The 72,089-nt window shown below is 41.4% G+C and overlaps 2 protein-coding genes across 7 annotated transcripts; one reads left to right on the top strand and one right to left on the bottom strand.

The window, feature by feature from the left end:
* Positions 1 to 12,902: 12,902 nt before the first annotated feature.
* On the bottom strand, positions 12,903 to 15,591 carry LOC147420453 (uncharacterized). 4 transcript variants are annotated; one of them, XR_015187002.1, is made up of 3 exons: positions 15,165 to 15,591; positions 13,570 to 14,860; positions 12,903 to 13,310 (listed from the first exon to the last, which is right to left on the bottom strand). XR_015187002.1 is itself a non-coding variant. In XM_086504794.1 (3 exons), the coding sequence occupies exons 1-2, from the start codon at positions 15,384 to 15,386 to the stop codon at positions 13,709 to 13,711; spliced, it is 1,374 nt and encodes a 457-aa protein (XP_086360920.1). In that variant the 5' UTR covers positions 15,387 to 15,591; the 3' UTR covers positions 12,903 to 13,310; positions 13,684 to 13,708. The 4 variants fall into 4 exon arrangements, 2 of the variants coding, with proteins under 2 accessions (XP_086360920.1, XP_086360919.1); XR_015187003.1 differs by having other exon boundaries at positions 13,584 to 14,860; XM_086504794.1 differs by having other exon boundaries at positions 13,684 to 14,860.
* A 41,522-nt stretch (positions 15,592 to 57,113) lies between these two features.
* On the top strand, positions 57,114 to 69,190 carry LOC147420452 (uncharacterized). 3 transcript variants are annotated; one of them, XM_086503963.1, is made up of 4 exons: positions 57,114 to 57,431; positions 58,610 to 58,742; positions 68,440 to 68,567; positions 68,654 to 69,190. In XM_086503963.1, exons 1-4 carry the CDS (start codon positions 57,274 to 57,276, stop codon positions 68,706 to 68,708), a joined length of 474 nt encoding a protein of 157 aa, XP_086360089.1. In that variant the 5' UTR covers positions 57,114 to 57,273; the 3' UTR covers positions 68,709 to 69,190. The 3 variants fall into 3 exon arrangements, with proteins under 3 accessions (XP_086360089.1, XP_086360090.1, XP_086360091.1); XM_086503964.1 differs by having other exon boundaries at positions 68,446 to 68,567; positions 68,654 to 69,181; XM_086503965.1 differs by lacking the exons at positions 68,440 to 68,567; positions 68,654 to 69,190 and adding an exon at positions 67,860 to 68,326 and having other exon boundaries at positions 57,117 to 57,431.
* Positions 69,191 to 72,089: the final 2,899 nt, after the last annotated feature.

The following is a 72,089-nucleotide window of genomic DNA, read 5'->3' as shown; positions in this document are numbered from 1 at the left end:
ATACTATACTTTTTAAACATGTCCAAAGCATACTAGCTTTATGACACCCATACCCTCTTGTGTGAGAATAATCTCCAAAGAAGCCCTATAAGGACTTTGACTTTCTCTCTCTTGTCCAACACGGGCACATGATAAAATTTTTACAAATGAAATCAAAACTTGTCGGACCTTTTGAATTTAGAATGTCCTCATTGAGATCTATTCATTGATATATAGCATGCCATCATATTTCTTATATTCTAAAGATTCCATTTTTTGATATGACAACTCCGTCTTAAAAATGGAATCTCTCCCCACATTTCAGCTTCAGTGGGGAGGCCATAACTTCTACAATTCAAATCCAAATTTGTCAGAGTTTGGGGATTTAGAGCCTACTTTCTTAGATCTTTCCAATGGTATGTTGGTTGATAGGGTTTTGACAAAGCGTTAATGTAATTTCACCAAGGTTGCCCACTTTGGACAAGAGAGGCAAAGTCAAACCTCCTTATAGGGCAAAGTCCAAAATTTCCCTAATGCAAAAACCCAAAGAGATGAGGAAAGCCTCAACCCTCTCTTACCAAGCTCGACATGCTTGCTTCATTCCATAAAATGCCTTTTTTAACCTGCATACAAGGTCATGTAGACTCATATTCACCTAACGCTTTGGCTACATTATATACACTTTCTCCAAGTATCCATTTAAAAAAGTATTCTTCACATCAATTAATTTCAACACCCATTCTACCGTTGTAGCCACTGCAATAATCACACAAACGGTAGCCATCTTTGCTTTAGAGTTGAATGTCTCCTCATAATCAATCCCAGATGTCTGTGCATAAGCCTTGCCCAGAAGCCTTGCTTTGTACCTACTCACACTGCCATCAGAGTTGTGCTTTATCTTGTAGACCCACTTACATCAAATTTCCTTCTTTCCCTCTGGAAATGGCACCAACTCCCATGTTCCATTTAGGATAGCCATCTCCTCATCCATAGATTGTCGCCATTTTTTATCCTTAACAACATCCTCAAAAAAATTGGGTTGTGCCTCCTCTATAATCTTTGCCATATATGCACAACGATGAGCCACATAATCGTCATAAATCAATCTCTACATAGGATCTCTTACTCTCTCAAATTTGTGCGGTCTATGATCACTTCCAAGTGCCTTATTTCTTGTTTGCATCCTTCTTACACCTAGAGTCTTCATGGAAGGTATGCCTAACTCCTAATCTAAACCTACTTAGAACAATTGCTATCACCATCTCATCATGATTTGCACTCAAGTTTGGCATCTTAGGTTTTCTTTTCCTTTTCTTGATAGATTTGATGAGCTAGCAAGACTCACTATTTCACACAACTTGCCACTCCATGGCGCCTCACTATAACATAACTAGGTAACTCTTGCAACCCCTAAAAACTTGTCACTACCAGTATTTTGTATGGCCACGTTTTCTCTTACATCAGCCCTTAAATCATCCTTCACATCACAATACCATCTTTCCTTTTCTTCATAAAAAATAGCATCTTTGTTCACCCTAACTTCACTTGTGACAGGAATGTAACACTTATACCCTTTCTGCTTAAGGTAATAACCAATGGATAGAGATTTTTCTACCTTTGGGTCAAGCTTTCTTCTCAACTTATTTGGTGCATGTACAAAAGCAATACAACCAAACACTTTGAAACTTGATACATCAGGTTTTTCACCACTACTCTTCAAGAAACACATGTAGCAACACCCTCAGCCCAATAACAATGAGGCATGTTCTTTGAATTCCATCATTGCTTTAATAGCTTCTTCTATGTGTCTATTCTTTCGCTCATCAACACTGTTTTTTTGCAGTGTACATGCATGCAAAGCCCCTTTGAACTCCATGCTTTTTTTTTAAATTGTTGAACTCATTTGAGAAGTATTCTTCTACTTCGTCTAACCTCAATCACTTTACATTACACATACATAGATGGAGATTGAACCTTCTTCTTCTTCCTCTTCACTAATACAAGATAAGAAGTCTATCATTCATAAAAGAGATCGTACAACATAAGGGAAAACTAGTACAATGGTGTAGTATGAACTGCTATTAAAAAATCTGGTTGGATAAGTGTGCCATCACTCCAAGAGGTAGACCAAGTCAATGTAGTCCACATGTAGTATCATTGTCAAAGATATGGGTATCCACCAAGGCATGCCATGACTATCGGTGATATTCATCCAAGAGTAGCACATGTTGAGCTTGACATCTCAACATTTTGGTGAAGTGAGACCCATGATGGAGAGGACCATCACCTTCTAAACCCATGCACCTTAAGATGCCTTAGTTCTATCATTTTGGAAGGACAAATAAATCATGAAAGCCCATGGTTCCTTTGTACTTTGATATTTTTCATGATATATCTTGCAAAATTTTGACTCCTAGGAAGGGATTAAAATGCTTAATTTCCCTCCTTCATTCAACAAAAGCCCTACATATATATCTTAGAAGAAATTTTGATACTATGGTGAGTGTAGAGGTCCATGAACTTGCAAACATATTTTGATCGCTACAAGTAATGTCTTGTGTATGTTGTCTATAGTGGTGTCTTTTCCAAATTATTGACTTCTCAATTTTTTGAAATGCAAATAGAAACACACACAAATGAATCAAATTACAAGAGTCAATGGCTCATTTCAATTAAGCTAGATGTACAAATGCAAAGACAAAGCTAGTCAAGTATAACTTGAATGTGTCCACAAAGCTCAAGACATCTCTCTCTCTCTCTCTCTCTCTCTCTCTCTCTCTCTCTCTCTCTCTCTCTCTGTGTGTGTGTGTGTGTGTGTGTGTGTGTGTGTGTGTGTGTGTGTGTGTGTTCCTTGTACCTCTCCGATGTTGTCTTACTGGCTCTTCCTCTCCCAGTTGACTAGCACTTTGCAAAACCCAGAGAATGTTTGTTCACCTAGAATCCTCACACTCGTCCAAAAATTAAGACTCAATGGCATGTGTAAATTAAATTGCTAGACAACCTTTATTTCCCTTGGTAATGGCCCCTTTTAAATTGTCCACATTACCCTTGGAAATTCCCCTAGCATCTGGCCTTGAACATTCATTCCTTGCCAGCACATGCTTGCTCCCTAACTATCTCAACCCTTTTGGTTGGGCCTTCCGATATTATTCTAACATTCTCTCCCCCTCCAAAGGATCATTGTCATCAATGGTCAAAGTAGGGAGATATCTACAAACAAAATTTTCTAGTTCTCATATAGCATTTATAGATGGAAGCTCTTTCCATGCAACTAGATATTCTTGGATAACATGGTTTCTCGACCATTTTTGTCTCCCATATAGTACCTTGTCAAGAGTATGATTAGAATCTCATGACTCCTCTGAATTATCATCTTTACAAATAAAACATTTAAATTGTTTGACATGAAATACTAGGTGAAGAGTATGATTAGAATCTCATGACTCCTCTGAATTATCATCTTTACAAATAAAACATTTAAATTGTTTGACATGAAATACTAGGTGAACTTGACACTATGCATGTAACTCAATTGATAAGCTACATCACTAAGCTTTTTAAGAATCTTTCAAGGACCATAGTTCCTTGGTGAAAACTCGTAACATTTACGAGTCGACAAAGATGTACACTTAATAGGAACTTTAGAGACAACACTTTTTTTGCTCCTTCAAAAGTTTTAAAAGATCGCTTTTGATTTGTATAAGCTTTATCCTATTGATTGCTTGTTGTATTTTTTTATTGGCTTAGGTTGCATCTAGGTAAGAAAAGTTGTTGCACTTGGGACAACTAGTTTGAGAACCTAAAATCCCTCAAGGGAGAGGGATCTTACCATAATTCATCTCAAATGGTGTGAATCTCATAGCTCTGTGAGGATGAATATTATAAGCAAGCTCTATCAGTGGAACATTGTATCCTAATCTATGTGTCTGTCTAAGCATAAGCCGTAACATATCTTTGAGAATTTGATTCACCCTTTCTATTTGATCATCAATCTTAGAGTGATCACCGCTAATCATATTAAGAGTAACATCTAACTTTGCACACACTCTAAAAATATTTTGAATAAATAAATCAAGCATGTAGAGCTTCCTTAGTCTTGAGCATAGGTATCAATTCAACCATCTTGTTCAATCCTTTTATCTAGGGGTTCATCATAGGGCCACTATAAAATCCATTGAAATGCTTTGCCAATCAGATTTTGGAATTTGTAAAGGTTCTAGGAGCAAAGGCACCTTAGCTCTTTCTACTTTATTAACTTAACATATGAAATGTTTTGAAGCATACTTGTGGACTTCTCACTTGAGATTAGCCACCAAAAACAATTTTGTTACTAGCTGTAAAGTCTTGTTTATGCAAGGATGACCTACACAAGGACTACCATGTCAATCATGCACAAAAAATTCTCTTATTTCCAGTGGACATGGAACATATAGCTTCCCTTTTCTTTTGACAATCCGTCTCCACAAAAAAAATTGGTTTAGAACTACTTGATGAATTGGATGAAACTGCATTATCAATATATATAGATGTTGAATCAACTGTAGACCTTAATCATTGCAAATAAGGATCTTCTAGCTGTGCTTCCTTGATTGATTGAAGCGCACTACTTTCTAACATTGTAAAACTCATGTTATGCATAATCCGTGATAATGATATAACTGCCCTTTTTATACATGATCCTAATTGATGGCTCATAGCTTATGCTACTTTCCAAATACTATTAACCCATCCATGACGAGAGAGAGAGAGAGAGAGAGAGAGAGAGAGAGAGAGAGAGAGAGAGGAAAAAGAAGAAGAAGAAGAAGACAATTTTTGGTGCCATAAGAACAATCCAACAAATTTTACCATTAAGTCAGCCTATCAAGTCTGGTTGAGTACAAAAATACTTCAATAATTGATGATTTATGTAAACTTTAAATTTGTGCCATAAAGATGATGATGCCAAATCTTAAGTGCGTGGATAATATCATACAATCCTAACTCATAAACAGGCCAATTTTCTATGGGAACGAGAGATTTTTGTTGTCAAAAGCCACTCGCCTTCCACCTTGATTCAGTATAACGCCAATTGTGAAAATACTAGCATATGTAAGTAGATCAAAAGGTTTTTCTTGATCTACAAATTTAAGCATTGGGGTTGAAGGGACGTAATTTTTTGGTGAGCATTTTTCGGCGAGCGCTTTTTGAAATCCAACGAGTAGATTCCAAAAAGATTCTCTCCCTTCTCAACTTTGTTCTCTCTTGTTACGACCCACGCTTCTTCTTCTCCATCGATCAATAATTGTGATCCTTGAGTAATAAAGGTCTCCCTCTCCCTCTATCTCTTGCAAAGTTCTCTCTCTCTCTCTCTCTCTCTCTCTCTCTCTCTCCCCCCCCCCGCCCCCCTTTTCTCTCTTTCTCTTGCACCTCCACCCCCCGCTCTCTCTTTCTCTCTCTCCATCCATTACCCCTTTTCTTTGTCTTCTCTCTCCACCCCACCCTTCTCTCTCCCATCTCTCTCTCTCTCCCCCCTCCCCCCCCCCCCAGTCCAAGTGGCATGGCCACGTGGACTACCGGCCACCCGTAGTCCACGTGGCCAAATAATAATAATAATAATAAATTTTACTTTTTTCAAAAAATTTGGGCCACGTGGACTAAGGGTGGCCGGTAGTGGTAGTCCATGTGGCCATGCCACTTGGAGAGAGAGAGAGAGAGAGAGAGAGAGAGAGAGAGAGAGGAGGGAGAGAGAGGAGGAGGAGAAGAGAGGGGCGTGGAGGTGCAAGAGAAACAGAGAAAAGGGGGGATGGAGAAGAAGGAGATAGGAGGAGATGAGAGAGAGAGAGAGAGAGAGAGGTACAAGAGAAACAGAGAAAAGGGGGGATGGAAAAGAAGGAGATAGGAGAGGGGATTTTAGAGAGAGAGAGAGAGAGAGAGAGAGAGAGAGAGAGAGAGAGTCGCGGTGTCAGGAGTTTTTTGGAGCAAGGGATTGCGCATATGTACATACCCATGCATGGTGCATCAAATAAAGAATTGCCCATTTTCCAGAGCCAGGTGGTTATGTGGGGCCCACATGTGTACAGGTAGGACATCATGTACATAGTGCATCGATTTTCACTATCACTAGTACCAGTGTGTTTTTTCTACAATAATGAGGAGTTGGTAGCGCGTAAAACTTCTCGAGGAAGCTATCCGCGGGCCGACAACATGAGGTAAGCCGGTGCGTCAGATGGCATATAGTGGCGTCAAGAGGTCGAATGAGGTCAATACTTGCACGTGGATAAGTACGGACGCAATGTGGGTGTTTTCTTGTGATAATTATGCCAAAAGTCCATCATGAGGACCATCTTTTGGGGCCACTTCACGTGGTGGCGGGATGCATTATTGAAAAAAGTTGAGTGCCAAGTGTGCGGATGATGCAAAAAGGTGACAACTATGCACTGCGAGGTCAGTTTTTGGTCTGTTCGGGGTCCCCGTTTGAGGTCATCTAAAAGGCCAGGGTGCCCAAGTAATAAAGCTAAGTGTGGGAACTGAAAAAATAAGAGAGAAGACAGAAAAAGAGTGGAGAGAAGAGGAGGAACAGCCGCAACTGTGTTTTTGCCCATTTTGGAGCCTGTTTTGGCCGAACTGCTCATCCGAGGTCGGATTTGAGCACTTTGACATTGTAAACTGGGGTTTTGGGCCGTTCCGGACGCGATGGAGCTGTCCATTTTGCCAAATTCCTCACTTTTTTTATGTTGTTTTGGCTGTGTAAGTTTCTCCTATGAGCGAAGCTTCTGCTCCAGTTTGTGATTGTATCTGGCTTACTTTACCCATACTGTGTGAGCTATTTGCCCCATTGGTGTTGGCCCAAGCTCATTTGTATCTAAACATCAAAAATTCTCCTCTTTTCAGCTGAGTTTTTGGATCTGTGTGTGTGTGTGTGTGTGTGTGTGTGTGTGTGTGTGTGTGTGTGTCTGTGTTGAGTGGGCAAGTGGGAAAGTCTCTCTCCTCTCACTCCATCGGTGTGTTCCCTGTCTCGGCCAGGTGGATTGTGTAAGCCGAGTGGTGCCCCATAGTGTGTGTGTGTGTGTGTGTGTGTATCCTTCCAAGAGTGTGTGTCGGGTCATTATAGAGGCGTTGTGTGTGTTTCCATCCCGCTCACAACGGGAGAGAAAAAGGAGGAAAAGCGATGGTGACGACAATGTGGGATTAAGACGTGTTTACCAAGGAAAGAAAACTAAGAGAAAGAGAGAGAGGCCGAGGCCGAGGTCGACAAAGGGGGGGAGAGAGAGAGAGAGAGAGAGAGAGAGAGAGAGAGAGAGAGAGAGAGAGAGAGAGAGAACAAAGTTGAAAAAATAAGGGAGAAAGAATCTTTTTGGAATGTGCTTGTCGGATTTCAAAAAAGCGCTCGCCAAAAAATGCTCACCAAAAAATATCCCCCGGGTTGAAGCTATTGCACTGAAGATATTGCTTGCTTCAACTATTCAAATTTTCTTGTTGCCTGCTAGTACTTTTAAACGTTTTTTTTTTCTTACAACAAATTAGTCATTAGGGCTATTATAAAAGAGCAAAATTCCATAAAATTGCAATAAAAACAAGATAAAATTCAAAGGATTCTAAAGCTATCACATTATGTGGTGCTAGACACTCTATATTATATCCATCTTAATCCGTTCAGAAGAAATAAGAACGGCCTATGTATTCGAGCTCAATTGTACACAATAAAGTTTTATTTACATTTGTATACAACCTCGTCTCTCTCAAAGCTTGAAAGACTACATAAAATGTGGCTCATGCTCTTGCAAACTCTTACTCTAAACAAGAGAATCATCAATAAAATCGACACCAAAATGTCTTATGAATGGCCTAAAAACATCATTCATTAACATCATAAAAAATTGTTTGAGCATTACTTGCACCAAAAGGCAATGCTAAATACTCATAATGACCAAACCTTGTCTTGAAAGCTATGTTATATACATCTTCTTCTCTTACACTAATTTGAAGCTCTTTAAGTTTATCTTACTAAATACAGTGGCCCCATATAGAGCATCTAGAAGATCCTCTATCCTATAAGTTCTATCTTGTGTTGTGCGAGGCAAATCAAAAGGTAATTAAGATGTAAACACATCCAAAAATTTTGAACATGTATTCTCCAAAAACATATGGAAAAAATTGGTATTCTTTCTATGAACCAGGTGATAGCACTACATTTGGTAAATTTGGTACCATTTTGGCATCTGTAACTAGCAAGATATGCTGGGAAGAATCTAAATCAAACTCAAAATCCTCTCTCTCTTTTTCTTCTTCCTCATTCAATGGAGTAAGAACCAGATTGGATGCATGCATCTTGGATTTGTTTGGGCAATGCTTGAATTTATGTTCTCCCATACATATAAGCCTTTTTTCATGACCTTCTATCTTTGTTGTGGGGTCAAGAAAAATTGATTTAAAGCTCTTTTAGCCATGGGTGAAACTATGCATTTAATCCCAGCGAGATTGTGTGCGGTATGTGGTTATTTTACCTATGGTTCTTTTACCTCTTTATCACGTGTCTAATTAGATTGTGCATTGGTTTGACTAGGCCCTATAGAATCAAAAAAGTTGTTCCAAGAGGACCTTTGGCTAAGCACACCCTATTCCCTCTTGCAATCCTCTAGAATTAAGGCAACTTCAATGGCCTCTTTCAACCCAACAACGTAAAGTTTCGTTTATCGCCAAAACAAACTTGTGCACATGCAAAAAAATTAGGTATGTGCTTAGGAAATTTAAGAACTAATTCTCTATATTTATCTGCATATTCTTGCACTATTAGACTTTTCAAAGACATGAAAAACCAGGCATTCAGAGCTCTACTATGCTCATATTAAATACAAATTTATCACTAAACATGATTTTGAAATCGTGCCAAGTAGTCGGCACAAGCTTGTCTTGTTCAATTTTATGCCACCACATGTGCTATATCTAGTCTAGAAAATTGTATGTGATGTGATGAATTTTTGCATTATTATTATGTAATTCACACAAATGAAAACATTGATCCCTAATGAGAGCCATTGTTGAACCAGATCTAAGAGCTGCTATTAAGGGATCCATTATACATTGGTGGTTGATTTTCCATCTTGGCCCCTTGGCCAGCATCTTACTAGATCATGCCTCCCCATTTTGACTACACTACATACCTTGGCCATCATCTTACTAGATCCAATATGACTACACTCGACCATAGGTATATACCTTGCACCCTGCATTTGCACTTTTTCCTTTTCCATCGTGTTGTTTCTTGAGTGTCATCATGATGTGTCTTTGGAGGCAACTACTCCGCCATCTCGTCATGTTCCATGTCAGATGCCATGTAAGCTTTTTTTTTTTTTCTTCTCGTATACAAGCATAGAAGTCAAACTATGGCATATGTACCACCTTCTCAAATCAAAAAAATTTTGTACAACAATAGCATAACAGCAAAATGAAAACCATGTTATCAACCTTTACTAACTATTCACAATTTTGCAAAAGAACTTTTCCCACAATCCATGCATCAACCAACAAACCATAACAAGAAACAACAAATACTGCACTTGTGATCAAGCAAGAAAATGAGAGAGAAATTTCTTGCATATCTGACTAACAAGATCAAGTCAAAACTCGAAAGGGGTTTTTCCAAATCACCACTTTTAAAAAAAAGACAATGCTCTTTGTCACAATAATGTAGAAAACAAAAACTCCATAATTAACATGAGAAATTTTCCAATATTGGTGAAGAAAGTAGTAGTGCTTGCAAATTGTTATAGGCCAACAACTATTGTAAGTGTGCACAATTCCGCCCATAGCTTCCAATGTGGATCTCACCTAGTGGGTTTCTGAGAACGCTAATTGTTTTTTTTATAACTACTCATTGTGTGTCTATTGCCTAGGATGCGACCAGACATGCATTAGTTATCATAAGATGCTACCAATGCAACCATGCCAAAATCGGTATAGTCGCAAAAAAACGTACATAGTTGTATATAAGATAAATAACTTGTACGTATGTGTGGCCATGCATGAGGCACACTTATTTCAAAAAGTAAGTGATAATTGTGCATCACGTGACCAATGTTTTAGATTGATGGATATGGTCATAGAAAAAGATCCTCTCAAAGGCTTGCTAGCCCTTCCCTCACACTAGAAAACCCTGAGATCCTAATGGATACCTATTATGAACTAAACAATGCACTCCCCCTCTGCATATAAGGAAGGATAGGCATTTGCAAAACAATAGAATATAAGCACATGAATTGATTGAAGGGAGTATCATAGCACACTAAGTATCACCACTTCCTTTGTCGTGTGTTGCCCTTGCGTATTCTTCAGCTTAATGTCAGCATTCCTGCAACCCTAAAGATTTCTTATACTAGTTTCCACTCGAGAATTATGAACCTTGTGCAATACTTCAGCAGCTTTCATTTAGGTATCTTCGACAAGTTTCATGGCCTTAGACTCACGTTAACTGCATAGAGAATTGTTCAAGGTCTATGGCACCAATCCCTGATATATTTGGCTCTATCTTTATTATATTGGCTAGAATCTTTGCAAATACCATTCCGTTTCACAACCTACCCTTGTAGGTGCATACCAATCAGAAGTCTTTAGGCAAGTATTGAACTCGGACAGTGTAGTGTTTGACTCTATTATCACTGAGATAACCAACTCGCCTATTGGGTTTTTGTGCCTGACTCAAGTCATTATCCCTTCTCCTTTTTCCTTTACGGCACCTGCCAAGATTCGGCTCGAAAAGGTTTTCTTAGAATCGAGGCTACATACTACCTCAATTTAGAAAAGAATCACTTTTTTCCCATCTTCTAGAATCTTTCCTCAAACTAGCCCATTGGAGCTTCTCTATAGCTTTGATTTTTCGCATAGGCTTAGGTGCATTGAAAGTGTCTGTCAAGTCTCATGATTCTCTAGATCTACTTCATTTACTCAAATAATTGTCTATAAAGAATCATAAGACCATTCATCCAAATTTGCAGAGATCAAATTGTAGCATTCATGTCTTCATTGTATCAAATAATTTATGTTGTAAGAGTGACAATCAAGACAAAATGATATTTCTACCGATACGTCAATCAAAAGCTGATAATTGTTGCATAACATTTTTTCTAGAAAGTAAGGATGAAAAATAAGGTTCAAATAATAGGATAATAGAACTTCCTTGAACATAATACTACCATCAGGTTTGTTTCAAGAGAATAACGATTTATTTGACTATGGCAAGGAGATTTTTGCAAATGGTTATTGATGCAATGCAAGTGACTACTGGTGAAGTGCACTTCAAAGTTGATATACAATTTAATAAAAAAATCTAATAATGTCATACAAACAGTAATTCAAGAGTCCCTTCTTCAACCTTAAATAATGAATATACAATTGTCTCTTATTTAAATAATGAATTAATAATAAGTTTATATATTCACCAAAACCATCAATTGGAGTGAAAATTTGGTGTCAATATCACCAGTATGTTTAAACACCCAAAACACTTTGAAAAATTGTGTACTTACCTCTTTCTGACACCCTCATATAAGGAGATAAGAGTCAAAGAGCACCAACTAGGGCATTGTGCCGAATGGCGCACCCTATACCATTTTCATTTCATGGAAAGCCTCCTTGGGACACAAATCCTATTTGCTTCTTTTTCTAAGAAATTTGAATGTGTTAACAGCAATTTTCAGGACGTAATAGCAATTCTTGATATCAATTTTCATGTGAATTGGCTGTTATCGTAATTGCTTCTCCAAAATTTGAAATTTTTAAGTAAAGTGTGAAATGTCACATTCTCTTTTCAAATTTTCCAATGAGTTTGTAATTTCAAGACTTTTAAAAGCATTTATCTTTTTACAAGGCTCTGCAAGACGACCTCCGAATTCTCTTGATGTTTATCCATCTAGTACGCGAGTCAATCATTTAACAAGTTCCTCCAACTGGTTTTGAATTTCAAATAGCATAAACCGCACAAAAATTTCAGATGCAAAATCAACCGGAAGCATTTTGCAAACTAACCTAAAATTTCTAAAGAAGGCTTGTGACCAAAAAAATGGATCAAGTTGAACCCCTATGCTTCATTCACAATTCACACAATTCTTATTCATCTTTGCTTTGCTTATCCGACAATCACCCTCAAGATCTCCACATCCCAGGCATTTGTTGAAGCTTTTGACTGCTGATTATAAAATATTTCAATGCCATGCTGCCAAAGGGAATGCCCAATGTTGATGCCTACTGTCAAGATATTTGACCCATTTGAAAAATACCACAATGAACCTGAAGATTATGAAATGCCCTTCTAATATTTAACATTTCCAAATATACAAAGTGGCCGCCTGTGGCTCAAAAAGCCAAAAAAATAAAGGAAGTCTGGCTCACCAAGTAAAGATAATGACCTCATATTGAGCAAACCATGCCAAAAATCCCCAAGATACAATCTAGCAGGCTTTTCTCAAAACATTAGTTTTGGCAAATCACCATGGGAAGATTGGTTCTCCTTTGTTAGAAGAGATTTTTAATCAATCGTAGACTCGCATTACGAGGCAGTCCCCACCATTTGTAGATAAAAATGCCACTATTTGTGAGCTTCTGTCAACATTTTATTTATGACGTTTAAAAGACCTCTATTATAAATTTAAAAAAAGAGATGATTTAAAGGAATCAGTCTTAAATTGGTACAGAGACAATTTGGAAATTTTAGAAATTTCTAGGTTACATTTGGTAATTTTCCCTTGACCATAAAGCCTGATCTCATAAAACAAATTTCTCATAAGACGCCTTACCACTACAAATCACAACACCATACCATAACTACACTCCAAAACAAAGGGAGGGGAATCCACAAATTTAAGCACAACAATAAGTGGAGAACTTTACAGAGACTTAGTTTTGGGTTACAGAGACTTACAGAGCAATTTGAGGCGGCAGACAAAACAGCATGATGTATCAAAGAAAGAATTATAGCATTTCATCAGTATCATGTGCCTCTTTCAGTATACATGTGAATGTAAATGTGTGGAGGTTCTACCTAAAAGCCAAGTTTATACATGAAAATGTGTGTGTGAAAAGGATGGAACTTCTGCAAAAGACCCTAAAGCTGTAAGCCAGTTCCAAAACCCTAAAATTTTCTGCTGTTTGTTACCTCACGGCTCGCATGTGGGTCTATTTCCAGAAATATATCCTTCTGGAGCTTTCACGGTCCCAAAAAAATGTGAAAAACAAAACCCAACATGACAGTGACCGGAAGTTCCAAAGCTCTCAGCCATGAAGTCGCCGGCCTTCAGAAAATCAAGTGATCAACATCAAGGAGGTAACCCTTTAGTCTTCTCACATTTCCGCAGCAGCTCCTGTGTACACAGGGCACATTAGGACCAGAGGTAAAGAAAACTTCTTGTCCCTAGAAACTATGTTCGAGTTCCTAAAACGCAACGATTCAAAATGTAACAAATCGGGCCATATGGAAACCTCCCATTGCAATGGCCCACTTACCAATATGCTTATATAGACTTTTAACATATTTATGCATCGCCCACAAAAAACACTACGGCAATGTTTAATTTAGACAATGAAAGGGCTGCTATGTAATAAGCAGGAAAAAATTTGTACCCTTGAACACTAACCACTTCACGACACGTGCACAACAAGACAACTTGATTCCAATCTGCTGTTTGTAAATGTTAAAGCTGTGCTTGAGATGGAACATGTAGCCATTCACAAAACCTTTGAATGTCAGCTTGCCAGCCAATCAAGGAACCCGGTCAGCCGAAGTAGGATACGGTCTGAAGCGAGCATCTGGCCCTCTCTGTGGTTGTCTTCCAGTCACACCATACCCCACAGGATCTGTACCAGCACCAGAGGCAGATGGAGAAGGTGCGGCAGGAGAGGTTCGATCACCAGATCTCCAAGAAGAGTCCCCACCATATGGAGAGGAGGCTGCATATGCATCACCATAACCAACTTGCCCACCTGTTGAATTGCGCGTTGAATATCCCCCGACATTTGAGTTGTATCCGCTATCATTGTATCCACCATTGTAGCCTTTGCTGTTATTATAACCACTAGCTGTACTGGGCGATTGACCAGAAGCACTTCCTGGCCTCCACCCTGCATTACCATAGGTACCAACCCCTGCGGCTCCACCAGCTCCATATGCAGGGCTAGCAGCACCTGTGTAGCCAGAACCAGCATGACCCCAAGGACTTCTCAAACCAGCAGGACCACCATATCCTGGAGATGCTGGAGGCCCAGAGCTTCCATAACTTGGTGGCACTCCTACAAAGTTGGGTCCACCACCATACCCAACAGCATACCCTCCTGGATAGCCTGGTCCCCCAGGGTACGAAGGCCCTCCAAAACCCCCATTCATGGCAACACCATAGCCCATTCCTGGAGGTCCATAGCCAGGTGTTCCATACAAGGGAGGCCCATAAGGTGGAAAGCCTCCTCTTCCACCAGCAGGAGATGGTAGGTAAGGAGGAGCCCCATAGCCAGGGGCAGGACTTGCTGTGTTTGACTGACCAAATGGTGCACCTCGTCCAGGTCCATACCTGGCAGAAACTTCTTTTGGCACGGCTTTCTTCACTTCAACTGTCTTGTCATGCAACTCAAGGAAGCTCTTCTGCACTGCTCTCTCTACCGCATCTTCAGAATCAAAAGTAATAAATCCAAAACCCCGCGGCCGTTGAGTACTGTGGTCGTACATAACAACTGCATCTGTAATGGTGCCAAATTGTTCAAAATAGCTTTTAAAGTCCTCTTCGGTAACTGATGAAGCTAGTCCACCAACAAATATTTTCTTCGTTCTGGGAGGATTTCCATATGGAGAACTGCTTCCACTGGTGCCACTTCTGGGATGACTCTGATGCTCTTCCCTGCGGACAGCTTTCTTGACTTCAACCTATATAAAATCATAGAGAGCTAAACTAGGTCACACAAACAGACACCAAAACCTAGCCGGGACCAAGATGTGGGTCTGTAGCTAGTGAAATGACGTCATCACAACAAAGAAGGTGCAAAACAACACGCAGAAAGCCACAACTACAACACAGACATGCAAGTCCAGGCAAAAGGGCTCGATTGTAAAAATTCAAGCTGTAGCCTCAGATACCTGGTCTACAATGCACAATTCGTAAGAAAAACAGAAAACCCTAGGCTCGATACCAAAACGCATGAATCCTGCAGGAACAGGCAGTAGAGCTTACCGTACGCCCATCAAGACTATGCTTCTCATTAATAACCTTCTCGGCCACAGAAGCATCCGCAAACTCCACAAATCCAAAGCCTCTGGCACGGCCTGTAGCTCTATCTTTCATGACAACGGCATCAACGACATCGCCAAACGCTTGAAAGTACTCTTTAAGCCTGCTTTCGCTGGTTTCCCAAGCTATGCCTCCCACAAAAACTTTGTTCTGGTCGGGCTCCATATAGAGGAGCAGAAGCGAGCGATGGAGGGGAGGACGGGGCAGGGAGGCGGACAAGGAAAGCGATTCGACAGAGAACGCAGGAAGAGATCCTGCAGAGAAACCCTAATTGGGACCCTTCTAAAACCCTAGTAGTAACAAGTAGCCTAACCCGAAAGGCGAGGGGAAGGGGGCCGTTGAGCTTAAAAGAAAGCGATGGCTTTCAAAATCTTTCCTCCGAGGATGGGGGTTTTAAAAGAAGCGATCATCAAGCCCCACCCTAACTTTATTTATATACACGACAATTCCGGCAAATGATGTCGCTGGATCTCCCACTATGCTAAGGGCTTGTTCTCATACACTAGCACAAGGGAAATGAACTAGCATGCTCTGGGCCTCGGCCTAGAGCAGGGAACGAACGGTGCATGGAGGCTTTCTTTCTTCCTCCACTGCCAAGATGACGATTTTCCTCCTTACTACCTACATGTATGGTCACATGCCACGTGTCCTTTCACTCAATGCTCATGTTGAAGCTTTGATGACAATGTTCCTAGAGATTGCTCAAGCCCCTCGATCCTCCGCGTCACGTGTTGGCAACCTTTGCAGTGCACTTGGGACCTCTCTTTCTACTAAAGAATGCCGTCATTCTCTTTCATCATGAAGAAGTAAGGCAGAAATACATCTCACTGCTATCAATCATGTATGTGTCTAAATGGCTGCATGCATGCAACATAAGAGAGAGACACCGTCTTGCTACTTGAGATACATGTGAAACTGCTAGGCAAATTCATTTAATTGGCAAAGTAAGCAAATAAAAAAAAGTTGGATGGCTTTATGCAAAGGCATGTTAGTGTGGTTAGTGTGTTCCAGTTTTGGAACAAATAGTCAACTATTCAAGAGCATATTCAAGTGCTCAATTGTATTGATGGTCTCCATATCATCACTATGGACTCAAGTTTTCTCTCAAGGTGGAGAATCTCTTTTAAGAAGAAGCTTTTGCTTATGCACACAACTTCACAAGGCATGTGTATTCAAGTCGACATCTTTTGAAACCTAATTGTTTGCTTGCCTTTTGGCTTTTAATCATTGCATGTGAGACATGCAAGTGGATCATGTATATTCAAGCGAACACCTAATTGTTTGAATAAGTTCTAGTGCAAACCTCAACAATTCACTCACTCTCAGAGGACACATAGGATGTGCTCGAAAAACTTCATTATGTTTGTTTCCTTTTCGAACTCTTGATTAAAACATGCAAAGGCATGCTCAAGGATTGAGATGATGCTTCCACCTTGTTATTGGTACATTAATATTGCATACACACGGAAGAAGTGTGTTTGGCTACGAGATCACTACATACAAAGGCCTAAGAGTGCCCTATGTGAGTCCAAGAGAATCTGATCACAATTTAATGGGCATGTGTTACTTTGGCATCTTTGCTAGCTTTATAGTGATTTTGGGATAATTATTCAGCAAAACCAAGGGGTTGTAGGAAGCGTTCTTTTTTTACATCTATGCTACCAAACGGTTGTAGAGGAGGTGGTATTGTTTGGATGTTGTTTCCCATAAAAATCGTATCTACATAGAATGCAATGCAATCTGTTGTGGGGTGGTGAATAGTGCGAGTTGGGAGGTTTTGGCATGATGCAATCATCACAAAGGTTGACAATGCATGTTTATAAAACCACCTTTGGTTTTATGACCCAGTTTGTTGCTAAGTTTTATGGCTAGTTTTCATTGCATAGACTTCTATATACTTGTTTTGTGTATTTACACACAAGATATGTGATGCGTACATGACTATGATGTTGGCTTGTATCCATCAAACAATATGCTTCCATTGCATAAATTTCTTTTAACTCTCTTATCAAACTAGCCATTGGTTATGCCTTGTTTTGCACAAGTGTAGCCAAGCGACAAATTTAAGCTTGATTCTACCATAAGATATGGTACGGATACAACATGTTATGTATGCTTGCTATCCTTCAAGCCTTATGTAATCCTACTGATGCTAAGTAAAGCCCTATGCAAAAGTGTATGGGCAAAGGGTGGATAATGTTGCACAGCGAATACCTTGAGTGGGTTTTCATCATACCTCAGTGAGAGACTGTAGGAGGTGGCAACCAGCCCTTGCACGGGTTTTTCTTGGAAGTTGTTCGAGTTATTGGATAGGCTTTAAAGGGGTCCAATGAGAATTTAGATGCATAAAAATAAACAATTAAGTTCGTTCCCTCAAAGAGGAAAAAGAGGACACATGTCCAAATGATATAATTAAATAATAACAGAGAGAGAGAGGGGGGGGGGGGGTGGACCAAGCCTGAGAGGGGGTATACTCTCTCGCACATGCACACACATTCTCTCATTGTGTGGAGTGCAAAGTGCAAGAGCTCCGTCTCCTTCTCCAAGCTTGTTGAGAAGTGGAGAGCCTACACCAACACTCTTGGCTATGGAATGCAAATCCAACCAAGAGCCATGCTTCAATGCTTAAGCTTGTCATCTTCTTCATCTTCATTACTATGCTATTATGCTATGCTAAGCAAGAAGAGTGATGATAAGTGAGAAACTATTTCTTTCTCCTATGAATGGTTCTTCTTCCTCTTCCCTACCCTCATTTCCCACTAGCTCTCTCCACCTTCGAAGGTGTTTAAGGCCTTGGGACTGAGGCTTGGGATAGTTAATGCTTTTGCAAAGTTTATGCTATGTTCGTGATGCATGAAGCTTTCCATCTTCATAGCAAGGTCACAAGGAAAACAAAGATTATACAAACACCTTCTGGAGGAGGGACCAGCTCCAAGTAAATCCAATCCTCAACTATTGTCATGTTCTCTAATACTCTCTCTCTCTTGAAAAAGTATTGTTCATGCCAAGTTAATTAAGTACTATGCTCATGTTGCTACCATCAATTAAGTTCACCCTCTATGTTCTCAAAGTAATCTCACAAAAATGCTCACTCCAATTCTCTTAATTACACTATTCTCAAAGTTCATAGGCCATTTCCATTACAACCTTGTCTTTCCCACTTGCCCACAAGACCCTCGTTCCTGACACACACACACACACACCCCCCTTCTTTGGAAGAGATTTCATCTTTGAAAACAAAAGTGAAAAAACATTTCTTAATCACTCTAATGTTCAGCCAAGTGGAACCCTCTTCAAATTTGTGTTTCCACTTGTCCAAAACCTGATGACATTCATGATGAATTGTAGGTAATACATTAGAATCCAAAATACGTTCTAGTTCATGAGGTAAACTTAATGTCTCGATAAAATTGACCAAAACAGATGGGTCCACAATGTTATCATTTGAATGCCTAGTCGTTTCCTCAAAGAACTAACATAAAACATGGGATGCACAATTGAAAAGGATGGTAATTCCAACTTATAAGCGACTGCACCAATGTGTTTTATGTTCTTGAATCAACTTGTGCTTGTTTAACATCTAAACAAGCAACATGTAACATAGACATGTGATCATAAGAAGTTTTTGACCTGCTGGAACTTCTACTGATTGACCTGACCAATATTAGAGAACGCGGCTAAAAGCCATACATTAACATGAAGAGACTAAAAGAAAATCAAATGCATGCCCTTTAGGAAGAACTTGTGCTATGCCAAATATGTTAAAATTGCTAGAAAATTTTGAAATTAAGGTTGTATAGAGACACACACAACTTGGAGAAGATGAACAAGCTCAAGGCACACAACAAAGAGTGTATTGCCTAGTTTGCAAAACAGAAAGATAAGTTAGCCCTAGAGTGATGTTCGTAAATACAATGCTCAAGGAAAAAAACCTCCTAGTGAGGCAAAAGTGCCCCAATGGTCCTAGGTGTGTTCACCACATCACTACCACATATATGGTAACAAATCCCCTGGCAAGTGACGTGATGAACGAGAGATGGCACATAGTGATGGGAATGGGATCGTGCTAGCTAGGGTAGATGAAAGACAAACATTGTGCACACAAGTGAGTGTGTGTGAGCTAGATTATCACTCAAGCAAATTAGGTTCCAAGATAGATTAAATCGGACTCATAAACATAATCTTGAGTAGTTTGCTAACCCATCACAAGCTCACCAAGATAAGAGACATGTAATGCAAACTTGGGATGGATTTATTTATTCATGAAAGGAGCTTGAAATAGCTCGACAGGCTTGCACCATTACATGTGGGATAATTTCACTCCTCTCATTCACTCACACTCTAGTGACTCTAGGACTGATGTGCAACGAGAGCTGGCACATAGTGTATAAGGAAGTGTCGTGCCCTAAGGACATGATCAACCCACAAAGGGGAAGCAAGCCCAAATCTTTACAGAAAGCTTTGAACTTTTCATGAGGCAATGCTTTTGTGAATAGATCTGCAAGGCTATCCTGTGTCGGGACTGTTAGGAATTAATGAGTAACAAAAAGAGAGAGTAGAGTGGTTTACTTAATGGAGAGAGATAATTTTCACACACAAGAGAGATAATAGATGAGAGAGAGAGAGAGCGATCACAATATTCATGGTGTTAGGTAAAGGCGGTGCACCTCATCGTGCTTTGCTTGTGTCCGTTGGCCAGTTTCTGGCCGTCCACATTTATCTCCATATTCGAGCTCTCACTCACTCATTGTGCTTTGCCCGTGTCCGTCGGCTAGTTTTTGGCCGCGCACATTTATCTCCTTATTCTTTATACATACAAAGAATAAGGAGCTCTCACAATGTGTTCATACAGTGAGATTTGGGAGCTCCACCCCACATCCCTGTGTCATGCTCTCTCTCTCTCTCTCTCTCTCTCTCTCTCTCTCTCTCTCTCTCTCTCTCTCTCTCTCCCCCTCTCTTCTCTCTCCATCTTTGTTGCACACATGCATGCCTACGATCTATTCCTTCACAATTGGTATCAAAGCTTTGGCGACGCGTGCGCGACAGCTTCTCAGTGAGATGGAAGTGACGGAGATCGGCTATGGCGGCTTGAGCTTAGCAATTGTAAAGAGATCAAGAAAGCTTGAAAGCTTGGAGCTTGTGAGCTCAATTAAGAGTGATGTATGCTCTTGTGGAAGCTCAGTAAGAAGTGTGGAAGATTGTGTGTAAGTGAAGGTGCTGCCCTAAAAACTGTGTGCACAACAGCACTGTTTTCATATTTTTTTTCTCCTTGTAGAAGACAGATCTGAATATTCTACCCAATTAACCCATCCATTTTGATGTGGTCTCAACTTTACAGAAGAAACGTTTTGCAAATTCCTCACCGTTTTGTTGATATTTAGCTCAGATTGACTGTATAAAGAAATTGCAGGTTTTTTGTTTTCGCATAGTGTGCGAGTTTGATGCACTTTTGGAAGCACGACAGGTGCTCGAAGTTAGGTGCATAAATTTTGAGCTGAAGATGCAATTTCAGCTTGTGCAGAGCTTGTGGTTTGAGGGTTTTTGGTAGATTTGGGCAATGAAGTACGGAAGCGTTACACACCATCGAAGCGGTCTCTTGAGAGACATGATTTTTGGAGCACACAAATGGAGCTTCTTTCACAGGATACTTTGGTAGTGATTTTGTGTTTGGGTTCATGATCTTTGTGGATGGGTTGCATATGGTTATGGTGCATGGTTCATGCTCATTATACATGCATTTTGGCGAGCACTTTCAAGTGCCGGTGAGCTCTCTTGAGAGCATTGTTTTTGCATTGATCAAGTTTTCAGATTGCAACTCTTTTGGTGCTTGCTTATGCGCGGTCACTCTATTGATGTACGCTGAGTGCGGATTGCCATCGTATGTGAAAATGTGGAGCCATTTTGGCATTTCTACTCATTGGCATTGAGTAGTATCATGGTTTATGTGTATCTGCAATTTGCTCTCCGATGGTTTAGTGGTCGAGCTAGACTCCCACTTTGACAGTGTGATCGAGTGTTTACCCTCACTTTGACAGATTTTGACAGGTTTTGTCAATTTGGACATAGTTTGGTGTTCTTGTACCCACTCTCACAAGAGTGAGGATTAATGTATGCTTGTGTGGCTATAGACAGTTAGTTTGGACATAGTTTGGTGTTCTTGTACCCACTCTCACAAGAGTGAGGATTAGCGTATGCTTGTGTGGCTATAGACAGGCAGTCACAGGTTTCACAGGTTTTTGCAAATTTTTACAGGCAGTTTGTGCGATGCATTTTGAGCTAGTTTGCTCTCTACTTGCGTATATGGTTATGCGCTTTATGCTCGATTAAGCAATTTGTCCTAGTTCATGCTTGCAGAGTTTGCAGATTGTGGAGTTGCTTTATGCATAAGTGAGCATCGGTTTTGATGTGTTTGATCATGCTTTTGAGCATTGTATAGTGGTTGAGTTTTGACTCCCACTTTTACACAGGTTGTGTATGCTACAGTTTTCTGGCACATTGTTCATTTATTGACACATTTTGACAACAGTTTTTCACTCACATATGTATGTCATTTGTGGCACCGTTGAGTGATACTCCGGGTAGAGCGGTTTGGCTCTGTGTATGACTTTGTGAAGTGATTCCGAACGAGTACATTCCTGGATTGCCCATTTGGGCATTTTTTGTTGTCTCCATTACGATTTACTCTTGAGTTTTTTGCTCCAGTTACAGAGGAGACTCTGCCAAAATTTTGCCATATATGTATCCCTATTGCAAAGGCTAGTGAGCTTGACCATTTGCTCACCTTCTCTGCTTGAGACAATGGTTTGCTCTCAGGTGGGAGAGTCTTGTGATCTTGACCATTGTTGGCCATAGTTTTGACATGGATATGGAGACGCTTCAGGTTAGAGGCGGTTCTCGCTCATGATCGTGATTGACATGTTGGCACTACGGTTACGATGGGCATATTAGGCATCGTTGCTTCAGGCGTATGAGGCAGTGGAAGAGGCAGATGCATGGTGCTACTATGAGGACAGATGCTAGAGAGTATGCATGTGACGGGCATGTCACTTCCGAGTCTAGCTTGCCTTCAAACTACTTTGTGTCTTGGGATAACACATTGTCTACGAGTTTTCTATTAGACGAGCATGTAGTTTTTCACGTGACACCACGTCGTGATTTATTTTGCTCTTTCTCTATCGGGAGACTTGGTTGTGTGCAGTTTGCTAATGGTTCAGCATATGGCATACATAGAGGGTACTGGAGATGTATGCATGTCTTTACCTAGAGGTGCATTGCTTACGCTACGAGATGTACGTTATGTACTAGGTGTTGGGGAAAAGCCCCATGTGGCCGGTAAGGCCAGGTGCCCGCCCAATATACTTATTCATTATGTACATAATAGAATAAAGGGGCTCACATGTAAAGAGTGAGTTTTAGTCCCTGCAAACACAAGGTCTCCTCTCTTCTCGATTGCTGCACACAATCACACACGCTCCCGCTCACGCACTTCAATTGGTATCATAGCTCAGGGATTGGGAGCACCATTGGAGCTTAACGGGGAAGTAGGCAGAGAAGCAGTAAAAGTTGCAGCATGTTTCTGCAGATCTATTTTGGCCTTCCAAAACGTCTTCATTCTTCTGACCGATTTTTTGTCCTCTTCAAATTTGCAGAAGAAAGTTTTCTCAAAATCTTTACCAATTTTGAGATACATCACTCAGGCTGTCTCCACGTTTGGGGTACACATCTCCAGATTTTTATAGATCCGTTTCAACCTATAAAAACAACACATTTCAGGTCTGTTATCTCTATTCCCAATCATTTTTGCGTGGTCTACAACTTTGCAGAAGGAAGTTTTTGCAAATTCTGAACGGTTTGGGAGATACGGGTTGACCGGCTGCAATGATTTGGAAAGTTGAAGATGATGTACGCCTATTGTGATGATTTGCTACATTTGGAGAGCTCGAATTGAGCTTTGTCATTCTCTTGTTTTGCGCATTGATGTTTTGCTCTCAGTGAAGAGAGTGTGGGCTGATATTTTCAACACATTTATGCGCACACACTGAGAACACTTTGTGGATGTATGCATTCTTGTGGACTCTCAGGTTCGAGAGTGGATTCATCATAGGTTATGTGCATTGACTTATGCAATTGAGCAGATCTCAGAAAGTGTGGTGCACAGATTTGCAGAGAGTTTTAGAAGCATTTTTAGCATGATTGTGAGCTGAATTTTCAGCTGATTTGGATTTTCATTTGCTACACATTTGCTACATGCTTGATGCTCGTTTATATTGCCATGTGGATGCACATGATGTGCACTTTTCGGCGGTAGTATTCTTCACCTTGCAATGGCATATGTGGGCTGATTTTTAGATGTTTTGAGCATCAATTTGCATCATATTTTGGTTAGTTTGCATCCTAGTTTATGCTAGTATATGCCTTGCTTGTAGAGTGGGGTTCATGCACTTTGTGTTTTGGATTACAAGTTTGTTTACCAAGGTTAGGGAGTTGAGACTTTGGGGCAGCTCATGTATTCTTGAGTGCGGATTTTGCGCATGATTTGGTCATGGTTTTGAGCATGTTTATGACATGTATGGTTATTATGGTTAGATAGCCAAATATTGCCGAAACTCTACCGGATGTTTCTTGCAAGTTTATTTGTTTATGCGCATGGTTTGCAATCGTGTTTTGATTGCGTTTGGCACTCAGTGGCTGCTTTGCCAGTGTTTGCTCACCAGATTATGTCATTTGACATACATGTGGTAATCTCTTCAGGAGGGATTGTTGATGATAGTTTCATCGATTACCACATAAGGCTCTTGGATTAGAGCGGGGGGGGGGGGGGGGGGGGGGGGGGGGGTTGGCATCATTTGAGCGGTTTTGCTCATTTTTTTTTGTTACATTGATCGCCATATTTGTTGACACTTCTCTTAGATAGCTTATGCGAGCTTATGTTGTATTTTGATAGTACTTGGTGTATGAGTTAGCCAGGCTTTGGCTATTGTCAGTTGATCGATTTGTGCTTGGTCTTGTCACAGGTTATCGCCATGGATTTGGCATGTACATCATTGTCAGGGTTTTTGCTTTTCCATACAAAGTTTGATAGTTCAAACTTTGAGCATTGGAAAGCAGGTATGCATGATGCATTGACTCAGTTGGGCCAAGTGATGCCACTACAAGGCATGGATGCTAGGCCAGAGTCTATGACTGACGATGAGTGGGAGGACTTGGATGAGCTTGCACGTTCAACGATCAAGTTACACCTTGGTGAATATGTCTATTGCATTGGTTTGGATGCATGTACAGGTAGAGTTATGGCAAAGATTGTGCAATGCTTTTGGCACAAATGAGTCTAGAGAGACGCCTACAGTCAAAGGACGATCTTGCAGACATAGAGATGTTGTGTGTTGGCATTGTGGTCATACAGGGCACGTACGTAAGCGTTGTTTTCTATGGATGAGACAGCACAGGAGACAACACATGAGGGATGCTATCACTTTGGATGATGTGGGAGCAGATGTAGCATATGTGGCTACGCATCAGAGATGTCACCTTTGCTTCCATGTTTACTCTTGACTTTCTTATGCCAGTTTTTGATGACACATTACCTTCACATTGGATACTAGATGTGAGTGCTAGATTTCATGCCACGCCGAGTCGTGAGTGGTTTAGCACATATGTTAGTGGTATGCTTGGATGTGTGTGTCTATAGCTGATGCTTTAGTGCATGACATAGTTGGTGCAGGAGATGTCAGACTATTGTTGCCGAGTGGTGCATCATACGTGTTGCGAGATGTACGCCATATGCCAGGTTTGATGTAGATCTTAATCTATGTGAGTCGGTTGCAAGATAGTGGATGCCAGGTAGTAGTGCTGGACAAACATAGTTTCAGATTGCATCGTGGATAGCTAGTCATAGTGAGAGGTGCTAGTGTTGGTATGATTCATGCGATGCGAGTACGTCACGTACGAGATGGCATAGTCTTCGTGAGTACGCAGCCATGTAGAGAGACGAGGCATGTCTCCTTTGTGGATAGATTGCATGATGTTCCAGTTTGTGAGCATGTTGAGCCAGTTGTGCAGCAGGGCATGTCATTCGTGGATATGATGACATATATGGATGGCTTGAGTGTTGAGGATTCAGTGGTGATTCAGTCATTCATGGATATGCTTAGGCCAGAGGCTGATGTGTGTGAGTTAGAGCTAGGCATTGCTCTTACCACACAGGGTTCAGGACAGACAAATGCTCTTGGTGCACATGTGACATGCAATGGACACGAGGATGGATTCCAGTGATGATCGGAGTTCGGGTGTCAGAGTGATTTTCATGAGTGGAGTTATGAGCCAGATTTGACTGAGATGGTCAGATTGGCAGATATTTCTAGGATTACATCAGCATTCGAGAGTCTCATGTATGAGATACTCATCTCGAGACCTGAGATTGCATTTGCAGTAGGTGCATTTGAAGTGGAAGCAGTTAGTCGTGCAATGAATGACGTTGGCCTTGAGCATAGGGGCACTTTGCAGCGTATGGTGAGATACCTGCAGGATGTGTGCGGCTTTGGTGAGGAGTATGGTGTTGATCTCTCTATACTTTCTGTACGATTAGAGCTGGATGCACACAAATTCAATGAGCCAGTGGGCGTTGGCTGAGGTCATACTTGTGATGGCCTTGTAAAGTTTTTGTACGGTTTTCTTTTCTCTCTCACGGCCACATTGGCCTTTACGTGGGAGGTTTTTGGGGTAAAGCCCCATGTGGCCGGTAAGGCCAGGTGCCCACCCAATATACTTATTCATTATGTACATAATAGAATAAAGGGGCTCACATGTAGAGAGTGAGTTTCAGCCCCTGCAAACACAAGGTCTCCTCTTCCCCTCTCTTCTCCGTTACTGCACACACTCACACACGCTCCTGCTTGCGCACTTCACTAGGACTCAGCCAGAGTCTCATTTCAGTACATCAGTTGCAGAGTAGTGGACATTGTGTATTTCTTGGAGAGCAATCATTTCAAATGCATAGGGGATCACTGTGATAGCCAGAGGTACTAGGAGTGGTATGGTATACCCTTTGCTGCGTATGGTGAGATACCTGCAGGATGTGTGCGGCTTTGGTGAGGAGTATGGTGTTGATCTCTCTATACTTTCTCTACGATTAGAGCCGGATGCACACAAATTCAGTGAGCCAGTGGGCGTTGGCTGAGGTCATACTTGTGATGGCCTTGTAAAGTTTTTGTACGGTTTTCTTTTCTCTCTCACGGCCACATTGGCCTTTACGTGGGAGGTTTTTGGGGTAAAGCCCCATGTGGCCGGTAAGGCCAGGTGCCCACCCAATATACTTATTCATTATGTACATAATAGAATAAAGGGGCTCACATGTAGAGAGTGAGTTTCAGCCCCTGCAAACACAAGGTATCCTCCTCTCCTCTCTTCTCCGTTACTGCACACACTCACACACACTCCTGCTTGCGCACTTCACTAGGACTCAACCAGAGTCTCATTTCAGTACGTCAGTTGCAGAGTAGTGGACATTGTGTATTTCTTGGAGAGCAATCATTTCAAATGCATAGGGGATCACTGGTGATAGCCAGAGGTACTAGGAGTGGTCTGGTATACCCTTTGCTACGTATGGTGAGATACCTGCAGGATGTGTGCGGCTTTGGTGAGGAGTATGGTGTTGATCTCTCTATGCTTTCTCTACGATTAGAGCTAGATGCACACAAATTCAGTGAGCCAGTGGGCGTTGGCTGAGGTCATACTTGTGATGGCCTTGTAAAGTTTTTGTACGGTTTTCTTTTCTCTCTCACGGCCACGTTGGCCTTTACGTGGGAGGTTTTTGGGGTAAAGCCCCATGTGGCCGGTAAGGCCAGGTGCCCACCCAATATACTTATTCATTATGTACATAATAGAATAAAGGGGCTCACATGTAGAGAGTGAGTTTCAGCCCCTGCAAACACAAGGTCTCCTCTTCTCCTCTCTTCTCCGTTACTGCACACACTCACACACGCTCCTGCTTGCGCACTTCACTAGGACTCAGCCAGAGTCTCATTTCAGTACGTCAGTTGCAGAGTAGTGGACATTGTGTATTGCTTGGAGAGCAATCATTTCAAATGCATAGGGGATCACTGTGATAGCCAGAGGTACTAGGAGTGGTATGGTATACCCTTTTCATATTTCTGACACACGAGGCGGTGTAGTCTCTATGTATTTGCAGCCATGTTTGGAGCGAGAGATGAGGCATTTCTCTTTTTGCCAATGTGCTACATGGAGAGCCGGTTGTGTATTTGTCTTGTGGTGACATTCACACAGACAGTGATATCTCTGGGGATGCAGAGCTTGATCAATCATCAGTGGAGCTAGAGATAGATGCATTGTTCTATGATGCGTCTGATACATTTGAGGGCGACAATGTCTTTAGACAACTGTGTGTGATTGCAATGGCGCTGATTATTTGGTTTTGCAGTCATTCTCAACAGATATGCCTTTGCCAGACGATGCTGATATGGTGATGCATAGTCAAATGATTCCTGATGAGGATGCATATGGCACTGAGGTTGCTGACAGGGATAGGTTGGCACACATAGTTCATTTTTGTCGGCTTTCGGGTCTCTCATGTCTGACCTTTTGGTCTCGAGACCTGATCTTTCTTATGCGGTTGGTGCATTTGCAGTGGGAGTTGTCAATTGTGTGATGACTGACACTGGCATTGTGCATTCTGGATCCATGTAGGTTGTCACTCAATACCTGCATCAGGAGTGTCATCGTGGCTCTAGTCCTAGTGGTATGCATGTTGCATTTACACTAGAGAGATTACAGATGCACTCATGTGTTTGGAGTGAGCTAGTGGGCATTTGTTGAGAGCGGTCTTCTCTCACCTCTTGTATATACTAGTTGTAGGCTAGTCTTCTCGCCACTTATCAACACACAACCTTTAGTGGGAGAATGTTAGGTAAAGGCAGTGTGCCTCACTTTGCTTTGTCCGTGTTCGCTAGCCAGTGTCCGACCACCCACGTTTACCTCCTTATTCTTTATACATACAAAGAATAAGGAGCTCTCACTCACTCTCACACTGTGCTCATACAGTGAGATTTGGGAGCTCCACCCCACATCCCTGTGTTGTGCTCTCTCTCTCTCTCTCTCTCTCTCTCTCTCTCTCTCTCTCTCTCTCTCTCTCTCTCTCGTTTCTCCATCTTCACTGCACACACGCACGCCTGTGATCCATTCCTTCACACATGGTTCACCCAAGTGTGGGCCCACTCAATGGCTATCCAATTCAAACTAGAAGTAATTACAAAGGGATTAACAACCCTTATTGGAACCCTCAGCCTTGCTTCACTCTCTTACACCACCTCACACATACTTCACCTCCAGCACTTCAATCCGTTTTGTGTGTAGAAGAGGCCTCCTTTTATAGGCCAGAAGGAGCCTATATAGGCTACCCTCTCTCGTGAGAGACACCCATGTGTAGCTACCCTTGTGTAGAAAATTTCAAGTAGAACTCCCCCATGTGCCCATGTGTAGCTGCCCTTGGGTAGACAATTCTGCCTAGAAATCGGCCACCAACCATTGAACACCGGCCATTGACCGTTGGCCACCTGTCGGCCATTTTTTGGTCACTTTCCGATTGCCATCCGGCCATAATAATATTTTGACGAGTGATTTTTCTCATGCACGATGGCTTCTCCTCATAACAGGGGCCTTACAAGTGTGCATTTTTTAGAAAAAAAACCTACAAGGGGTAAATCATGCTCCATACTTAACATGCACGTAAGCCAAGTTGATCTCTCTTGCTGAGAGTCTCTCCTGACATAGTGATAATGCACCTCAATATGCTTTGTACGAGCATGAAAAATTGGGCTCCTTGCAAGTGCAAGTGAGCTCTAACTGTCAATGTAGATGATGCTTTCAATGTCTTGTGTCCAACACCTAAATAATCCATAAGGTGTCTGAGCCATTCACACTTAACCATAGTTGTGAATATTGTCTTGTACTTAGCTTCACAACTAGAAGTGGCCATACTAGGCTGCTTTTTGCTCAACCATGATACACATGATTTGTCAAACATGAAACAAAAACCAGTTGTGACACTTTTGTGTCATAACAACCAGTCGCAAATCTGAGTCTAAAAAAGCATGGAAATCTGGCGGCAATGATCCCTCCTTGGGATAAAACAACCCAAGATGTAAAGTACCACTCAAGTAGTGAAAGATTCTTTTAATAGCCTATCAATGCTTAAAGTGTGGGCTATGCATAAATGTGTAAACCTCGGAGGCAAACTAAATATCTTGCCTCATATTACATACATAAATAAGGCATCCAATAGTAGTTTGATACAGAGTGACATCAACAAGATCTCCACCGTCAGGAAGACTCGATTTTAAACTTGTTTTCATTCAATAGTATCATGGAGACTCAATTCCAAACTTGTTTCCATTGGAATAGCAATAGGTTTGCAGTCCTCAAGTCCAAACTTACATATTAATGTTTCTATGTATCTTGCTTGACACAAGGAAATCCTTCCATCACATTGCTTAAACTGTATTCCCAAGTAATGATGCAAATCCCCAAGAATTTCATCTTGAAAGTGGCATCAATTCATCCTTGAATTTAGCAATGTGTGTCTCATTCAGACCATTAATTAGCAAATCATCTACATACAAATAAACGGTGAGAAATACATCACCCTCATGTTTGACATACAAACTGCTCTCAGTTGGATTGTTACAAAAACTTTGCTTAACCAAATGAATGTCAGCTTTCTCATACAATCACGAGGAGATTGCTTCAACCGATACAAAACTTTCTTACTTTTGCAGGCTATGTTACATATACTTCCTCAAATATATCACCATACAAGAAAGCAGTATCAATTTCTAATAGATGTACATGCTACAGACAGATGTGCGGCATGCTTGCAAAATACATAAAACTACATACTTCAAGGATTAAATCAATAGACCTACATTGCTAATGAATCGCATGTGCACCATAATCAAGCTATACACAATCTAAATGAGAGAGAGAGAGAGAGAGAGAGAGAGAGAGAGAGAGTAGAGAGCAAAGAAGCACGTGCAAGTGTACTCTCCTAGAGGGGAGTGCTACATTGGCATGGAGAGAGAGGAGAGGTGAGAACAGAGAAAAAGGACACAGACACTAGGTGCAATCTCCCCCCGTGCAAGAGTGAGCATTTTTCTCTTGCACGTATTTACTTATAGATTTCTTCGATGCTCAAAATGATTACAAATTTTGCCCATACATAAAGTGACCATAGCTCATAAAGAGCTCTTTAGTAATACAATATGAATAAACATGCTATCCTTTTGCATTTTCCATTGAACGCTTATGCTTTTGCCACTTGTCAACTGCAATAAATAAATATTTTTCCATTTGCATTACATACCTCTCCGTTAGAAAAGCAATTATCCTCATTTGCTAAATTAAGAATATGCAAACCATATTTGACAAAAAAAAAAGGGTTAAAATTACGTGTTAGAACATCATGAGCATTTACATATTTCCTAAGTCGGCAAATCTGTTTGCACATGACCAATGAACTAGGAAAGGCATAAAAGACAAAACATTTACTATTTGTTTGATGCCAAATTGGAATATGTTCGAGTAGCAACGTAGTTACAAATTGTTGTCCATTGTCCCAAAGCACCCTAGCTCATGTGAATAGCTTTATAACTTAATGAAAAATCATATCAGGAGTAATTCCATTTATTGCAATTACAAGTGATGTCGTGAGAGATGTTTGGTTTCACAGTTCATAAGACAATGTAGGTAAAGCAAATATGAAAAGAGGAGTGAGGTATTTGATATACATACTTGGAGAATATTTTGCATCTAAAAATGTATGTACTTATGTGTGCATGAAGAGAACTATAATTGAAAGAATCACAACTTGGATCTCAAGCTTTCTTGAATAGAATTCTTGTATAAGCTGGAGAAAGATGCAACTATCAAATATGTACAGTTAACAAGTCAAGAATGTGTCAATTTTGTGCTAATAATTGGTTACCAAATAAAATAGTGTATTAGTGTATTTAAGGTAAGCCTATTTTTGTTAGTGTATTAGTGTATTTGTTAGTGTACTTAACAAGTCAAGAATATGTCAATTTTGTGATGATAATTGTTTATAAAATAAAACAGTGTATTAGTGTATTTAAGGTAAGCCTATTTTTGTCCAAAAATACTTGAAAAGAATAGCATTATTATTTAGCCTCTAGAGCTACAACTCTATAAGAGATTCAAGACTAAATATTGAATATGATTGCATACAAAGCATTTATCTTGCTCATGACTGTATATAACACAACTAGAAAAACAAAGGGTTGAAGACACATGCAAAGATGACTTTTAAAGGTAGGCATGATTGGTGAAACATTAGAATGAACATAGTTTTGCTAGTGCATGAATCTTGTGCAATACAAATTGAAGATGACAATGAGAAGTATTAAGGTTAAGTACAATAGGTACAACACAATTTATTCTAATTTATCCCACAAGCTTAAATAAAAAGACTAAGAATATTGATAGTTCTCAAATGTGAGTACAGAATTGTATTGTGCAAGAATAACTATATTGAAATGTGTAGAAACAATTAATGGTGCCAAATTTGGATAATTGAATGTGATTAATAATAAGAGTAGCAAGACAAATGTTTATGACACAAAGTAGCCATCCAATATGTAAAATAATTTTCCACAATAGTAAGTGTTTGCATTGCTAAGAGGGGAATGGAACCACCCATGCCCTTTCAAATTCTTTATCAGCAATAATTGTTTCATGTTTATCAGGTCCAAGAAAAAATAGTGCTAAACATGAAGTATGGGAAGAGAATTTATAGAGAGAAAGTGCCATCTCACTTAGAAAATAGGTGATTTGCTTATTTATCATCCACCAAAGTAGTAGTATAGAAGTTTAGCACTCAACTAATCAGTAAAAAGACTCGGTCACAAAGTGTTATCATCCATTGTGCAATCTTGACATCTAGATTAAACATTAACTAAGAAAAAAGAAAATTATGTAACACAAATGAATAAGGGGTTGGAAAAGTTGATGGTGCTGGTGTGGTGGGTATGAGATGCATGGCAAGTTGAGTGTGAGTGGTCTAAGGTGAGGTGCATGGTGGGCTGAGGGTGAGTGGTCTAAAGTGACGTGCACAGTGGATTGCACTTGTCGCCTTGTCACTTTTGCTTTATAGGCATGGAGTTGCATCCTTGGCAGAGTGTTGGCCATGTGCATTGTGCTAATAGGGTTGGTGTGATTTGCATGGCATAGGCATGTAGTATGCCTACAACATAGCTTGCATCACGATGATAACCACACACGACACATGCTAGATAGCCAGTAGCATATGTGTTTGGTCACGGTGCATCGATGGGTGCCATCAATGTTTGGCCATTGGCAATGCAGTGCTAGCAGCAACTCGGCTAGCGAGGCTATGGTGGTTGGACGTCAGGTGAGATGATCCAACTCAATGAACCCATGCGAGTGTTGGCGAGGATGAGATATGAACCCTCTATTGGCTTGTGCTTTCCCAACACAAGGAAATAGTACAACGAAAGTAAAACTAAAAAAACAAACTTCTTAAATTTCCAGTGTTATCTAAAAAAAATTGTGTGGGGTGGTTTCCCATAACTTACAATGTTTGAATGATTTTCCTCTGACGACGTGAAAACTTCACTTCTCCCTAAGTTTGGTAGATCGGTTACACCTCTTAGAGAAGATTTCATGAGCTCAAATCCTTCTTGTGACGGTTGATCTCTATTTCACCATGATAATCCACAATTCTTGAACAATCCAAACTCCCTTGCAATCTTAGTGGCTTAATAATAGTCATCTATATGTAGAATTAAAACGATAAATTAAGTTCAAGTAAGTACGACTTATCATTGATTGCAATAATCGCCATAGCCATCATCATTGCAAGAGAGTTACATGAGTATGATGGAGAGAAGAAACAGGTACTCAAGCAATAGAATTAAGAAGAGGAAGCTTCCGTTACTTGCCACCATCACCAAAACAAAAAACATGACAATGTTAGTGTTTTAAGGTGGAAGACAGGTGTTGGATTTTAGTCTCCTATATATAGATCAATGAAGCCACATGGTATTCACTCCAAAAAAGTATTTTAGTAAAATAAGGGTGGAGAGAGTGTGTAGGCCCATCAAGAAGGTAGACGGAGAGTCGGGGGTTGGTAGGAATAAAGATACCCCTTGGATGGTAATAACCAAAAGAAATATGCACGCCTCAATTCTCCTATGAGGGCTCAAAGGCTTGAAAAGATTATTTCTATTAGTACAAGTTTTTTTTTGGGGGCTTCTCCCATAGAAAGTGTGAGTGAGAGATATCGATGGAGAAACAAAGGTCCTCCACCACCCACACTAATATGATATGTCATTAATGTTAGAGTTTTGGCATCTCATGTGAACTACCCAATGTGATCCCATTATTTAGTTTGGCTTTTAGGTATTTATTTTACTTTTTTGCCAAATGTGGGTAGGGCAATTTATTGAGGTTGCTATTTAGAGCCGTTTTTCGGCTCTGTAATTTCCATAGCGAGTTACCTCACCCTATCAAATCACTCAAACACTGTGGTTACCCTCACCCTTTCATTGTATATAGGTGTGTGTGAGTTAGGAGACTTTTCCCATATCTTCTTAAAAACCCTCAATTAGCTAGTCACTGGGTTAGTTGAGCCAAAAAAATAAAAAAATAAAAAATTATAAGTATATTATGGCCCATTTGAGTGTAAATATTTCATTGTATATAGGGCCTAAATAAAAGGATTTTTCCTAATTATTTTGGTATTTATTTAAATATTTCTACCTATGGTGTGTTATTTATGCTATGTACATTGACTCACCATTACCATATTTTTTCTTACCATTTTGCATACTCTTTATTCCATAAAAAAATAATTTCATGCAAGCTTCTCTTATTTTTTGTGTAACTCCATCCCAACAAAAATACAAAAAAACTAGTTCTATTTATGTGTATATTTTTTCACTATTGTGATTTTTTCCTTCCTACATCTATTCTCTATTACTCTCATAAATTAGACCACCAAAAATATTCATCTTTTTATGGTAGACTTATAATGAGAGAGATTTATTTTGACCCCTTTATATTTTTTCCACCTATATTATTTATATTTGACATGTACATATCTTTTTAGACCACTCAATATTTGATTTTCTTAGTTGTACTATTCACTTATATCATGATCTCAACAATATCTTCAATTATAGACCTACCAAATAAGGTCAAGGGTATGTGGCATGCATGCATGCACTGTGGGGGGCTCACTCTTGGAGGTATTCAAAAGAATCATCCAAAGAAGGACCTCACAAGGACTTTCTGCAGTGGAAAAAAACAGTCGGTTTTGCTGAATTTTTAAAGATCACATGCTCCCTGAATTTGAAAAGGTGATACAAACAAAAGTTGTAGCTCGTGGACTGCACTTTTACCTCAAATTTTTTCATATTTTTTTGAGCTACGAGTTGTGAGCTATGATTTTATTGGTGAACCCCAGTTTGCCCATGCTATGCAGCCACACTCCCTCTTCCACTTTATCATTTTTCTCTTTCACAGACACTGCTCCACTCATCATCCCCACCTCTCTCACCACTCCTCTCTGCACCCTACTCACCTTCTTCTCAACCTTGAAGAATAAGAGAAACCATGGTGAACTCATGTCTCCTACACACACTTCCATTCCAAAATTGACCACCTAGTTTCATTTTTCCTCATCCATATTACCCATATCTATAAAAAAACCACAAAATTCAGCCTCTTCTCTTGAAAGACAGCATCATGGTGATTGATTACTCATATTCACTTACCTTGGCTCCCAAGGGAGGTCAAGAGTGGAGAAAAAACGTACCATCAAAGCTAGTGGACCGTCAACAAGCGTCAAAATTGACTCTACTCAAGACACTTGGAGCATCAACATTGTAAGAAATCCATATTTTCTTACCTATTAAGAGTTTTTTCTTCCTTATTTGTATCCTACTTGGATACTCCCATTGTAAATATCCAATTCCATTTGTAAATCAATAAAAATACTAACTCTACTAATTTACTAACACTAACCTACTATTGAAAAGTCCTATCATCTCCACTTCTCTCCTCTCACTTCTTCATTTATCCGCACCAACTTCTTGATAATTCCAAGCAAAAGAAATTAGATAAGTGCTGAAAATCTAACCCAACCATGGTTAGAGGAGCAACCCTAGCCCCCAAAATTGCTATAAAAGAAGGGTGTAGCCAACACAAAAGTGGGGAGCCATAAGCAAGAGCACTATGCTATAGCTTGAGAAGCCAAGCTCAACCTCTCTAGAAGGAGCTCTTGAGTGGAAGCTCATTGTCTTATGCATATGCATGTATTGTATTAGGGGTGATTAGCAAGGGAGCTCTATGCCATTGTAAGAGAGAGTGATCATTCAATTGAGAGTAGGAAATCTATCATTTCTCCTACTAGTGTAAGCCCAACATTTGTTGAATCAAGGAGGGTGGATTTGGACTGAGCTTGGATACTTTGTCTCTCTTCCAACGTGAAGTAATGGACATCAATGATATGTAAGTGTCTTGGTGTTTTCTTTAAGTTCTTGATAGCTTGTCTCTGGGTGTTTTCATCAATTTAACCATAAATCCCACATACTGTAAGAGGGCTACAGGGTGGAGAGGACTCCCCTGGCCTTAAGACAGTGATTGGGGTGTCTTTTCTTGTGATGTGTTGTGGTGTAATTTACTCAAGCTATGTTGAACAAATACTAATCTCACTTTGATTGGTCATGACAGATTTGTAAGAAGGTATTAATGCAACAAGCACCCCCTCCCCCTTCTCTCTCTTTCTTACATATATAATTGTGTTTGCTTGATCATTGCCGATACATTTTAAAGCATCCCGATCACCCTCTCTCTCTCTCTCTCTCTCTCTCTCTCTCTCTCTCTCTCTCTCTCTCTCTCTTTACGCGTCCTTGTTCGCATCCAAAACTAGGTGGTGCCCCAAATTTGTGTAGGGTTAGGTTGCGGGTTTGTGTGTGTGTTTGTTATTTTTTCCAACCCCAACCCAATTGAGCAGCACGGGAGCCTAGAAGGGTGCTTAGAGGGCACTCTTCTTGTTGCCCGCCCCGGACCGCCTCACTATATAAGCAACCCCTTGCCTACATTGTAGACACATTCAGTTATTCATTGCCAAGGTTGAATGGTTCAGGAGTCTCTCTCTCTCTCTCTCTCTCTCTCTCTCTCTCTCTCTCTCTCTCTCTCTCTCTCTCTCATGCTCACTCCCCTTGGTCTCTACGCTTCCCCATCGTTGACTTTGACATGGTATTAGAGCCATGTCATTGGTGAAGACTCTTGGAGGCAGAGCTGAAAAAATGAAGAGCTTGAGAAGAGATTTCAGCACTGGCAGCCCTTGTTGTCTTGAGGGTTCCAAAATGCTACCACCTAAACCCTAGCGTTTGCCCTCTCCATCATCACGAGCCCCCTGTGCCCTATGCGCATTTTGAAACGCCACTACCGGTAGCCTCTGTTCCTAGTGTTTCGACACGCTGCTAAGTGGTGTCGCTGTTGAGCCATCACTGTTGCCAGTGTTTTAGAATGTTAGGAGTTTGCAAGCTCGTTCGCAAAATTCGTCGCCCCTACCCTTGCACCCATGTGCCCACCAGTCTTTTAAAATGCTCGTATGGCTGCTTGCCTAGCGACAACAGAACCCTCCCTCCCCTCCTTGTCTTCGTAGCAGTGGGTGCCCCCTTTTCCTACAAGTGAGCCCAACGTTTTAAAACATTGTGGGCTATGTGTGGGCGCCCTTTGAAATAAGAGAGGGGGGGGGATCTGCTTGGTGGTTTGGGAAGGTGGGGTTTTGGAGCCCATTTTGTAGATCTTTGGAGTGGCTTGGGAGGACTTCAAAGCTCAAGCTTTTAAGTGAAGCTTCATGGATTAGCTTGGGAAAATTCAAAGTGAGGAGCCCACTTCATGTGGAGCTATCTGTGCAGAGGAGTGGATTAGGTTGGAGATTTTTGAGGCTTGGTTCATGCGGTTACCCTTGGCGTGAGTAAAGGTTTACCAGATTTTCTAGTTCTTGCAAGTTCATCATGGCCCTCCTTGCTTGAGCGCTAGGGACAAATTGAACGGTAATAATTACACTCATTGGAATTTGATCATGCGACTCTGGTTTTCAAGGAAAGGCTTATGGGATGTTTTTGATGGATCGAGCCTTGTCCCACAAGGGGATCCCCACAACGAGTACATGTGTCAATTGAGTTGCAAAAAATGTGAAGGCTATGTTGGCCATTGCAAAATCTCTTACAAAGGACCTTTCTTTAGCCATTCAGACTTTGAAGACTGCCTACAATATGTGGTTCAAGTTCCTTGGAATGTTTGATTGGGATTTTATGATGCGAGTAGTCACCCTTCTTGGACATTTATTTGCCATCTAGTTTCCACGAGGAAGTTCCATGCAATCATTTCTAATGAAGGCTAAAGTTATTCATGATCAACTATCAGCTATGAAAAGTGCGCTGATGAGTACTCATCTAGCTGCTTTGGTTCTCACAAAGTTGCTTAAGGAATATGAAATGGTTTCTAGGACACTTTTGAAGTGCACATGCGAGAGCATGTGTGTGTGTGTGTGTGTGTGTGTGTGTGTGTGTGTAGCAATGGAGAAGAGAGAAAAGGAGAGGAGACACAGGTTTGGGTGGACTCCAAACACAATAGTGTTAGGGTTATGAGTCCTTATACTTTTATGTAGAATGAATGGTCAGTGTTAGTTCTCGGTAGTCTCCGACGCCCAACACTCAGGAGCGGCACATTGGGCTTTACCACCCCCACAACCTCCCACTTAAAGGACAATGTGCCTTTAAGCTGGGATGACAATGTATATAGACATACAATAATACAGGTAGACAATGACCATGATCATCTACCCAATGGCCATGAGTGCACAACAATGTGCAAACCTCTGAAGGTAAGCCCTTTGTGAGAAAATCATCAGGATTCTCAGTGGTGTGAATCTTGGCAAGCTGCAATCGCTTGTCCTCAAGTACCTCACGAATGAAGTGACACTTCACATCCGCATGCTTTGTCTTTGCATGAAACACTGGATTCTTTGCCAATTGTATAGCACTTTGGCTATCACAATGTAACACAAGCATCTCAACATTGATTCCCAAGTCTCCCACTAGACGACCAAGCCATATAGCTTCCTTGCAAGCTTTTGAAGCTGCAACATATTCAGCCTCTGTAGTAGACAAGGTAACACAATCTTGCCAACGAGATCGCCATGAAACTGCACCTCCAGTGAATTCAAAAACATAGCCTAAAGTGGACCTTCTCTTGTCCAAGTCTCCTGCATACTCTGCATTTGTGTAACCCATTACACATGCTTCCTTCTTCCAAAGCAAATGCACATGTCTTTTGTACCATTAAAATATCACATAACCCCTTTCACTGCCTCCCAATGTTTCTTGCCTGGATTTGACATATATCTGCTAACAACTCCCACTACAAAAGCAATGTCAAGACGTGTAGCAATCATAGCATACATCAAACTCCCAACTGCAGATGAATAAGGCACTTGTGCCATTTCGGCCTTTTCCTCTTCAGACTTAGGGCAATCATTTTTAGAAAGTTTCACATATGGAGGCAATGGAGTACTCAATGTCTCCCCTTCTCCATATTGAAACGCTTGAGCACTTTAGCAATGTACTCAGATTGAGACAAATATACCAATTTCTTGCATCTATCTTGCTTAATGCGAATGCCAAGGATATGGCTTGCTTCACCCATGTCTTTCATTTCAAAGTTTGCGTGTAACTCTGAATTATAGGCTGAAATCCCATCCCTGCATTTCTCGGCAATTAACATATCATCCACATAAAGGACCAAAATCAACAAACTACCATATTTAGCTCGCTTAGTGTAGAGGCAATGGTCCATATTGCTACGTTTGTAGCCTTGAGAGAGCATGAACAAGTAGAATTTGTGATACCACTCCTTTGATAACTGTTTTAGACCGTAAAGAGACTTTTCTAACTGACACACCAAGTCTTCATTGCCCTTCTCAACAAAACCTTCTGGCTGATGCATATAAACTTCTTCTTGAAGATCACCATGCAAGAATGCCGTCTTGACATCCATTTGGTCAAGTTCCATGTCGTCTTTAGCAACCAATGCAAGTACACAACACAGAGTAGTCATCTTGACAACCGGAGAAAAGATCTCATCAAAGTCAATACCCTGTTGCTGCTTGAATCCTTTAGCAACAAGTCGTGCCTTGTACTTGGGTTTATTATCATGAGGTGTAATTTTTTGCTTGTACACCCATTTGCATGGTAATGCCTTTTTACCTTTAGGCAACCGAACCAACTTCCAAGTTTGATTCTTATGCAGCGAGTCCATTCTGATTGCATAGATTTCTCCCACTTCGCCTTGTCATCCATCGACGTGGCTTCCTTATAGTAGGAAGGCTCTCTGCAATCTGTCAACATAATGTAGTCCAGTGAGGGAGTAAATCTATCAGGAGGCCTTGAAACTCTCGTAGACCTTCTAATAACTGCTTGAGCCGGTTATCCCTCAGCAACATCTTGTACTGTAGGAGGATTCTGTACTTGTTGTTTGACATTAGGCACTTCAGCCCTATTGTGGACAATTCCATCTTCTTGGAAGATAACTCTACTGACCTCCACTGTATGCACAGGCTTCTTATGCATCTTTTCTTCATTGAAGTATACGTCATTACTGCGAACTATCTTTTTAGCTTCAGGATCCCATAACCAAAATCCCATCTCACCAGGATTGCCATAACCAAGAAATATGCATTTCTTTGACTTAGGAGCCAACTGAAACTCCTTTGGAACATGGCAATACGCTTCACAGCCAAAGACTCTAAGATGCTTGTAAAAAGGGGCTTCCCATACCAAAGCTCTTCAGGTACCTTCTCATCTAAAAACTTGTTAGGAGATCTATTAATAAGATGGACAGCGATTGCTAACACTTCCGCCAAAAATCCATTAGGCAACTATGCATTAGACAACATGCTATGCAACATGCTACGTAACTCATCTCAACACCATTTTGTGGAGGGTTATATAGAGCAGTCAACTCTCTTTCGATACCTTTGGAATCACAAAAATTCTGAAAGGCGTTAGTGACATACTCACCACCATTGTCTAGCCTTAAGCACTTGGACTTTCTTGCCAGACTGATTCTCCACTAATGCCACAAAATTTTTGAAATTTTGAAAGAACTTCATCCTTCTTCCTGAGAGGATATACCCACACTTTCCTTGAGAAGTCATCAATGAATATAACAAAGTACAATGAACCTCCCATGGATTACGTTAGGCATAGGTCCACACAAATCACTATGCACTAACTCTAATGGCTCACTTTTCAGAGTGCTTCCCCTTTTGTGTGGTGACTGTGTTTGTTTACCATAAAGACAATGCTCACAAACTGAAAAGTCTGAGAAATTGAAGCCAGGCACATAACCAAAACGAGACAAGATTTTCATTCCCTTTTGAGACATATGTCCTGACTGGCCATGCCACAAAGAAACACTTGGCTGCTCGGTTACACAAATTACATGGTTTTTAACATTGGATACATGTAGCATGTACAAAGTCGTAGACTTTGAACCATGTGCTACCACTAAAGAACCTTTGGTGATCTTCCACGAACTATCACCAAATGTGCAATAATATCCTGCGTCATCCAATTGTCCTGTACTAATCAAGGTTTTGGTAAGCTTCGGCACATGTCTCACATTCTTGAGCATGAACAAAGAACCATTCTAAGATTTCAGTTCCACATCGCCAGCACCAACTATGTCGCAAGAAAAATCATTGCCAAGACGAACATGACCTTTACGGGCTGCATCATATGTACTGAACCACTCTCTATGAGGAGTCACATGAAACGATGCACCTGAGTCAATAACCCGATCCTGTAAAGCATAGTCATCAGTGGCAACCAAAAATGCTGAATCCATGGCAGATGTGAGATAAATTTCTCCATCAGAATCTTCAACAAAAACATTGTTGATCTCTTCGATCTTTATATTGTTTTCCTTAGTCTTGCCTCTTTCAACTTCTTGTCTTTACCTTTCTCTTGTTTCCACTTTCGACATCTTTCTTCATATGACCCTTTTTGTGACAATGATAGCACTCAATGTCTTTTGCCCTTTTCTTATGATCAACCACAAACAATGAGAGCATTGCTAATACCACAAAAAGTATCAAGATTCTTCCTGCTAACCTATTCAGTAAGCAAACTGCCCTCAACATCAGCACATGTTAAACCATCAGGAGGTGCTGAGTTACTTATGGCCGTGCAAAAAGTATCCCAACTTTCTGGCAATGTAACTAGCAAGAACATTGCTTTGACCGAATTGTCGAAATTGACTCCCTACTCATTGAGATGGTTGCACATGGGTGTGCGCTCATCCATCTTCAAATCAACTAACTCTTTTAGCCAATAAACCTGTGATGTTGCACTTTGCTTCTCATACATGTCACATAACTTCTTCCACAGCTCATAGCTAGTCTTTTTATGTTCACACTGAAGTACACATTCTTTGACAAAGTCAGCATGATGGTGGACCTGGCAAGCTCATCCAACTCCTTCCAATCATACTCATCCATATCCTCAGGCTTTATCCCTTTCATCTTTATCGGCCGGATCTGCTTCTTCTGTACTAAGACATTGTAAATTTGTTCCTTCCAAAATGGGAAGTTAGTGCCATCTAACTTCTCAATGTTGAACAAAGAGTTCTCAAATGATGAAGCCATCATTCGACAAGGAACAAAAGTAATAGATCCGCTGCACTAAAGAAGATGATAGAAAACCTGAAATTTTTTGGCAAAGTCTCCCTTGCAAAACTGACTTCTGAACCCAAAACAAATGTGTACAATGACTGAAACATTGATCAAAGTGGCTAAACCGGCAAGATAGAATCTCAAAGAACTGTCACTGTCATTGTCAATGTCTCCAACTCTAGAAGAGTGTCTCTGACCAACTGAACACTGTCAAACGCATACGCATAAAGATAACAGCAATGCCAACAATGGTGGGTCAGCAGATGCACACCAATACTGCACTAACCACATAAACATACATCCTATGTTGATGCCGAAACTATGGGGATGTCGGGGGCTTGCTCCAAAACCTGTATCATTGAAAGGATCTCCACATTTGAGAATCCCCTAGCTCAATAAAACCTTACCACGACCCTCAACAATAGGCTTTGCATATTTCCATCACAATACATAAACCGCATAAGATCTTACATCCACAGAAACCCTTTTCTGTAACCGCTGCGGCGGTTTGTCTAATTGAATAGACCCTCAAGACCTTACATCAAATATGCATGTGACAGAGGTTGTGAAAAGAGTCTGCAATGAAAACCTGTATGCAGAAGAACCGATGAAGGTAGACCACCACGTTGTCTGAACTGAATATCTCTCAAACTGTGTAAAATTTGCAAAAACTTCCTTCTGCAAAGTTGTAGACCACACGAAAATGGTTGGTGGTGAAGGGAATGGACATGAAATAAGTTGTTTTTACAGGTCAAAACAGATCTGTAAAAATCTACAGCTTCTACTTCACGACCTACAGGCAGACTAAGTGACGTATCTCAAAATTGGTGAAAATTTTGAGAAAACTTTCTTCTGCAAAGTTGAAGAGGACAAAAAACTGGTTGAGAGCAACAGGAATCGGCTTGAATGAAGACGTTTTGGTAGGCCAAAACAGATTTGCAAAAACGTGTTGTAGTTTTTGCTACTTCTTTGCTTGCCTCCCCGTTGAGCTCCAATGGTTCTCCCAATACCTGAGCTTTGATACCAGTTGAAGTGCACGTGCAAGAGCGCACCTGTGTGTGTGTGTGTGTGTGTGTGTGCAGCAATGGAGAAGAGAGAAGAAGAGAGGAGACATAGGTTTGGGTGGACTCCAAACACAATAGTGTTAGGGTTATGAGTCCTTATTCTTTTATGTAGAATGAATGGTCAGTGTTAGTTCCCAGTAGTCTCCGGCACCCAACACTCAGGCGCGGCACATTGGGATTTACCACACCAACAACGTTGGCTACAAGTCGCGAAGGAAAAGGTAGAATTTGATGATCTCAACTCTTTTCTCATTGAGGAGGAAGCTGTGTCGATAACTCAAGACAAATTCTAGATTTCTAAGACAGATGGGAAGCACTTTTTGCTTTGGATTCTAAAAAGAGGACGAAGAACCATTTGTTACAATTGTGGAAAGTGTGGTCATTTCGCCAAGAATTGCAAATCCAAAGGCAAAGATAGAGATTCTAGAAAGGACAAAGATAAAAGCAAGCATCACGAGGAAAGTAGTGATAGTGACTCGGGAAAGGATAACAAAGCGGCTGCTAGTGTAGTGGAGTCTACACTGGCAAGCTTCTTGTGGTCTACAGTTCAAATTTTCTAAAAAGGCAATCGTTGCTGAAGATGGAATTCTTATAAAGTACAAAGTTGAGGGTAGCAAATCCGAAGTGTATCCAGTAGTCCAAGGTCTTCTACTAGGGTATCCATGGTAGCTTCTTCATCAACTTGGACTCACTATTTATGTCCACTATGACATGCAGAGAGGGTGTTAGAGTTTTGGCATCTCAAGTGAACTACCCAATGTGATCCCATTATTTAGTTTGGCTTTTAGGTATTTATTTGACTTATTTGTCAAAGTTTGGGTAGGGCAATCTAAAGTACAAAGTTGAGGGTAGCAAATCCGAGGTGTATCCAATAGTCCAAGGTCTTCTACTAGGGTATCCATGGTAGCTTCTTCATCAACTTGGTCTCACTATTTATGTCCACTATGACATGCAGAGAGGGTGTTAGAGTTTTGGCATCTCAAGTGAACTACCCAATGTGATCCCATTATTTAGTTTGGCTTTTAGGTATTTATTTGACTTATTTGTCAAAGTTTGGGTAGGGCAATCTGTAGAGGTTGCCATATAAGCAACCCCTTGCCTCCATCGCATACACATTTAGTTATTCATCGCCAAGGTTGATTGGTTCAGGAGACTCTCTCTCTCTCTCTCTCTCTCTCTCTCTCTCTCTCTCTCTCTCTCTCTCTCTCTCTCTCCCCCTAGGTCTCTATGCTTTCGCAACGTTAAACTTTGACAATTTTTGGGAGCACTAGGCAGCCCAATAGGTGGGTCCTAGTGTCCTCTAGTAAGGATCACATCCAAAATGATTTGGGGGCTGCAAGAATGGGCTAACGGTGAGCAATCTCTAAGGTATCCTCTTAAGCTTTGCTTTTTCAAATCCGTTGTTTGCTGCATCAAGGGGGTAGGTATTGCAAAACAGGATAGGTTTCAATTGGGACAAAATGACTTGATGGGTTCAACCTAATGGCCTATAACTTTATCTTTTTAGAAATTTGATCGGGGTGCAAAGAATGTTGCTTTACTTATTGGCCATATGTTTAGTAAATTGGCTATTAGAGATGGAGAGCCGAAGGCTAAGAAAAGAAGTGGAGGAACCTTCTATTATCTCAATCGAGAGGCAACTAGGATAGATTTTGTGATGATCCAATTAGAAGAATATCATCAAAGTATCAGAAAGGTGTACCATTTTAGGCTTTTTGCCATGAAGTTAAAACTCCAAGGAATGGAGATAAATGTTACACCATAAAGGGGAGCATGCCAACCCCACACGTATCCCCCAAGTTTGTCAATAGAAAAAACCCAAAACACTACATAAACATGTTTTGGATGAGCCAAGTATTAAGCTCTAAGACCTCTTTTACTGTAAAGGAAAAACGTGATTTGTAACGATGATTTGACCAAGAACCTTCCATGCATTTGGACGGTAGCTTTCTAAAGGAGATGAATTCCTCTTGATTTGCTAAAAAAGTATAGTTTACAAGTTTGTTGATGTGGAAAATCAGCCCATTTTCCCCAAAATAAGGTAGAGCATCACATCCCTCACAATGCGAAGTTGCATATTTTAATCTCTATCTGCTTGAGATGGAGTTGCTTACATTAATATCTTTCTGCTTATTAAGACGGAGTCGCTTACATTAATATCTTTCTACTTATTATCTATTCCATTAAGGAATCCTAGTCAAGAATCTACCACATTGTGATTATGTGAGTCAAATATGGCATGATGGTGGCTTTTGTGATAACTCAAAAAGCTTGGAGATGAGTCCATAAAGGGACATCCTCACACGCATTCCATGAGAACGATTTTCTATGTGGCTTGGTTTGCTTGCACGTGTATTTGCATGCCCATAGAAGAGCGAGAGGTAATTCACCAAACAAGCAACCCTTGATGGTGGGAATCATGATATGGAGTGGCATCCAGGTAAGGCTCGAGTGAGTGTATTGGTTTTGAGCGCTCTGGTAGCACCTCCACCATGCTCATCATCTCCTTCACAACAGTTATGGGCCGAGATTTTAAATTTTCAACCTATCGTCCCAGGAGCCTCTCTCTAGCATCACTGTTGTTAACCTCCCCTGGAACGCCAACTGTAGTGCTATTGTTGAGACCCTTCCCTCCATACGTCCCTCTGGCCACTTCATATGCCCCATGGCGTGCCTCTCTTGCCTTAGTAGTCCACTTTGTGCAAACTCGTGTCATGCAAGCATTGTGGCAACCAATTGATCGAGGACGTGAGTGTGCATTGAAGACGTGACTCGCACTTAGACAGACCGACAGTTTACATGGGTCTCCATCCTCGAGCTCCTTGGTAGGCGTTCTTCATATTGTTGGCACTTGGCGGCCACATGTCTCTTTATAGCTCTAAACAACACATAAACATCCCTCATAGCCTCGACCACCAACGGAACCAAGCTAGGCTCTAAAATTGAAAAGAAGTTGTTGGAAATAGGGTTAAACACACACAGTTTGGAGAAGATGAAGAAGCTCAAAGCACACAGTAGAGTGTGTATTGCTTAGTGCACAATGGAAAGATAAGTTAGCCCTAGAATGATGGGCGTATATACAATGCATAGGGGAAAAACCTCCTTGTGATGGAAAAAATGCCCCGATAGTCCTGAGTGTGTTCACACACATCACTACCACATATATATGGTAACAAGTTCCCCTTGAGAGTGATGCGGTGAACAAGTGCTGTCACATAGTTATAGGGAAGTGCCATGCCTTGATTGCATGATCAATCCACAAAGTGAAACAAGCCCAAAGCTTTGCGAAAAGCTTCAAACTTCTCATGAGGCAATGCCTTTGTGAACAAAGCTGCAAGGTTGTCCTATGTTGGCACATAAGCCAAACTAATCTCTCCCGCTGAGATTCTCTCTCTCACATAGGGATAATGCACCTCAATGTGCTTTGTGCGAGCATGAAAAATTGGTTTCCTCACTCAAATGCCAATGGGATCTGACTATTAGTGCAAATGATGTTGGTAGTGTCATGTCCAACACCCAGATCAACCATAAGGCGTCTGAGTCCTACACACCCAGCCGTAGCTATGAAGACTTTCTTGTACTCAAATTCACAGCTAGAAGTGGCCATAGTAGGTTGATTCTTGCTCAACCATGATATGCATGAACTGCCATGAATGAAACAAAAAACCACATGTGGACACTTGCATGTCATAACAACCAGCCCACCAATCCGAGTCCAAAGAAGCATGTAAATCTAGCAACAATGATCTCCCCTCGGGATTAAACAACCCAAGATGTAAAGTGCCACTCAAGTAGCAAAAGATTCTCTTAACAACCTACCAATGCTTAGACCTTGGGCTATGCATAAATCAGCCAACCTGGGAGACTGCAAATTGAATATCCGACCTCGTATTGCATACATAAATAAGACATCCAACAAAAGTATGCTGAAGAGTGACATCGACAGGATCACGAGCATCATGAAGACTCAATTTCAAACATGTATCCATGGGAGCAACAATAGGTTTGCAATCTTGAAGTTCAAACTTACATAGTAATGTCTCTTTGCAGCTTGCTTGACAAAAGGAAATACCACCATCACATTGCTTAAATTGTATGCCCAAGTAATAAATGCAAAAGCCCCAAGTCTATCGTCTTGAAAGTAGCATTCAAATCAGCCTTCAATTCAACAATGTGTGTCTAATTTGGACCAGTGATCAGCAAGTCATGTACATATAAAACGACGATGAAAATACATCACCTCATGCTTTACATTCAAAGCCTCATTTAACCAAATGAGTGTCAACGTTCTCATACCAAGTATGAAGAGACTGCTTCAACCCATGCTTCTTACATTTGCACACTTTATCTTCTTATCCGTTCTTGACAAAACTCAAGACTGCATTACATAAACTTCCTCAAATATATCACCATTCAAGAAAGTGGTAACAATTTCTAATCAATGTACGTCTCATTGAAAGTGAGCTACCAATGCACATAGAAAACAAACAGTATTCATATGACAAGTGGGAGCAAAAGTCTCTTCATAATCTATGCCTTTCTGTTGTGCATAACCGTTTGCAAAATTAAGTTGAGCCTTGTAGATCTCACCATCTGGCTTACGCTTCAACTTGTAAACCCACTTCATACCAATGGCCTTTTTGCCAGGAGGAAAATCACATAAAGTCCATGTGTCATTTTCTATAAGTGCATCATATTTTGATTGCATTTGAATGTTGGAATTAGGGTTGCAGAGAAACACACACAACTTGGAGAAGACGAAGGAAGCTCAAGGCACACAATAGAGAGTGTGTTACTTAGTGTGCAATGGAAAGATGGATAGCCCTAGAGTGATGGGCGTATATACAATGCTCGGGGGAAAAAAACTCCTAAAGAGGGAAAAAATGCCCCGGCGGTCCTAGTGTGTTCACACACATCGCTACCACATGTATATGGTAACAAATCCCCCCTGGAGTGATGCGGTGAACGAGAGCTGGCACACGAGTAAAGGGAAGTGCCATGCCCTAAGGGCATGATCAGTCCACAAAGGGGAGTAAGCCCAAAGCTTTGCAGAAAGCTTCAAGCTTCTCACGAGACAATGCCTTTGTGAAAAGATCTGCAAGGTTGTCCTGTGTTGGCACATAAGCCAAGTTGATCTCTCCTGCTAAGAGCCTCTCCCTAACATAGTGGTAATGCACCTCAATGTGCTTTGTGCGAGCATGAAAAACTAGGTTCCTCGCCACTGCCAATGTGCTCTGACTGTCAGTGTAGATAGTGTTGGTAGTGTCCTATCCAACACCCAAATCAGCCATAAGGTGTCTGAGCCATACACACTCAACCATAGCTGTGAAGACTGCCCTGTACTCAGCCTCACAACTCGAAGTGGCCACAGTAGGTTGCTTCTTGCTCAACCATGATATACATGAACTGCCAAGCATGAAACAAAAACCACTTGTGGACACTCGCGTGTCAAAACAACCAGCCCAATCTGAGTCCGAAAAAGCATGTAAGTCTGGCGGCAATGATCCCCCCTTGGGATAAAACAAGCCAAGATGTAAAGTGCCACTAAGGTAGTGGAAAATCCTCTTGACAGCCTGCCAATGCTTAGACCCTGGGCTATGCATAAATCTGCTGACCTGTGAGACTCCAAACTAAATATCTGGCCTTGTGTTGCATACATAAATGAGGCAGCCAATAGCGGTTTGGTAAAGAGTGACATCAGTAGGATCGCCAGTATCATGTAGACTCAACTTCATACATGTTTCCATGGAAGTGGCAATAGGTTTGCAATCCTCAAGTCCAAACTTACATAGCAATGTCTCTATGTAACTTTTCTGACACAAGGCAATACCACCATCACACTACTTAAATTGTATACCCAAGTAATGATGCAATAGCCCCAAATCTTTCATCTTGAAAGTAGCATTCAAATAAGCCTTAAATTCAGCAATATGTCTCTCATTTGGTCCAGTGATCAACAAATCATCAACGTAAAGAACCACAATGAGAAGTACATCACCCTAGCTTTACATACAATGTGCTTTCTGTTGGACTGTTACGAAAGCCTCGTTTAACCAAATGAGTGTCAACTTTCTCATACCAAGCACGAGGAGATTGCTTCAACCCATACAAAGCCTTCTTACATCTGCACACTTTGTCCTCTTGTCCTTTTATGACAAAACCGTGAGGCTGCGTTACATAAACTTCCTCAAATATGTCACCATTCAAGAAAGCAGTAACAATGTCTGATTGATGTACATCCCAACCAAAATGAGCTGCCAATGCACATAGAAAAGCACAGTAGTCATACGACAAGTGGGAGCAAAAGTCTCTTTATAATCTATGCCTTTTTGCTGTGCATAACCCTTTGCAACAAGTCAAGCCTTATGGTGATCGATCTCACCATCCGGCTTGCGTTTCAACTTGTAAACCCACTTCGTACCAATGGCCTTTTTGCCAGGAGGCAAATCACATAAAGTCCATGTGTCATTTTCTATAAGTGCATCATATTCTGATTGCATGGCAACCATCCAATTTTCTGAATTCTGTGCTTCATCAAAAGACGGAGGCTCCTCAACATCATGTAAGCTAGACACAGCCAAAGCATAACAATCTGATGCATAAGATGCATGGCGAGAGTATGAATGAGTACGACTAGACAAAGGTGCATCCAATTTACTGTCACACAAAGTGTGCACCAGCCATTTTGGCATACCTCTAGCTTGCTCATTTTCAGCCCTTTCCTCATCAAGTACATCATGTACATCTGCATCAGTAATAGGTTGATATGTAACATTTTCAAAAACCCCCATAGGCTATACATTTCCCTCATCGGAGCTTACATTGGTATTTCCACCACTGAAAAGAGGCAACAAAGTGTCATAAATGTCCTGTGAGCTTACATTATTGTCTCTAGTACATGACAGCAAGGGCAGAACAGAATCTTCCACAAACACTACATCCCGTGAAACCAAAATACGCTTTGTTTGCGGATGATATAACCTGTAACCTTTGCTTTCAGCATTATAACCAACAAAAATACATTTGACAGCCTTATCATCCAATTTTCTGCGTTGTGTTTGTGGCACCAAAGCATATGCCAAACAGCCAAAAACAATGTGCTCAATAGAAGGCTTTCTATCATGCCATGCTTCATATGGAGTAATAGATTGCAAAGCTTTCGTAGGACACCTGTTTAGTACATAAGTGGCACACATGATTGCCTCAAGCCAAAAATAATGCGGCAAAGCTTGACTTTTGACCATACATCGTGCCATTTCCGTCAGTGAACTGTTTTTCCTCTCAACAATACCATTTTGCTGAGGTGTATAAGGCACTGTACATTGGTGTTTTATCCCACGACTAGCTAGAAATGCATTAAATTCATGAGACATATACTCCCCCCCTCGATCAAAACGGAGGGTGCCCATAGTACATTTCGAGACATTTTCAGCCATAGCTAGAAATTGTTTGAAGCACATAAAAACTTCGGACTTCGCTTTAAGCGAAAATACCCACACATGCCTGGAGTAATCATCAACGAAAGTCACGAAGTACAGGTAATTGCCCAAGGACGCAGTTTGCATGGGCCCACAAACATCACTATGCAGAAGCTGCAACCTGCATGTGGCCTGAACTGAACCATCCTTTGGTAACTTAGAACGATGCATCTTACCCAAAATACAACCTTCTCACAAACATGTTTGACAGGTGCTTCAAGAGGCGGCAAAGAAGCAACCATATCAGATTTCTGCAAAACGCAGCAAACTGGAAAAATTCAGGTGACCAAAACGTGCATGCCAAAGTTTTGCGTATGAAATAGCCCTTGAATCTGCAACAACATTTGCAAAATTTTGTCCATACTTGTTATACAAAGTGAGCTTATACAGCCCATGGCACAAAAGGCCAGATGCAACAATTTCATTACCAAAACTGAGATCATGAACTGTACATCTGTCATCCACAAATAAGTCCAAGTCTAGCAAGTGCAGATATAGACAAGAGATTCTTCTTGATCCCAGGTACATAAAGTGCATCAACAAGTGTGAAGGAACTGCCATTTGCAGCAGTAAGCACAATCTTTCCAACTCCCTGAACCGGATAAGAGGCATTGTTGGCACAAGTGACTGAATTCCCGTGAGGGACAGACTCGAGAGAGGTAAACAATTCACGATGTGAGGTAATGTGCTTTGTAGCACCACTATCGAAATACCACACATGTGAATCTGCAGCAACTGACAAGCATCCATCATGGACATCAGGATTGTAAGTGCACTCTGCTCTAAAAGCCCATTCTGCATCAACATCAGCAACACAGTCTCCTTTCACAGAAGACTCAACAATGGATGCAGTGTAGTGGAACCAGTAGTGGAACCACCCTCTTTCTTCTTAGCCTCTTTGGCCTTCAACTTAGGACACGACTTGATCAAGTGATAATTAGCTTTACAATAATGCCAACGCATCTTCTTTTTGCCCTTATCACCATAATTGCCAGACGAAGTGCTGCCAGCAGAAGCATTGGGAACAAAATTTTTGCCACTCGCAGCAGAACCATAAGAAGTGGCTGCATTGCTGTTACCACCCTTTCTTTGAGAAGCAATAAAAGCCTGTTCAACTGCACGATGTCTAGTCCTGTTTTTTATGGAAAGTGAATCTTGCAACAACAATGTGCATAATGCATCAAACTTGACAACTTCTGGATTTCCTTGGGTCATAATTCTCCAAGTACTAGCAAAAGTCTGGTAAGAATCTGGTAAGGCATCAAGAACAGTCTGCACCAGAGAACTATCTGAAATGACTTCACCTGCAGAAATAAGTTGTTCATTGATATCCTTGATACTAGCAAGGAAAGTGTCCATATCATCTTCCTCATGCATAATCTTCGACTCTAGTTCTTTACGCAACAAAGCAATTTTAGCCTCATTGCGGCTTGCATAAAGACCAGCCAAAATATCCCAAGCCTGTTTTGCAGATTTTGCTGAACGAATGTGAGGAACAATGGTGTGCTTCACAGAGAACACAATCAATGCCTGAGCCTACGCATCCTTAACATCCCAACGAGCTTGTTCTGCCGTAGGCAAAACAACTCTAACAAAAGAAATCCTTGCAGCAAGACCTGCAACATCCTCAACATTGCCTACATCCTTAGAACCAGGACGTACATCAATGCCTTGCACAATATTCCAGACGCCCTTTGACACAAGAACGTGTTGCATCATATAAGCCCACATAGGGTAATTGTCCCCATCCAACCTGTCCTCAGCAGCAGCAAACATCTTGAACACATCTGTGTTGTTGTTGTCAGCCATGGTAAATGTTGCACCTGATGTGAAAACTGCCCAAAAATAGGAGAAACGGAGTGGGAACAACACGTGCTATATAACACAAACTGTAGAAGATTGTAAGGCACCTGTTATGCAGAAAACGACAGAAACTCTGCACAAAATGACGAAATAGCTTGTGCAGCACTGTCTGTAGTGGAAACGGAGGTCGAAATGAGTCCAAATCAGAAATCTGAGCAGACGTAGCTCTTTGAGTGGTCACAAAATATTTGTCGACCTGCGAATGCTCGCCAAAGCTCACTAAAATCGGAGAAAGTGAGTAGGCGTGTGCTGGAGCAGCTAGCGACTAAGCCCGAGAGGACGCAACCTACTTTGATACCAATTGTTGGAATTAGGGTTGCAGAGAAACACACACAACTTGGAGAAGATGAAGGAAGCTCAAGGCACACAATAGAGAGTGTGTTACTTAGTGTGAAATGGAAAGATGGATAGCCCTAGAGTGATGGGCGTATATACAATGCTTGGGGGAAAAAACCTCCTAAAGAGGGAAAAAATGCCCCGGCGGTCCTAGCGTGTTCACACACATCACTACCACATGTATATGGTAACATTGAATTATGTGCTTCATAAAAAGAAAGAGGTTCCTTCTCATCACATAAACTAGAAACAACCAAAGAATAACAATCTGCCGCATAAGATGCATGGCAAGACCATGAACGAGTACAACTAGACAAAGGTGCATCCAATTTAATCATTTTTGTGGACCTCAATGAGATAGACCAAGGGAAGAATTTGACCTCTCTCTCTCTCTCTCTCCTTCTCTTTCTATCTTTTTATGTCCCCTTTCTCTCTCTGTCTCTCTGTCTATACATACATACATATACATATACATACATGTGTGTGTGTGTGTGTATATATATCTGTCACCAAAAGTATGCACCAACCATTTTGGCATACCTCTAGCCTCCTCATTCTCAACCCTTTTCACATCAAATACATCATATACATCTGCATCAGTAATAGGCTGATCCGTAGCATTTGTGGAAACCTCCATAGGCTGTACATTTTTCTCATTGGAATTTACATTTAAGTTTCCACCATAAAAAAGAGGGGGCAACGTGTCATAAATGTCTTGTGACCTCACATTACTGTCTCTATTACATGATAACAAAGGCTGAATAGAATCTTCCACAAATAAAACATCTCCTAAAACCAAGATACATTTTGTTTGCAGATGGTATAACCTATAACCTTTTCTTTCAATATTGTAACCAACAAAAATGCATTTAATAGCCATATCATCCAATTTCTTGTGCTACGTTTGTGGCATCAAAGCATAAGCTAAACAACCAAAAATGCGCATGTGATCAATAGATGGCTTCTTATCATGCCATGCTTCATAAGGAGTCATAGACTGCAAAGCTTTCGTAGGACACTTATTAAGTACATAAGTAGCCCACATGATAGCCTCAAGTCAAAACGAATGTGGCAAACTTTATCTATTGACCATACATCAAGCCATCTCCGTAAGTGACCTATTTTTTCTTTCAACACACCACCATTTTGTTGAGGTGTATATTGCACTGTGTGTTGGCATTTTATCCCACAATTAACCAGAAATGCATTAACTATGAGCATATACTCCCCCCCTCGATTTGAACGGAGGGTGCCCATAGTACATTAAAAAACATTTTCAGCCAGAGCCAAAAATTGCTTGAAATGAGCACTTCAGACTTAGTTTTAAGTGGATGCACCATGCATGCCTGGAGTAATCATCAATGAAAGTCACAAAGTACAGGTAATTGCCTAAAAACGGAGTTTGCATAGGCCCATAAACATCGCTATGCCCAAGCTGCAATCTACATGTAGCCCTTACTAAACCATCCTTTGAAAACTTTGAATGCTGCATCTTACCCAAAATACAGCCTTCACAAACATGCTTTGAAGGTGCTTCAAGAGGCAGCAAAGAAGCAACCATATTAGATTTTTGCAAACGTAGCAAATGGCAAAATCCAGATGTTGAAAACGTGCACACCAAAATTTTGTATTTGAAACAGCCTTTGAATCCACAACTGTATTTGCAAAATTCTACCCACACTTATCATACAAAGTGAGCTTATAGAACCCACGACACAAAATGCTAGATGCAACAATTTCATCACCAAAACACAGATCATGGATTGTATATCTGTCATCCACAAATTTGGCAATAAGACCAAGTCTAGCAAGTGCAAATATTCTTTTTTATTCCACGTACATAAAATGCATCAAAAAGTGAGAAAGAAATGCCATTTGTAGTAGTCAATACAATCTTTCCAACTCCCTTGACTAGATAAGAGGCATTGTTGGTACAAGTGACTGTATTCCCATGAGGACTGACTCAATAGAGGTTAACAAGTCACGATGTGAAGTAATGTGCTTTGTAGCACCACTATCAAAGTACCACACATGTGAATCCACAACAATTGACGTACATGTATCATGGACATAAGGAACATAAGTGCACTCTGCACTAAATGCCCACTTTGCATCTACATCAACATCACAATATCCTTTCACAAAAGATTCTACAGTAGCCTCTTTCTTCTTGGCCTCTTTTGCCTTCAATTTAGGACACTGCTTTATCAAGTGATTAGCCTTGCAATAATGGCATCACATCTTCTTTTTGCCCTTTTCACTAGAATTCCTAGACGAGATACTACCAGCAAAAGCATTAGGAACATATGCTTTTCCACTCATTGAAGAACCATGAGAAGTGGCTACATTGTGGTTACCACCTTTTCTTTGAGCAACAACAAAAGCCTATTCAAATATACGTTGTTTAGCCCAATTATTTCGTCAAAGTGACTCTTGCAACAACAATGTGCATAATGCATCAACTTTGATAGATTGACGGTTTCCTTGGGTCATAAGTTTCCAAGTACTGGCAAAAGTATGTAAGAATCTGGCAATGCATCAAGAACAATGTGCACAAGTGAGCTGTCAAAAATGACTTCGCCTTCAGAAATGAGTTGCTCATTAATATCTTTGATACCAGCAAGGAAAGTGTCCATGTCATCTTCCTCATGCATAATCTTCGACTGTAGCTCTTTACGCAACAATGCAATTTCAGCCTCATTGCGACTTGCATAAAGACCGCAAAATATCCAAGCCTGTTTTGTTGATTTAGTTGAGCAAATGTGAGGAGTAATAGTGCGCTTCATAGTTAATGCAATCAATGCATGAGCCTACACATCTCTAACATCCCAACGAGACTACTCAACCATTGACAAAAAACTCTAGCAGCAACATACCTACCACCAAAACTTGCAACATTCTCAACGGATACTGTATCCACAGAAGGAAGACATAGATCAATGCCCTGCAAACCATTCCAAACGCCCTTTGACACAAGAATATGTTGCATCATGTAAGCCCACATTGGGTAGTTGTCCCCATCACTCTTATCCTCAGCAAACATCTTGAAAACATTTATGTTGTTGTCAGCCATGGTGAGTGATTGCACCTGATGTGAAAACTACCCAAAAAGAGGTAAAACAAAGATCCACATGTGCTATATAGGACAACCCAAAGAAGACCGTAGGGGACCTGCAAAAAATTGCGCTTACAAAAATTTTGCACAAAAGGACAAAATTGTCTGCACAATACTGCTTGAAGTGGAAACGGAGGCCAAGATGAGCTTGGATGAAAATTTTGAGCAAAACAAGCTCTTTGAGCACCCCAACAGATTTTTTGACCTGTTGATGCTCACCAAAGCTCACCCAAATCAAAGAAAGTGAGCAGGCGTGTACTGGAGATGCTGGTGACTATGCCCGGGAGGATGCAACATGCTCTGATACCAGTTGTTGGAATTAGGGTTGCAAGGAAACACACATACCTTGGAGAAGATGAAGAAGCTCAAGGCACACAACAAAGAGTGTATTGCTTAGTGCATAATGGGAAGATAACTCAGCCCTAGAATGATGGGTGTATATACAATGCACGAGGGAAAAAACCTCTTAGTATGATGAGGAGCTCTTTAGCTTGTATATCACCTTTCGCATGTATCGTACGTAAGGGGGTCATTACCCCACACAAAAGGATTTGCAATCTGCCTCCAAATCCTCAAAAAGACACATCACGCACTGGCTCTACAGAATCTAGGCATCGTCAACCAAAAATGGCCCTATGGGGCACTTCCAAGACGAAATGTTTTGACTATTCACATTGATTTTCTGTAGCTTGACATAAGCATCGCTCCGTACCTTTCCATTGTCAGGTCAGTAATGCACTTCATTTCTTATTACAGTCCATTGATGCTTTATGTATTTACTTGTTTTAGAATTTCACAATGCTTCCTTTAGTTTAGTTTAGGTGAATGTTTTTTCAAAATGTATACACTTTTCACTTGACAAGTCTAATAGACTTTTGTGCTTCTTTGAGTGCAAAATTGGCCACTTGACTTCATATAGACCATATGATGGTTGCAATTAATTGTTAAATTAATCATTTGTGGCTACAATGTCTGCAATGTCATGTCCATTCAATCGTTCGTGCTTATAATTTTCCCCATTTCATGACCTTCTATACCATCGTCCACCAAGCAAGTCTAGTTAAAATAGCCTTTCATGTCCTGGTGGTAAAGTGGTGAAGGTGAGGGCTTTTAAGCGCACCCACTATGGTTCAACTCTTGAGACATAAGGGTGTGGGTGAGTGACCTTGCTATCCAAAAAAAAAAAAAAAAAAAAAGCCCTTCATAGGCAAATCCTCTAAATTTTGTCACTGGGCTATGTGCCCTCATTCTTCGTCTCTTTCTCTCTCTGTCTCTCCTGGACTCGTGCTTCAGCCTTCGAGTCCAAATGCGCCCGAGAGGGAGAAGATGAACCCTTTCTTTGAAAGACGGCTCTGCTTTGCGGAAAATCACACGTAATGGGTATTTGAGGAAAAACGCGATGGCTGTGCTCAAGTACATGGTGATGCTTCACAAGGACGTGCCCCGTGCTGCCAAGTTTTTCTGCGACGGGCTTGGCCTTACCGTCCACGTCTGCACCCAAAGATGGGCTGAGCTTCAGTCGGGACCCATGAAGCTTGGCCTCATGCAAGCCCCCAGGTACAATGCTCTGCTTCGCCTCAATCTAGGTGCAGGAAAATGCGACCCAAATGATAGTTTCCATGTCTCCAAGTAGTGTATGGGTTTCACCTTATTACACAAAGTAGAGAAAGCTCAGGAGGCATGCAGTATGCATCACTACGTGCTAATGAAGAAGCTTAATAGAACCTGCTAGTGGGCAATGCCATCATGAACAAATGTTTATGTGGTATGCAGAAAAGTAGAAAGGGCATGCTGGAGGGAAATTCAATGTTTACTCTTCTTACTGTCAATCCCTTTTTACTTGCATGCACCAATTGCTCACCATAAATGCCGGTCTTGTTTCATGCCTATTCAAGTGGTTTTGTATCAGAGTGAATGCTGCTATGTAGGATATTGAGCTATGTATGTTTTTTGTATGGAATCCTTTGGGCTCAACTGTATTAGTGAAGAAATGACTAATTGATATGTCCATCATGTGGACTGTAGGGGTCCTCAGAAGAGCTTACTTATACCCTTTCTTCCTCATGGTTGTAAAGTGGGTATTATGCTCAACGCTCTTAGTGTATCATCTTGACACATCTGAAGGCTAAGGTCTCTAGCTTTTGGTTGCACCGCATAGCTGTTTACACACCCTTATTGCTTTAATAGTTTCAAAACTATGCATGCCCCTATGCATTCTAGCAAACAGATTTGAGGAGCTTATTTTATTTTTTCATTGGTGAAAATAACGTTTTACTGCTGCATAAACATCATCATTCAAGAAGCTTGTTAGAATTGATGTTATTCAAGCAGTTTGCTTGGCTTAATGTGACGGAACAGTGATACTCGTTTGGTTTGCTAATTTCTGAGCATGCAAGGCCCCTGCAAAGAACATCTAATTTGGCTCTTTGATAATGAATTTTCAATTGAAAACACCATTTCAGTATTTCAAGGAAAAACAATCAAACAGCTACCAACTATGTAATTTTTCCAAGTGCAGTCTACGTCTGTTCAACGTTGGGAGACACGTTGGGCTTGCTTGGTCAAAAAATAGTGTGAAATCTGCAATGTTCGGCCCTCTATAATGTTTTGCCTGAAAGGTGAAGGGTGTTGTTGTTGAGGGGACCATGAAGAATGAAGCTTTTAATGTGGGAATCCCACACCCTCAGGAGAGAAAAATTCCTAACAGCTGCGTATGTCTATTCTGTTTGATGCAGTGATTTTGAGCCTGTCAAGAATTATTCTTCCTACCTATCTTTTGACGTCACTGATCTCGACAGCACAATTACTAAGCTTTTGAGCATGGGTGCTGAGCTGGATGGACCGATCAAACATGAGATACATGGAAAGGTTTAAATTTATATCTTAGTTAAGGCATGCCTTTATGTGTGTGGAGAGAGAGAGAGAGAGAGAGAGAGAGAGAGAGAGAGAGAGAGAGAGAGAGCACATGCTGCTGCCCTACTTTCCTCAACACGGAGCCCGTCGAGACAGTTGTCTCTGCTTGCGCAACCTCGCCTCCCACACCAGATTTCCTTCGCCTGGTGTTGCAGACCCTTTGGAAATTGTTCGAGCGTTTCTCCCTATGTTGATCTAGTTGCTTTGTCGGTGCCCTACGTGTTTAGGGTTTTGTTTCTTTTTCCTCTTTTCTTGTTTTTCATCTTTCCTTGGTTCTTGTTTGTTTTCACTTTTGCGTTTGTGTGGGTGCCTGTTTGTGCGTCCTTGTGATGGCTTGCTTTTGGGTGTGCGTGTGGGTGTGAGTGCGTGCAGGTATGTGTGGAAGCTTGCCCTTAAGAGTCTATGTCGGTGTGTGTATTTGTTTGTTTGTTTCAAGGGCTCACTTTCGAGGAGTGTGCATGCGTGTGTGTAGGATGTGTCAGCGGCGTTGAAACTCGACTAGGTGCTCCAAAGATTACACCTCAAGCACAACTATTGGAAATTATCAACATGGCCATTGCATGTGTGTCTTAGGATTGTCCAATGCATTATGATGGCTTATGTGCAGCTCTATTTGCCGCTTTTATCTTGGCCTCAGCAATGTCTTGGGTCTCTTATGTCTTGCATCTTGGGTCATTTCTGGCGCACATTCTCCCACAAGAAGGGATTGCGGATTTTGTCCATGGATAAGCTATGCACACCTAAGCGATTGGGAGGGATTAACATTTTGGATTTACGGTGGCATCCTTTGGCCCGAAAAGCTATGCTCTTGCCTATTTTGGTGGATCAACAACAGCCTTGGGTGATCATGGTTTCCCATTTATGTGATGGTATTGTCACGTCGTCTTTTGGTCATTGGCACCCTTCCTATTGGGAGGTCACTTTGGGCAGCTTGATGGACATATTCCGGGAAGTCCCTTTGCTTCGTCTCTTATTGCAGATTGGAAGGCTGTTACCTCTTGCTTATCCTGGCATGGTCGCTAATCCCCTCAAGGTCGCTCACTTCGGTTGGAGACTATCCACTGGAGTAAAGCATTCTCTCTTACTTTGGTTTAGCGCTCTCCTAGACAACCATACTTTCTTTCGCAAAAAGGGATTTGCGAGGTTGATCAAGTGGTGGATGCTCGGGATAGGTTCTTTCTTTTCCTATTGTCGCTCTTCTTTATGAGTTGGGGCCTCATTATCGGCATTTGTGGCAACAAATTCAGCAATTACTTGCCGATGTTTCCCCAGTACCTCCATTACTTGGGGACTCTAGGCTTTCTGATTGGCATCTCGCCCATACTAGGCTGGACTGCATATCAGCTGGGTCAGTTTATGCTTTGCTGCAATCTGATGCATGGATCGTGTCTCATGGAAATCAACTATGGTCACTCTCCAAGTCTTAGTTGTGGTGGCAAAGAACGCCATCTTGCATTTGGAAGAATCACCTACCACTCAAGGAACGTATTTTCTTATGGTGATGCATGGTGGGTGCTCTACCAATTGGTACTTTGTTGCATGTACTACGCATTGCCTCCTCTCGTTGTGTTCGATGTCATGGGGCTAACGAGTCTGCTATGCATTTGCTTTGGGATTGTCGCTCCTCCCGGACTTTCATCAAGCAAGTGTCCTTCGCTTGTTTCCCATCCAGAATTTTTCATAGCAGACGGTTTTGGATTTTTGGAGTCCTCCAACCGCCACAGTCTCCATTTGAGGTCTTCTTCAGTTGGGTCTGATTTTGGGTTATGTGGACCGTATGGCACCAACGTAACTCTCAAATATTTCATGCACTTGATTTTCCCTTCAAGTTTTCGCTTGGACAAGCACTACGCTATGCTTATGATGTGGGAGACATCACTCTGGAAGCCTAAAGGATTTTCAGTGATTGTTTGTAGCTTTCGGAGCATTATGATGCTCCATTTTTTGTACTTCTTTCTTGTGGGTTTTCCTCGCTTTGAGGTTTCCCACTTTTAAATTAAATCAAGATTTATCCATAAAAAAGGTCGTGTGTGTGTAAACTTGGCCTTCGAGGTTGTTTTGTCTGTTTTATTGTTTTTGTTGCTCTTGTTTGTTTTATTCCTTTCCTCCTCTTTTCATCGGCTTGGGTTCTTTGTTTGGGCTTGGGTCACTGTGGTTGCTTGTTGGCCGTTGATTTATTCAAGGTTGGCTAGCTGCCCTTACCTTTGCTCCCTCTTCCAAGATTCTTCACGCGATTTTCACCCGGATGTTGGTTTCAAAGCCTCCTACACTGTCTCCGAGGAGCTCCCTCTCCATCTATGGTATTCAGGAGCCACCTTGAGCAAGTAGACTGCTCTCTATTTTGGATGAAAGCTCCTTGCCAGCTCCGGTGCAGTGCTTTGTTACATACACGGTGCCATCCTCCTGCAATCTCTTGGTGATGTCAGCTTCGTCTTCACCCTCATCTTTGTCACCAATTGCTCTCTCATCCTATCAGATTTTACGAGTTGGTGGGCTTATGCTTGACGTTGAGCTTCTTGTAGTTGCTCTCTGTCAACTTCATCACTGGTGGCTTTTTGTAACAAACTTGGACACTCCAAGTCAAGATTCTACCGCAACACAACAGAGATTCGCTTTAAAACAGTTCACAGTTCACAATTGATTCGACACGGCCTGACGGAGTTCCGTGCCTAGAGATATTGGCCCCAAATAGTGGCGCCCCTTTCGGTATTTCTTTTTGTATTAATCTGAGTTCAAAGTACAAGGGAGTGGGAGGGTTCTCACTCTCAGACTCTGTGTCCAGATGCTCTGCAGAGTGGGAGCCCTGCCCCACACTTATAAAGGTTTACAAGGGATACTAAAAGTAGAGCCCCAAAAGCTATAATCCAAAAGCTCCATGAAAAATAAAGCAACTCTTCAAAAGCTCTCTCTCTCTCTCTCTCTCTCTCTCTCAAGCTTTGCATGGAAAATTAGAGCAACTTCCAATTGCGTAGAATTTTCCCGAGACTGACTTGCGTAGAAAAAGCAGTTCGTACACTGCTGTAAAATGCACCGCAAAACGTGGGGTGTGGAGGGGGGTCCGTATAGCAGTGCCACGTCAGCAAGGCAGCGTAAAATCTGGGATTGCCACGTCACTGCAAGAGAGAGAGAGAGAGAGAGAGAGAGAGAGAGAGAGAGAGAGAGAGAGAGAGAGAGAGAGAGAGTGTCACCATACCATGTACCAGTTTGTGACATACCCCCTCTTGAAAGCATTGTAATCGCCCTCGATTACGTCTGCAAAAGAGACACAAGCTATAAACGGTCTTAGCAGACACTGACTGTTAGTACTGACGCACTAGGAACACACATCTAGCACATGTACCAATCGACAATCACATCACACGACATCACAGGACATTACTTGACATCACAGGACATCACATGACAAATCACATTCAAAATTCATTTGGATCCCTGACTATGATTAATCGGCAACGTATGTAGCAATCGTATCTAGATCCACTTGGGACCTCATAGATGCTCGATTAACTAATCCTTATTGCAATCTCGTTTATGGAGATCTTAAAAACCGAAATGCTGCGGCCATTTCGTCTATCAGTTTCTGTACTTAGACAAGTCAAGAACAAATCAGTATCATATTATCGGGATTCCAATTCATAAAGTTATACAGCAGAATACTGTCAGCTCACAGTATCTCTGAAACTCAAAAGAGACATTTGTGACTTTAGTATCAAAAATCGGGGCAATTTGTTGACAAAGGAGTGGAGCGACTCCCCTCTTGTGCATACCCACTGCACCAAATTCCGCCCAATTGAGTTCGGGGTTCAATCATGGAATAGATTATACTAAACCAAATGCTTCAAGGTAAAGGTTCACAATCCGAAGAGTATGTGCCAGGTCCTCCTGCTCCATCCACTTCGCATCCAATGCGGGATGGTTCTTGAATTTAACCAAGAACCACCTCTTCATTTGACCTTTTACTTTTCTTTCTTTATGTGCCAAAATCTGTTCTGGAACGAGTATCTCCTCATTTTCCTCCACTTGGGGTTGCTCATCAGGCTCCCCATCATCAGGCACATCGCCTTTAAAAGGCTTCAGGAGACTCACATAAAAAGCATTGTGAATCCTCCAAGTATCGGGCAGCTTCAGTCGAAAGGAGACAGCATTTATCTTTTTGGAAATCTGGAAAGGTCCATAGTATCTCATGCTAAGCTTTGGAAAAAGCCACTCCTTTCCCTTTTTCTTTCTTAGGCGTGCCTTCTCAATACGTAAGAGCACCCAATCGTTCTTCTTTAATCTCAAATCGCGATGATGTCTATCTGCTGCCTTTTTCTGTCTTTCTTGAGATTTCTGCAAAGCCTCCCGGACCTTGGCAAAAGTCGTGTCCAAGTCCCGCGTGTACTCGTCGGCTTCAAAAATCTTATCTTTCGTGCTTAGGAAGGGTGGAACCTTCGTAGCACCTTCAATAATCTCAAATGGCGCCTTCCCCGTCGAAGAGTGTATTGTGTTATTGTAGGCAAATTCCACCAAAGGTAAATACTTTTCCCATTGAGTCTTCTGATCCGAGATGCAAGACTTCAATAAATCTAGTACAACTGAATTAGCAATCTTTGATTGCCCGTCAGTTTGCAGGTGGAACGATGATGAGATCTGCAACCGCGTGCCAATGTTCTCTCAAATAGCCTTCCAAAAAAAACTCGTGAATCTGGGGTCTGTGTTGGAGACAATTGTCTCAGGCATGCCATGTAATCTAAAGATCTGGGCCACAAACAATCTTGCTAAGTGATCCGGCTTGATTGTTTTCTTCACTGGAATGAAATGAGCTTGCTTGCTAAATCTGTCAATGACAGTTCAGATACCATCGTGCCCACTCTGTGTTCCTGGGAGATAAAAAATGAAATCCATTGCAATACTTTCACAGGGGCGGGTGGGTATGGGTAAAGGCTGTAACAATCGTTGTGCTTTATGCTTGTCAAACTTGACCTTCTGGCATACCAAGCAATTGCGTACAAAATCGTCCACATCCTTCTTGAGTCTCGGCCAAAAGAAGTATCTCTCCACACCTTTCAAGGTGGTAGCAATGCTGCGGTGACCCGTAAATGGTGGACAGTGGCATTCGTTAAAAAATGTAAGGTGTTGTGGAAGTGAATGTTGAATTTTGCTCAAGATAGTGCTCCGAACTGTGCAAGGGTTCCTTTTACTTACGGAAGGGAGAGCCTTCCGTTCCTTTAGTGAGAGAGTGCAATGAACACAAACAAAGTGGTGAACACTGTGAATGAAGGTGCTAAGACTGAGAGATAGAGAGAGAAGAATACGACACCAAAATGTTGTCAAAACCCTCCGTCGAAGGCCCCACTCTCTATGGCTAGAGCGGTCTACTTATGATTGCACAAATCTCTACAATGCTTGGGACTTGCCGACGAGGTCGACGACGATGAGGACCACGACGAGACGGGCTGAAAACTAAAAATGCCAATGGCTGAAATTTGCAAATCTTTATCTGCTGAATTTTGACTCTATGTTGGTGACGATGTCGATGATGACGATGCAACAACGACGCGCTAAAAATGCAGATGCTGAAATCTGTGTTTTCCCGTCTGAATCTGCAAATTGCGCTGGACTTGACTGTGCAGTGAGGATCTGCTACGGGAAGGTGAGACCTGCGAGGTTTGGGACTTCTTCTGCGATGTCTGACTGCTGAAAACTGAAAACGCTGATGCTTCTTGGTGTTCCGTCGCGGTGAATCTGCAAAACGCTATGCTGATGCAAAAACGCTAGGGCTGAAAACTGTCTTGCGTTGGAAATCTGCTAACGCTAGGGCTGATCTGTTGTGTCTTGTTGTCGCCAAGGCTGATCGCATCGTCAACCAATTGTCGACTCTTCATCTCTTCAATCTCCGCCTGAGTAGGCCGAGGCAGGCCGTACTCCTCGTGTGAATCTTCTTCGTGATCTCTTCCGGCATCCCAGATGCTAAGGAAGTCGATTGATCTTTGTTTGAATCCATAAGTGTTGTGAGAAAAAAGATTTCCTGGTAGAAGAGAAATCGGCCGCGCTCTGATACCACTGTAATAAACTCGGACACTCCCAAGTCAAGATTCTACCGCGCACAACAGAGATTCGCTTTAAAACAGTTCACAGTTCACAATGGATTCGACACGGCCCGACGGAGTTTTGTGCCTAGAGATATTGGCCCCAAAGATTGGCGCCCCTTTCTGAAACCGGCCTGTACAATCCAAAAAGGGCGGTAGACTTTACTTCAAACCTTGATTTAGCTTTCACCCATTATTAGTCGTCTATTATACCTGCGCTATAGTGACACAAGAAAGGGGAATGGGATACAGATGCTAGAATGCACCTGTATGAGAAGACCGACACCAGATTGGCCCCTAACTTAGGCGCCCCTTTCGGTATTTCTTTATTCTTTAAAAGAGGGAATAAATGTTGTGGATCCCTACAAGCTGCCCCGCACAAACTTGGCTGAATTTCAACTGTTCCGGCCTGGTTTCGGCAGCATAAATGTACTAGGACCCTTCACAGTCAGTATTCCCACGCATTGAAGGACTTTCCCGACGCATACGGGCACTTTGCAAAACCTGGCGAGAATCTGCAGCACGCTGAATTCTCTGTTTTCAGCCCTGAAAATGCGCCAGATCACCGGTACAGCGGTCCCCTTGCGTCCCCGAACCTCCTGGGGGTATTAGGGTCCGCTTAGGGCCAAAACCCTAAACCTGCAAAAATACACAGCAGGCTGTAATTTACTGTCTCGGGCTCCGTTTCGCGTGCCGGTCGCATCCTTAGCAAGTCCTCGAGCTCCCGCACCTGTAGGGCTACTTGCCGTTTGAATCGGACAAGATTTCTGGCGTGAAACCTCTCCGAATTCACGTGTATCTGCGGGGGGATTAGCCGCTAGCTAATCCAGTACCTGTGCAAGAGGCTCTTGCCTCGGCAATCGCGCATGAACCCACACAACTGTACATTGGTCAAATGAAGAGCCCACTAGAGGGGCATCACATATTGCCAAAGGGGAGAGAGAGGGCAGTGCGTAGCGTGTAGGGCATCACTCCTGGCACCGCACTGTGCATAAGAGGGAAAACAAGCACTCCATAGCTCTTAACCTGTGACAAAAACTGAAAATGAGGCTCTCCCCCTCCTAAATTCAGGGCCACTTCTTGTTGCATGAGGCAAGTGCACCAGAAGGTGCCACTTGGCACATTTATAAGCATTTTCCCGTTTCGGGGTTGCTGTCTAAAAATATCCCAACCGGTTGCCCAGTTGACTTCACGGCAGAGTAAGAAAACGTTCCCCTTGTCATTCCGGAGGTAATGACGTCAACACATTTTCAGGTCCCAAAATAGCAGTTCCCTAAATTTTAGGAGATGTTGCCATTGTATCTTTCTAGGTCATACGACCCTCTTTGTACACTGCGGCCACATCCAGAACTGAAATGTAGCCTCTGTAGCAAAGGATTCCACTTTGGCTAGTCAATGACCCCACTTGGCTAACCATAGTCCTTGTCCAACCTTAGTGCTCTCTTGCCCTCAGGCCTGGACTCCCTCTGGACAGTTCCACACTAGCTATGCAATGCAGGGCAGTTAGATTTCCCGAGGGGTGTTTCCAAAAAGTGAAAGTAAATAGATAATAAGAAAGAAATCAACAAAAAGGATAGATAGTAGTCACACGCTGGTGACACTTTCGGTATTTCTTTTTGTATTAATCTGAGTTCAAAGTACAAGGGAGTGGGAGGGTTCTCACTCCCAGACTCTGTGTCTAGATGCTTTGCAGAGTGGGAGCCTTACCCACACTTGTAAAGGTTTACAAGGGATGCTAAAAGCAGAGCCCCAAAAGCTATAATTCAAAAGCTCCATGAAAAATAAAGCAACTCCTCAAAAGCTAGCTCTCTCTCTCTCTCTCTCTCTCTCTCTCTCTCTCTCTCTCTCTCTCAAGCTTTGCGGGGAAAATTAAAACAACTTCCAATTGTGTAGAATTTTTCTCAGCATGGTCTCCCAACACCTCTCTCTCAGTGCACCACTCCTGGGGGGGTAAGCTCTGTAGCAGGTTGGAGTGTAGGTAGACCCCCCTAGATCACTATCATCCTGCTGGTGGAAGATAGCTCAAACTGTAGTGTAGGACCCGTGAGGGTGGACCTAGCAGCTGCCCCCAAGTGTACTGTCGCGTTGTGGAAAGAGCTGGCATTAGCCAAAGGACCCGAAGCCAAACTTGCTGTGATTTGGGCAGTCCCACAGACAGCGACGCTGACTCTCTAAAGGATGGTCACAAGTTGCACATGCTGTCGAAAGGCCACTATGTACTAGACAGTTCCCCACTACTGTAGCTTTGTGTGCAAGTAGCCACTAAAACAAAGTGACTCGCCGCGGCTGTTTGGAGTCCCACAACCTCGCCCAAAAGTCTGACAAGAACTCAGCTGTGAGACTGTCCTCCTGCCAATGAAGTGCTGCAGCAAGACAAGCCTCTCTCCGTGCTGCTAGTATGTGACGCCCCAATAGAACAGTGTACTGAAAGAAAGGGATCCCTGGGTGGTTGGCTGAAGAGAAAGGGTCTTTCCAAAACCACTCTCCAGGATCCCATTGCAGTGTGCACTCGTGCCAAAGGGCAGCTCTCCCACGCCCAAAGCCTCCAATGGCCTGTCTCAAGAGCTGCTGGGTTAGGATCTATGACACAAGTCCTCCCATAGATGCCCACTACTCGTATCCTCTGAAAACAGCACTCTGCAACTTGTGGAGCCTCTACTGAGACTCTGTGTAGTCGACCCTCGCCGTGGATCTCGAAGAACATGGAGGGTGCGGTCTCTGAGCAAGCTCGAACTGCAATGAGGACCTCCAGTCGTGTGAAGGCCCCCATCCAAAAGAGTGATGTACTTGCCCTCAGAATAGGCACCAATTGGGCGTTCTGGGGGATTTTCAAGTAATAGAATCAACCTCTTTTCATGTGAGAGAGAGAGAGAGAGAGAGAGAGAGAGAGAGAGAGAGAGAGAGAGAGAGAGAGATTCGTACAAGCTTTGGTTCTGCTCATCTATGCTTTCAATTAGCCATCAACTTCTACCAATGTTTGCTGTTTGTGTGTATCCTGATTCAGGTTGCTGCTGTTCGATGCTTGGATGGTCACATGCTAGGCCTATATGAGCCTGCTTGATGGATCAAAGTGAATTGGTTCTGTTGATTCGCCTTGAGCATTGTCATCGTGTTCTATGAACTGATGGTGGATGCAGACAAGGAGAGCTCGAGAATGAAACATGTGCACTTAGTGATCTTTTATAAACTCATACCTTAAACTGCTTATATCATCATTGAGGCAGAAGTGTTCTTCATGTGCTCGCCCCGCAATGCCAAATTCTTCATGTTGTTGATTGCCTTCCATGTATACGGAAAGTTGGGCAAATTTTTCTTGGACAAGTGGTGGCTGCTATCCTCGTGCATTAGCCTATTTATTGAACTGGTTGGAGAGGGATTTTTGTGAACGCTTTGATGGCACAGAAAGAGTCTCCCAGATTTGGAGAGACGGTCTTTTTTTTCATTAGATTAGATATTTAACTTTTCTGTGCATATGCTTTCATTTGTAAGGCTCCTCGAGGAAAGGCTGCATCCTCAAGGACCCACATGAGAGAGAGAGAGAGAGAGAGAGAGAGAGAGAGAGAGAGATCGATCATTGGATGTAGTCACAGGTGCCTCTCAAAGTAAACACCAATTGGATACAGCAAGATATCGAATCTCCTCGTCTAATTGAAGAGTTCGATTGTTCAGCATGCTTCGCTTCACCGTTACATCAATATGTTCGACCATCCATGTAATTGCAAGCTCATTTCTAGGCTCTAGGTCTTTGGAGATTTTTAGATACACCCTTGACGAATGGGCTATTATGTCATCTTGCAGTCCTCTTCAGGACGAGGCCCAATTTTTTAGGTCAAGCGAGAGCACCCATGATTAGATACAGGTTGCAGACCTTGCATGAGCTCCCTGGGATAGGAAACACTCTGTGATACTACACAGGAACATATGCTGGTGGAGGCTTTGCTTCACAGCTAGAGGTGGAGAGAGCTTTTGGTGATGTTGTGTAGGCTTTTGGCGATGTTGTGGAGGTGGGGCATTGTTAATTTGAGGAAGTTTTTATCTTCGTGATTTTGTACCATGATGATGACAAGATTGACTACAATTTCGGGGGGTGGAATAAAAAGTCTTACCGATATTGGATCAAATGGACTCTCTCCATGAAGTCTTTAAAAAACAACTCTCTCCTCAACTCTTGGATGGGCAATTCGTAAATCCCTTCCTGTTTAGACCTTCGCCAAAGCACCTAGCATGTGAGAGAGGTGTGAGTGTTTCTGTACACTAGCCGGTGTGTGTGTCTGTCTGTGTCTATAGCAGTCGTATATCAAAAACCTCCGACACACCCCCACACACATTTTTAGTAATCACACACACACACACACACACACACAACTTGTCTATTTTGCCATCCAGAAGACCCACATGTCTGAACAGATGTCTCAAACAGGAAGGGATTGACAAGTTAATCCATTCGATTCTAGCACTTGGATTTTAGCTAGACTCTCACTTCTAATGGCTGGCTAATGATAATAAAAATTCAGGATATGGCTAGCTCTGATCCTACTTTTAGTAGCAAGATAAGGTGTTAGTCCTTTTTGTTGTGTATCAGTGGAACTTCTTTGCTGGCCTCATGTTTCGGATTCCACGATGTCTGTTTTAACTTTGGCTATTGCTGGTTCTTGACAGACAGTATTATTTTTCTTATTAATTGGCTTGCATGTTTTTCCTAGTATGATGGTTTCCTTGCCCAACTAACATGAATTGCACTAAAGGTGTGGTGATTTTAACTTCAGTAAGCGCTGATCAATAGCGAGAGCTAAAAATCTTCGGCGCAATAGAAGATAGGGATGTCTGCTTCTCTACTATCTAGGATTCTTTGTCCTCCAGCTGGTACTAGAATTTTGCTAGTTGTGCTGATCGTTGTAGGATTGAATTCTCATGAATAGTACTAGCGTATTTCTGGTTCTTTTGATCCTAAAAGAATTATGGATGTTGCTCTTTCATCCCCAATTTGATGAGTATGGATGTTGCTCTTACATCCCCAATTTGATGAGTATGGATATCATCTAGCTTGTAATTTTTTTCTTGCTGGGTTTTTGACAACCGAGTGATGAGCTGGCTGGTTACTAGGTGGATATGCATTGGTTGACCTTGAAATATTTTAGTCTCTTCAATTTGATGCTAGGATATAATAATATGTTGTTATTAAAGAATTCCTCATTTGGGATTTTCTCATGTTGATGTTCCTGGCCTAGTATTTCTCTTTGGCTGGCTCGATTTGTTGGTACTGGTTGATTATTGGTCCTTGACTTGCTCGGATCTACTTAGTATCGGTCTTATAATCTTTTTGGTTTGGTGACTCTTTGATAGAACCAACTCTTAAAGAGCTTTATGTGATAAGAAAATTCACTTTGAGAACTTGTAGTCAACTTTTTCTTTGAAATATGATATCTTTCTAACCTTGACTAGATTGGTAAGGCTTTTAAATTGGTTCTATGACTCTAATATGGTCTACTCGACTTGTAGCTCATCAGTCTGCAATACTGTGCTTTGTCTTTCCTTAATTGTTGTTGTTAGACATAGTATCTCTATTAGCTCTCCTAAAGTTGACTTTATGAATACTCTCTCCATTTGAGTAGTTTTTGTCCCACTATTTAAAGGGCTCAACTCTGGTTCATAAAATATGGTTGTAGTTACAAAACAAAGCTTCTCAAATTACTTTACAGTTTTGCATACAAGTTTTGATTTACTTCAAGATTGTTTGATAGTTGTTGTTAAACTTCGTGGTTTTACTCGTAAAGAAAAGGGTTTTTGGGTGTGTAGTACCAAAAGTTGCTATTTATAATCTCTGTTAAAATTGTTTTTTGGGGGTTGCGCTTTTGAAAGGGATTTTGTTGCCACTTTACACTCAGCTTGGCAATAACCGAGCCTACTTTGGTGGCTTATTGAGTATCAAAATGTCGCGTGATTTACTTGATACAGTCGCTTTTTACATAAGTATTATAGCACCATCAATGAGAAGCCTTGACTGCCCTTGTATATTGGATAGCTATGGGTACTTACATGGGTTGGAGGTGTTTACTGCGCACTAATTGTGATTGGGTGGTTACATACATGGGTGGTGCTGTTTTTGTGTCCTATTGCACATTGTTTTTTTAATATAAAAAAGCACACACGGGTCATTAGGGTGTTGTATCCGGTTGCACACTATGGCAGTTCTTGGTCTTTACATTAGTAAGGTTAGGATATACATTACAGTTTCTGCATTCACTCAGGCAGATGTTGCTCCTGTTAAAGCTTTGGATATTGTTATGGTACTAGCACTTTAAACATGGTATATCTTTTACTTCATGGTTCGGAGTAAGACCTGTCTTTTAGCAGCGCTCCTTGTTACTTGGATTGCTTAAGAGAAGTATATGGTAAATGATGTCCAAATTGAGGGAGGATTTGGAGTCCATTCACTATGATGGGTATCTAACCTAAAAGCAGATTTAAACGAGCTTGATACTTAATAAAAACCATTAATGGAACTTTGTATAAACTTCATTTGGTGGAGCTTTCATAACTGATAAAACTATTGAAAATATAAAAAAAGGAAAAATTCACACACTTGGATTAGAAGGGGTGATTGCCTTCTAATCAAAATGATACTCTTTTACTAGAAACTTTGGGATTCTTTTAAGAAAATCACTTAAAAAAAAAACTATGGACAAAGCTTACAAAGTCAAAAAAGTTTGTAAAATGGACATGGATAACAACTGGTATAGTCCATTGATACCTATAAAACACATCCAAAGCTAACTGAATTGTTGTTTTGTTTGGATGGATACAGGTAAGGACTCTATCTTGTCTTGGAAACTTTTTTGGCTGTAGTAAGCTGTCCAACACTAGATTACACTTTCACCTACTACCTGAGAAGTTATTTTGTTAAATTGTATACTGGAATGGGGTTTCATTCTTACAATCATTGTACAAAATGAATTCTAAGACTGAATTGTTTTGTACTTATCATTTCCTTTTTCTAAAGCCAGTTGTTTCTTGAATGTAAAAAGTTCAATTATGTCTTATTATCTATGATAGAAGAGCTACACACACATCCTAAATATAAGGTTTTTTCTTCTTTGAAAAATCAGGATGCTGGCTTTGGAATTTGATTTTGAAACTTAGCTCTAAGTTGGACCCACAATCTATAATCCCTTAATTGGTTGATTGGTGTTAGATGGTCCTTCATAGACTATTTTTCTGGTCTTCTGCTCACGGC

This window comes from Adiantum capillus-veneris, chromosome 28, assembly GCF_014529385.1.
Source record: "Adiantum capillus-veneris isolate H3 chromosome 28, ASM1452938v2, whole genome shotgun sequence".
Classification (NCBI taxonomy): domain Eukaryota; kingdom Viridiplantae; phylum Streptophyta; class Polypodiopsida; order Polypodiales; family Pteridaceae; genus Adiantum; species Adiantum capillus-veneris.
The sequence above is the reverse complement of the archived record's forward strand: the minus strand, read 5'-3'. Positions and strand labels throughout refer to the sequence as shown.

What these genes read in the sequence shown, in the direction of transcription:
- LOC147420453 (XM_086504794.1), bottom strand. Translation starts at nt 15,386, where the DNA reads ATGGAGCCCGACCAGAACAAAGTTTTTGTGGGAGGCATAGCTTGGGAA. An exon ending in ATAGTCTTGATGGGCGTACG is followed by an intron (nt 14,861 to 15,164) that starts GTAAGCTCTACT and finishes GATTTTATATAG; the next exon opens with GTTGAAGTCAAGAAAGCTGT.
- LOC147420452 (XM_086503963.1), top strand. Translation starts at nt 57,274, where the DNA reads ATGGCTGTGCTCAAGTACATGGTGATGCTTCACAAGGACGTGCCCCGT. An exon ending in AACATGAGATACATGGAAAG is followed by an intron (nt 58,743 to 68,439) that starts GTTTAAATTTAT and finishes CATTGGATGTAG; the next exon opens with TCACAGGTGCCTCTCAAAGT. An exon ending in CAATATGTTCGACCATCCAT is followed by an intron (nt 68,568 to 68,653) that starts GTAATTGCAAGC and finishes GTCATCTTGCAG; the next exon opens with TCCTCTTCAGGACGAGGCCC.